Genomic DNA, 72089 nt, shown 5'->3' on the forward strand with positions numbered 1-72089 from the left:
AGAAGATGAATGGTTTTATTGGATTTGTGTTTCTACGGGGAGGGTCTGGGCCACAGGAGAACCCGGAGGCTTTGTAGCTAATGATGCTTGTGAAAGCAGAGACAAAGACACAGACACCTTAGCTTTCTCATGACAGTTTTCCAGCTGAATTTAGGCCTACTGAGAAAGTAGGTGTCAGGCTTCACTTCCCTCCATTACTGTCTGCAGGGAATGCTTTTTCTGCCAAGCCATGGTCACAATGACTATGTTTCCCTCCCATGACCATGCAGGGTGGCGTCACTTACCACCTGCGCAAATTTGAAGTGAGGTGACACCATTGTTATGTTTTATTTCTGTGTGTGTGTGGCATATGTATGGGCGTGGTGTGCACACGGGCATGTGTTTGTGTGCGTGAGTGCTTATGCTCTTCAATCGGATTTCCGCTTCAGCCGTGAGGCCTCTTGCTGAACCTAGTTCACAGATGAGCCCCAGGGATCCCCCTGCCTCTGTCTCCTCCTACCCTCAATACACATAAGTTACAGATAGGTACCACCATGCCCCAGATATTTTCTTGTAGGTAACCTGGAAACTGATGCTTGCACTTTACCAACGCAGCCATTTCCTCAGCCCCTGAGCACCATTTAAAGAAAAACAGTTATCAAGGTTAACTGAGAGGTGCATTGTTTTAAAATGCTGTTTTTCTAAGGCTCACCCATGAATTCCCATGCAACCCTGCTCTCTTCATTTGTTTTCTTATCCTTCCTCCGCTAGACTGAACTCCTGTGACCCTACCAGAGTTAGTAGCATCTCATAGTAATCGGGTAAGGTAGAAAGTCTTCATTCTGCCTTGCATAGCACCTACCTAAATCTCACAGTGATTAATCAGCAGTTCAAGCTGCACGATATATGCTTGTTAAAATTGGTTGACAAAATGAGTGAGTGCATGCACGGGAAAAATAGCTTGTCTGTGTGTCTCTACCGCTAGCCAGGGAAGAGTCCTTGATAGAGATGTTCTAATTTACCTGCTGAGTAAGTTTTCATGTTGTGCCTAAAGCCCATCACATTGAAACTCCAGGCCGATTTAGTTGGAACCAGGGTGCCTGAGTTGAGATTCTATGTGACTTATCAATTCATGCATCGATCCTGTAAGCACTTGTTACTTGTGTCTTTATTCCCATCCATGATGTTAGAGTTATCACTTACTGCCCTCTGAGCCTTGATTAACTCATCTGTACCATGATAACATTAATATAAATTTCACAAAATAACCATGGATATCAGAAGTCAGAAGCTGTCTAGGCTCTGTCACGTTGTTCTGTACATGGAAGGTGCTGATAAAATCTAAATGCATGTTCAAGATCACCTGGCTCCCTTCGCTCTGACTGTATTCACCGATCAACATTCTCATGCTAATTTAATTCTTCCAGGAAACGTTGATTACAAAGTAAACAAAACAAAAACCAAACAAACAAAGAAAACAGAAGGAATTGAGGTACTGTCCTCATTTTAAGTCAATACATATCTCCAAATATCATGTGTTTGGCCTGGGCAAGGTGGCTCAGTAACGGTGGACTCACTGTGCAAGCACTGAGAGCCTGGGCTTGGCTCCCCAGAATCCATCTAGAAAGCTGTGCATAGAGAGAGACATCTGAAGCCCACACCCTCCTATGGCGAAGTGAGAGGTGGAGATTGGAGAAGGCCCAGAATCTCTGGAGCTAGCTAGACTGTCATATAGAGGAGGAAACAATGAAGCTACCCAGAACGCAAGGATAGATTTGAGGTGGTCCTCTGACCTTCACACCTGTGCTGTGACAGACACCAATGTGTACGTGCACACACACACACACACACACACACACTTTACATATTCACAAATAAAAAATAAACAAAATAAAGTAAAAATCCGTAAAAGATTCGTTTATTTGTCTGTTTGAGACAGGATCTCACTAGCCCAGGCTAATCTGGAATTCATTACAGCACAAACTGGCTTCAAGTTGGCCATCTTTCTGTCTTAGTTTCCCAAATATGGGGATTATAAGTATACACAGCCATGGCTGGCCTTAAAATATCACTTTGGGAGAGGGGGAGGAAAGCCAACTGCAGCTTTATTTTAGAAGTGACAATTAACTTGAGTTTTGGTGAAGACATGAGCTAGAGGAGTATACCAGGGAGGAGACTCCACCCACAGGTGGGCCGAAGCCACCGGTGAGCCCCTTGTTTTCTGCAGTCTCCCCTTGTCTTTCCCAGGAGTTGAGGAAAGACACGGGAGGGGAACGGGCTGGAGGCTCTCCTGTGCCCCTTCTCTTGGGGAGGATATCAAAGACTTGGATGCCCGTTGTGATTCTTGGCCTCCACAACAGGCCTCAACTAGACCTTCCTGAGTAACCATCAATGGTCTTCGCGTGGAATTCCAAGTTCTGCATCCCAGACTCCGCCAGTTCTCTTGCCCCCACTGCTTGCAGTGGGTGGTAATCACAGTGTCCGTAACCAGCTTGGTGATCAAGAGCTCACAGTGCTCAGTGCAGTTCTGGACAATGACCTGGTGACCTGTTGCAGGGTAGCTTCTAGCTAGGTCAGACTGGCCTTGTCACCCTTAATGACCAGCCCCCCTCCCACACACACACTTAGCATCAGTCATGGAAGTCTTTAGACATGGACCTCCTACATGGGACTGATAATTCACTTGAAGAACTCTTCATCAGAGTAGGTCACCTCTGTGCCTCCCAGCTAGTGTCGGTTGATCCTCATATTTGACCCAGCACCCGCTCTCAGTCTCATTCCAGGCACTTATGTTGGGCTCTCCACACACTGGATATGAACATTGACCGTGATGTCATCCATGTTCAGGTAGAAGCTGTTGCCTGTGGACAGGACCATAGGCAAGTCCAAGATCTGGGACTGCAGCACGTGGATCTCCTCTTCATGGATCTGCCAGAGGAGGTTGACTTCATTAGTGTCTCCAAGCCAGACTCCAGCTCCATTTTGTTTGTGTAAGCATCATGCTCTTCTTTCTTGATGGGGACAAATTCATTCTCCATCTCTGTCTGGTTGATCTCATTCTTCTCCTCATTCTTGGAGTTTTCTACCAGGACGGAGTGGTACCAAGATTCATCTCCATCTTCAGCTTCTTCTGACCCAACTGCCACCTCAGGCTATGAGTGTAGCTTTTGCATTTGTTATTCATTTTGCTCCAAACCACTCCGTGTGCTGCAGGAGGCCCCCACTTGCTCTCTAGGATCTTGTTCTGCTGTTGCTGACAGAAGCCACCTTGAGGGTAAAGGAGGTGAACTTCCTGTTGAGGGTCTTGGTCTTTTCCTTCTCCTGAATGGGTGTGGTCTATTGGACTCTACCTCTCACTCCAAGGCACAGAGCAGCCCCTGGCTCACCACCTCTCACCCTCCCTGACCTGGCTGCTGTCCAGACCCATGCCCGTGCTCTTGCTTCTCTAGAAGCTGGTGCCCACCCAGGGAAGCTGACAGGCTCACCAAGCACACTCACATAGAGCTTGGAGAGCCTGAGGCCAGAGGTAGATGCTTCATAAGTTGTTTCCCTGATGGTGAAGGTTTGAGTGGCAGTGTCAGGATGAAGACAGAGGTCTGAGGAGCAGGCAGCTATTGTCTTCTTCCAAGAGATCAAACATCACTTTTAAGTGTGTACATGGGTGTGCCCCTTGATCTTATGAGTCATCTTCCGTAGACCATTGTTCCTAATATGACACAGTCTGTTCTCTTGACCTGTAAAGCTACATAAAGACTAGTCCTGGACTCATGATAACCATGTCCAAAGCATATGCCTCTCTGAGATACAGACTCAACCCATCAGTCCATGTTCCTCATCCTTAAGTCTGTGAACCTTAACCCTGAAAAAGCCGATTAGAACTTGACTGTAGTGTTCAGAAGCACAAAGTAGACACAGCAAGATCTTGGTGACAGAGTAAGCCATGCAGTGACTGTCTTGAGCTCACTCATTCCTTCAGCTGAAATTCACGGAGCTTGACTCACATGACTGCCTCTGTGTCAGGTTCATGCAAAGATGGAAAAGGCCGTTGAACAAGTCATACTCTAGAGTGTACTGGAGCAAACTGGGGTTGTAACTGTTTGAAGAAATGGCTGGGTCTCTGCCTCATTTATTTTTATCCTTTACAGAGTCCGCCAAACAAAATGGACCCAAAGTGAGAGACAGCGCATACTGGTGTGTGTGTGTGTGTGTGTGTTAGTCAACTTTCCACCACTGTGACTACCTGAGATCATTAACTCAGTTTCAGATGTCTCAGTTCAAGGTCACTTAGCTCCATTACTTTGGTGCCTGGTGTTACAGAACCTCATGTTATGAGTGGGTGGTGAACCGAAATTGTTTAGGTCACGGTGGCTGTGAAACAATGACCGCAGGGGTCTGTGGTCCCACAGTCCCCTTTGAGGGCTTGCCCCAGTGGACTGACCTCTTCTCAGTAGACTGTATATCTTAAAGGCCGACCGCCCCCCATCCCCCGTAGCATTCAGCCTAGGGCCCGAACACATAGCCTTCAAGGATGTTTAAGATCCAAGCCACACCCACACACATATATGCATGTATACATCATGGGGCTTTTAAAGCCCTGGGCAAGTTCAACACAGCACCAGGCTGACTTATGTACCGTGGATCCTGAGAGGTAAGCTCAGGATATCACAAGGCGGAAGCGTCACCCAGCTGTCTGCGCCACACAACTGTGTCATTGAATCCTTTGTTTGGAAAATGTGCATATTCAACTCATCAATCCACTCACTCTCTTGACAACTGTTTATTGAGAGCCTGGTCGGCGCCAAGAATTGTTCTAGGTTCCGGGAGTGAGTGGGCACCACCGATTCCCTAGGATTCCATCAAGCTCAACCCAGCCTCAACTTTACTTCATAAAGCAGGCCACGCCTTGAGGTGGGGGGACCTCTGACCTCAGTCCTGCCTTACCTGTCAGCTTAAATAAAATGCTATTGCTGTGTAACTTGAAAGCAACTGGTGTGCATAAGTTCACATGGTTATGACTGAATGTCATGTTGTAACCGGTACCCCGATCAATAAGCTAAGCCTACCCGCACCCCACAAGTCTCTCAGAACACTAGTTCTCACCTCCCAATAACGGTCACTACGATCCTGCCATTTGACAGCATGACTTTAACTGTCTTGAATTGACATATGCTGAATCATATTGCTTTTATCTTTAGGGATGTATAACATGCTGTCTGGGTAGTTTTATCTTTTAAAACTTTTGTTTTTAGAACCCAAAACTGAATTCCCTAAGTCACTTCTTAGCAGAGGAGAACAGACTCTGGATCAATACCTGGGACCAAACACGTTAAACTTGATGAGCCTGGATCATTCCGTTGGCAGGAGCCCAGGAGGAGGTAGATTTAAGGCCTTACATTGAGCTTGACTGAATGAGGAGTCTGCTTTCTACTCAAGTCAGCATTCCAAAGTGTGCATGCGCGTGTGTGGATGTGCATGAGATTCTTCTGTGTCAACTTATCAATATCTAAATTAACCAGGATTTCTGAAACAATGCATGAATAAAAATATAAGCCGCCATCTTTATTATGTTAATGTAGTTTCTCCACACTAGAGTTGACATACCGTTGCTCTACCAATCTGATCAAAGGGTCCTGTCAGTGGCCATGTGGAAGGAAGTTTCCCTTCCTCCCTAGCATAGGAAATTCTGAACTACCATAGCGCTATTCAGAGATTCTTAAACCTATGACTGATCACACCTCTTTTTTGTTTGTTCAAGAGCTGACCACTATTTAGTCTTTCTGAGAGCCAGGCCAGTGGCTTGCCCCTCTTCTAAGAATATTTTTCTATACAACTTACCTTTGCTTTCAGCCTTGCTAGAAGCTTTCTTCATCCCTGGTGTTCTGGTTGGCACTGACCCTTACTATGCCCTCAGCTCTACAACAAATGGGTTGTTCTGAGACATGGCAAAAGAAGGCTCTGAGAGGCAGCTTCCTGGTGGAGCCATCCTGGGAAACACTGGCTGAGAAATGGCCCTGGGTACTCACTGTGTATTTCCACCTCCAATGAGCCACAAACCCCAGGAAGTTGCCACAGGGCAAGCTCTTAGTGGGGCTATAGGGAGCAGGAAGGCAGTGGATGCCCAACAGTGGTAAACTCACAGACACCAGCAGCCAGGAACCCAGCAGCTTCTAGTAATGGAGCAGAGCTTGGGCTCTACTGATCTTGGGAGTCAGATCCAAGATCTGCTCACTGCTCCAATTATTGCTTTCATTGTTGCCAGATCCGTGTTAGACCCTGAACTAGACACCCTACATTCTAGATTCAGGCTCTCAATAAACAGTTGTCAAGAGAGTGAATGGATTGTTATCCATCTGTTGGCTCTTTCTTACTAACCCACTTAGGACTTTGTGACAGGCAAGACATTGATACTGTCACTTTGAGATTCGTGGGGTTATTTCTGACTCCGTCTCCTGTTTTTGCTGGACACTGGTGCTCCTTTCCCTCGTTCATGAGGAGACAGATGGTAAGAATGCCTTGAACAGGAACACAAGTGGCCAGAGTAGACCCCAGCATGTCAGTTCGTCTTTTCTTGCTTCTCCTGGTTTGGGTTGTGCTGTTTTACCAACTAGGTAAATGGGAGCAGTATGGCAAGCCATGGTACAGATTCAGAAATGCATAGATCTCCCCATTGCTTTAGTTGAGAAGGTGACCAAAGGTGCCAAAGAGTGGTCTGCCCATCTTCCTTTGTTGCTATGGCAGCGACTAACAGCTTCTCCAACTGGAGGCAAGGACTTTCTGCAATTTAAACAAAGACCATGGAAAAAGTATGTTTTCTTGACCCTCTGCAGGAAATCCTGCCCAACACAGACAAGAGTGCAGCCTTTCCTGAACTTCTGGTAGCTCTGTGCATTTGCAAAGGAGGCTTGAGTTAACCTAGAAAAGATGCCGACATTCTCTGAAGGAGAAAGCTAGAGGACTGGAGAGATGGCTCAATTGGGAAAGTGTTTGATGTACAAGAACAAGGACCTGAGTTCAGGTCCCTAGAATCCACTCAAAGCCAGGCCCAGGGCCTAGGGTCTGTAACCTCAGAGCTGGGAAGCTTGGAGACAGGCGGATTCCCAGAGGTCATTGTCCAGGCAGCCTTTCTTAATTAATGAGCTCTAGGTTCAATGAGAGAGCCTGCCTAAAAAGCCAAGGTGAAGAGTGATGAATGAAGGAAGACACTCAATGTTGAATTTGCCCTCCACACGTATACATACACACACCTGCACATCAACACAAACATGCAGTCATACATGTGTCACACAGCACAATTCCAAATAACACACACACACAGGGGGGACGGGAGAGAGAGCCAAAAAGTCATTACCAGGTCCACAGGCACTTGTATGCAGTAAAAACTCAACATGAATTTGTTGCATGTGTATTAAAGTAAACTAGAAGGGAAAAGCAAACTTGAAAAATTTCGCCCATTTTCTTTGCCTGGTTTTCGTTCTCTTGCCAAGAGCCACTTAATAAAATGCTAGTGGGACAGGAAAATTGTTGAGTGCTGTCTTATGGGATTAGGAACAAATTACACACACACTAAAATCCATGACTCTAAAGTAAGAGGTAAGAGTTAAACAGTCGGAGCTAGGCCTCCTGTCCCTGGGACAGTGCCGGTGGGCCTCTTAGGTGGTGACACATGGAACAGCAAGGGTGACTGTGAACAAAAACAATGAGAGATACATCTACCTCCCTGCTACTCTCTTTCCCAGGCAAATGACACATTTCCTGTTTGGTGCATGTGAGCTCCCTGAAAAACAACTTCGACGCTGCTTTTTCCTCTTCCTGAATCTGTTGCCCATCTTTCCTTTACTCATACTTTATGATGGTTCAAAAATCAAAGAAGACAATTGCCACAAGGTGCATGCATCTTTCTGACACCATGAGATGAGAAAAAGAGAAAGAAGAGGTAGAAGCGAAGGAAGGGGGGGGAAGAGGAAGAGAAGGGAGAAGAAGACAGAAGGAAGAGGAAGAAGAGAGGAATATAGCAGGTGTTGGTTACATGGATGCGGGGATTCTTTCACTCATGTGGAGAGGACCCAGGGCTCATAAAGACTTAGCATGTTGTACTGACTAGATTTTTATCAACTTGGTCTTCGAGAAGGGAACCTCAGTCGAGAAAATGCCTCTCTAAGGTGGGGCCTTCAGGCCCAGACCCTTGTGAGTGGGGCCACCCTTAAGCAGATGGTCTTCTGGTATATGAGAAAACCGCCTGAGTCAGTCATGAGCAGCAAGCCAGGAGGCAGTCTCCCGAGCACTGTGCATCAGTCTCTGTTTCCAGGTGCCTGCCTTGAGTTTTTGCCTTGACCTTCTTCAGTGATGGACTTGTGGAATGCCTCCCAAAGTTGCTCCTTGTCATGGTGTTCTATCACAATTGTACAGACCCTATCTAAGACACACGCACTCTCCCTTAAGCTACACTCCCAGCCCACAGTCCTTCAGGTAAAAACAAACAAACACACAAACAAGACCCCCAAAATACAAAACAACAACAACAAAACCCCAGAAGTTAGGTGAAGTGTGTTTCAGAAAGATTTTAATTTAATACATTATAAAGGCTTTAAAATTACCAGGTGACCCAATTTTATGTTTTATGAATGATCTAGTGTTGGAAATGGTAAGCCACGTGATCAGAGTGTGGCCACTATGAAAAGGACTCTGTTGTTGGTTTTCAGCTTCAAATACAAAATTGTGTTTGCTCTCTTGCTCACCACCACCCCCTCAATCCTGGACCATACGCAACTAGCCCACACTTTTATAAGGAATTCAAATAGAGTTCCTGAGATTCACGTGGGGCTCTTGGACTCGCCAGCAGTGAAGTGGGGGACACAGGCTTCCGGCTTCCTGTGCAGAACATGTACACGAAGCGATGGGATTTCTATTTGTTTTGGCACACCTAGAATCAAGATACTTTAGAGTTGGAAGGAACTCTAGAAACAAAGCAGTTCAGCATCCTGATTTTCCTAGAGGGGAAACCGAGGCCCTGGGAGGGGCCACAGCATGAGCAAGGAAGGAAGGCACAGCAAGGCACAGGAAGCTGGGTTCTTCTTTCTGGGCTCTCCTCTTCTACTGACTGCTCCTCAGATCAAGTTCCTCCTTAAAGCAGCTCCTCACCTCTTCAGAAAGCGTGCTCCTGCTGTTAGTAGAAAAACAGCAAACCAAGAAGCGGGCTTCCGCGGTTCTCTTGGCCCTCAGAGCCCAAGAGCTGTCTGTGTCTGCTGGTGCGCTATGCGCATGTGCGAAACGCGGGAGCGCTCAGGTTCAGGGTTACCTCAGCACAAGTCCCTTCTGCGTGACCGCCTGAACCGTTTGCAAACGAAAATACTCCTGAGCAGTTTCATAACTTTTAGAAGTTAATTTAGGATAACTAATCAATCATATTAAAGGCTTCTTAAAAGGAAGACGGGGGGACTAGACCTGTAAATCCAAGCTTATTCTAAAAGAAGATTTCAGTTACAAGTTGGTGTTTCCTCCATCCACTGGCCTGTCTACTCACCTGCTCACCCATCCATCCATGCACACCTCTGCCCATCCACCCATCCACCCACCAACCTACTCAACCAACAATCTCATTTCAAACACCATTTTTTCATGAAGCTTAAATGCCCATTGTGGAGTATAGAAAACTGTGTGAAACAGTCTGACTAAGAGGAGGCAGGAGTACAAAAGATTATTCTAGGTATGAGGGACTCGTAATTAACATATTAGCATGCTGTTGATGAAGGTTTCTTGGGGCTCTTGATTGAACACTTCAAAAGATGAAATCGTTAGTAAGAAATCATCCTTTTAGGAGTTTCAATAAAAGGAGAGATAAAACACACAATGAATGTCTCTAATGCAAAAAAGAATGTGCCGTTTACACTCTGAATTATACTGTAATTTATAGCATTTTAAAACGGAGGACAGACAGCCCCTGTCTAATACAAGAAAAAAACCCTGCAAGCACTTATTGTTATTGTGAAATGGAACAGAACAAGACTATAGGGTCACAGTGCCCCATAGGTTATACAATAACCATTAAGGGTCTCAAAATTTAAGTGGCTGCGATTCCAGCGAATGTAAATGGCAAGAGAACCACACCGTCTTGATGAGGGTTGGGAAAATAGGAGAAAATAGAGTGAGACGGCGCATTTCATAAATGACAACAAGGAAAGAGTTCCTGATAAAGAAAGGCAAACGGAGTGCATTGTTTCAGCCAAGGACTAAATAACACGCGCATTCTTTCTGCATGCCTCAGGGGTGACTTGGGTGAGCTTGCTCCTGGCACCCACTCGCGATGCACTCCTGCAGCTTTTAGGGGAGTGGGTGCTTAGCTGATGTTTACATGGCCCTTCCTAGAGACAAGAGGTCTGAGAATCTAGGCATCTTCCTCCTTTGATGAGCGTGGCTTTTTCACATTTGGCGTGGATCCCTCTAACTTCATTATGGTGCAAAGCCATGACCTCCACAATTAACTGAAAAATCAAGGGAAGAAAAACCTCAGAACCAGTAGATTCAAAGATTACCCTTTGAATGCTTACTGCTGTTTACCCTGCTTCTTGAAGGATTTTTGTGCGTGAAGGCCATTTATGAAAGAAGGAGCGACTTGGGGCTCTTTCCTCAAGCATCCTTCCTTCAAGACTATTTCCTGTGTCTCTGGGCTTCACCTCCCTGCTTGCTTTGGTTTCGTTATTCAACTTGACATTTTTATGCCTATATGGTCCTCCTTCATTCCAAGACCAAACCCTCACTTAATTTTAAGAGGTAATTCTTTTCTATGATTGCCAAGGTTTGCCTTTTCCTGAGGCACAGGTTGGCCCCATTCAAGATGACTTCATCAAGTTGGTATGTAGAGGGCTCAGCTTTGCTGTTCGTATATGCCAGTGAAATCAAACCTCTCTTTCTCCCTCTCTCTCTCCCCTCTCTCCCTTCCTCCCTCCTTTGTTCTCCCTCCCTCTCCTATTTTAAAAACAGCTGTCGAGAACTTTGAACTAATTACTGTACATTGGTTAGGAGACTGACTGCCCCATGTACCCTATTTTTCAATATTTTCTCTTCTTAAAGTAATAAAAATCAAAGTAACATTTAGATCACAAAAATATAAATTCTTGTCATTTAAGTAAAACTGTAGCTAAAATTCTAGTAACAACTTTCCACATTCACAGAGCCCAATTTTTACATTTTAATTGATTGGTTTTTGAATGTCTATTTTTTACTTTTAATTTTTGGACCACAAATCAGTTCTCTGGGTACATATTATTCCCCAAGTTTGTGTTAAGGAAATGACTTGACAGGAAGACAAACTTAAGTTTCAAGCTTAAATTTAAAATATTTTGAACAATTTAACCCAGAAATTTGAGGCGTTGAAGATTACTATGCAGGAACCATAAAATATTGAAAGAAATACAATTTTCTGGATATGCAGATTGCCACCGTGAAATAGTGAGAGGAAAGTGGCAAAAAATAGCTACGGGAGATGAAACACGGTGGAACCATCTGAGCTGAGCAGAACTGTTCATGAAGTAGCTTGATGGAGACCCACGAGCAGATTATGGCTGCAATTCTTTTGTCACTTTCCCTCTAAGATGTGGTCTAACGGCCTTCCCTTCAAGTGTGGGTCTGCCTTACCGACTAAATTCTACCAGCTGAGGAGGAGGATCACAGATCGGGAATCAGCCTGGACAGTGAGTGACGCTATGTAGCTTCCGAGGAGCAGTGAGAAGGGCCATGGGGATTCTAGCTGGCTCTCTCTTCTGGGATACATATTTTGGGAGCCCAGCAGCCATGTTGTGAGGAAGCCCAACTCGTACAGAGATGCTATGTGTCGACAGAGACCTGAGATTTGAGGTCCCAGCTATAGACTTCATGAAACGTGTTGCTCAGACACCCAGACATAGAAAGAAAGGACTCTGGGAAAGAAGGACATTTTTCTACTTGCAACTCTCCAGAAACAGAAGGCTCACCACATCATGGGGGTCACACAATGGTGCATCAGCAGGGGTCAGGAAGCAAGGGGACAGGGATGGAAAAAAGATCATTAACATGGTTTCCTCTGGAAACACGATGGGAGGCCTAGACTTCGAATCTGAGGTTTGGCTAATCTGTGTAATTTAAGTAGCCCATGAAAATAAAGACTATTTCAGTTGTCTGGTACCTGCTTCTATGACGGTGATGGCAGGTGGACAGTGGTCCATTCTGAAAGAACCTAGGAAAAAGAGGATGCTTGGAGTAGGAACCCTAAATGGTTGGCTTGCATTTGAAAGTCCTTTACTGTGTGAAGGAATCTACAGGCCCTAGTCTCAGTAGAATAAAATATGCTGACGGACAGGGCCAACTGCCGGATAGACCCGCTACAGAGGAAGCTTTTCACAGGACGAAAGCCTCAGCTACCGCAGTCTGAAGACAGACCCAGCAAGAGCCGAGTCCTTGAGAAGTGCTAATTCCCCGAGCCCAGGACAGGCTGAAATAAAAGGTGAATGACGGTAGGTGCTGTCTTAGGGTGGTGTGTTGAATAGCAATAGAGAACCAGAACCCACTACGTGTGTTAGTTGCTATAAGAAAGCGCCCGAGATAATCAACTTATGGAGAGGAAAGGTCTATATTGGTCCTTAGTTTCAGAGGGTTTCATTCCGTGATTGGCTGATACCAATTATTTTGGATCTATAACACATAATGGCAGAGGATGAATGGTGGGATAGAGAGAGAGAAAAAGAGGATATATATATATATATATAGACAGAGAGAGAGAGAGAGAGAGAGAGAGAGAGAGAGAGAGAGATCAGGGATCTACACTCTTGGAGGCCATATCTCAATGACTTAAAGCCTTCTCACTCCCACACCAGGCCCCATTCCTTAAAGACTCCATCACCTTCCAAAACCGTCATGTTGAGGACCAAGCCTTTATAGCTCATGGGCCCTTGGGGACAGTCAAGCCCTAAACCACAGTGCTATTCAAGGGAGTGACAATATTGAAGAAATCACTTAACATGTGCTAATGCTTAAAACATTTTAAAGTTGAATATACATGACTAATACTATGCGTACAAGACAGTCTCCCAGCTGACGTCCTTGCAACGGCTTAATTATGACATTTCTAGAGTGCTTAAGCACATAGATGGTCCTGTAAGTCATAACTTCTATTTGAGGCAAATTACCCTCATCAGTTGCTATGTAAATAAAGATGGGTATCTCAGAGAAGAGACATTAAATCTGAAAACATAGACACTGACAACACTAAAATTATGAAGCAGCACCTGATGGGACTCCTTCCTAGAGGGCATCGTGGGATTGTATTTGCAGGTGGCTAGAGGATACCGAAATGTCCTTGAGAGAATTGTAGGCTTCAAGTTTCAAGCCTTGGTTTGCAGAGAGATTGGTGAGGTTAGCTCTATACCTAATTAAACGTGTATGGGTGTGTGAATATGTGTGTGGATGTGTGTTTCTCATCCTAGGACATGTCCACAAGCCCCTGTATTAATTACTTTTCAGCTACTGTGATAAAATACCATGACCAAAACAACTCACAGAAGAAAGAGTTGACTTTACAGTTTACAGTTTACAGTTTACAGTTTACAGTTCCAGAGGGAGAGAGTTATGGTAAAGAGGTATGAAAACAGGTAGCCAGAGCAGGAAGCTGAGCGAGCCCATCTTCAAGAGTGTGCAAAATGCAGAGGTTGAACTGGAAGTGGGTTGAGGTGATAGATCCTCAAAGCCCACCCCCAGCAACGTGATCCTTCCAAGCAAGGCTCCACCCCACACCTGTTTCGTAATCTCCCCAAACAGCACCGCCAGCCTGGGACCAAGTGTTTAAATAAGCCACGGCCCCCTTGCCAGTCTGTTTCTGAAGCTAATCTGCTGGCATCCCAGGGGCCGGCCTCAGTTTCCCGCCTAAAGAGAAGGTGCATTTCTGGAGCAGATGGTTATAGGGTGATGGCTATGAAATGAATAGCAGGTCTTCAGAGGATGCCCCCTGTTTACTGATAAACACCACAATCAAAAGCCACTTGGGGAGAAAAGACTTTATTTCACCTTACAATCCCTTGCTGAGGGAAGTTAGGGCATGAACTCCAACAGAGCAGGAACTTGAAATAGAAACCGTGGAAGAAAGCTACTTACTGGCTTGCTCTCAGGTTCATGTTCAGCTATGTTTCTCAGGCTTGTTCTCGGGCTCATGTTCAACTATGTTTCTTGTGCTGCTCAGTCCCACCTGCTCAGAGATGCCACCACCTATAGTGGGCTGGACCCTCCTACATAATTAGAATTTTAAAAAAAACCAAAAACCTCCACAAACATGTTCACAGGCTAATCTGATCCCCAAAATCCCCCCAACTAATACTGTCTCTGATAACTCAGGGCTGTGTCAAGTTGACTGCTGAAGGTAACTAAAAAAGAGGCTTTTCACTAAGGATGTGTTATAACCCTCAAATGCCTTACCAGTGTCAGGAACGGAGGCCCTTATCTTGAACAGAAGGAAGGGTCCACCCACATGCCTTCATTCTGCTCTTGTTCTTGGTATCTCTGGGTGGGAGGACTCCTTACAGGCCAGGTGGCAAAGGTAAATCTTCTCAGATGCCTCTACCAGCTCCCATGGTTCCATACATACAAATATTTATATATTTAAGAGGGGATTTCTGATGTCATCTCAGCATCTCGGCATCAAAAATTATGACGCTAGTTGAGACTGCTCAGGTGAGAGCCAAGGAATTGGGAAAATCAGACAGCTGAATCCAGAACCTCTTGGAATTGGCCAGACTGACTCAGCATCTCACGAGGCCAGCTTCCTCTGTGAGACGACCCTAGTAGAAACTCCCAACTCTGTCATGTACCGCATTGAAAAAGCAACCAGAACTATAGGGTCCCATGGGAACCCCCAAACAACCCAGGCTGTTGCCAAGATTGAAGCTTGCTCTTCACAAGCTGATGACAAGGCCCTTTCAATGAAGACAACACCTGCACAACACATCAACACGGAGAAGGCAAGCTGCTGCCTCCATTGAGCCTTCACCTACACTGGCTGGCATCTTTGGCACAGGATGCCAACGGAAACCAGTGACTATAAAGTGTCCTGTCAGCTGAGTAAATGTGTGTGAGCCCCTGGTTCTCCATCGTCACCCTCAAAACACTCTCAAAGGAGGAAGAAGGCGAACGAATAAAAGCAGATTCCAGACTATCGTTGTTATTAGGCATGGAGATTATTTTTTTTTATTGTTCTGGTTAGGTGGGGTTTTGTTGTTGTTGTTGGTTGGTTGGTTTTCTGTTGTTGTTGTTGTTGTTGTTTAGTTAGTTAGTTAGCTTGTTTGGTTTTTGTCAACTTGATATAACTAAGGTCACTTAGAAAAAAGGAATCTCAACATCGAGAAAAATGCTTCTGTCAGATTGGCCTGTAAGAAATTTTCTGGATTGGTAATTGATGTAGAAGGGCCCAGCCCACTGTGGTCATGATACCTCTAGGCAGGAGAGTCTGAGTGCCATAAGAAAGCAGGCTGAAGAAGCCGTGGGGAGCAAGCCAGTAAGCAGCACCCCTCCATGGCCTCTGCATCAGCTCCTGCCTCAGGTTCCTCCTCGAGTCCCTGCCCTGACTTCCCTTTGTGACAGACCATAACTGTAAATTGAAATAAACCCTTTCCTCCTCAGTTGCTCTTTTGGTTGTGGCCTTTATTATGGCAACAGAAACCCTAAGACATTTACATACACTCACTCCAAGACAGGGGGCAGTTTCAGATGCTCATGGTAAAAGCATGTGTATACTAATGTCCCAGACTGCTAACAGAAGGAGGAACACTCAGTCAAGAGGTTCTGTGGAGGCCAACAAGAAGGCTCCGTGGATGAAGGCACATGCTGCTAAGCCTGGGGACCAGAGTTAGATCACCGGCACACACATGGCACAAGGAGAGAACCCACTCCTGCGAGTGGTCCTCACACACTTCATGGCACTGATATGTCCATACATATACAATAAATAAACACATGTAAACCTTTTACTAGAAAAGCCACACCGTTGTTTGCCCCCACCCCCCCTTAGTCTCCTCTCTGGCATAGCTGTGTGAGTTCATGGAAGCCTCTCTAACCCCTATGCCTCACTTTCCTTGTTCGCAGAACTTGAACACTAATTGTACCTATCTCATTTGAATTGAGAGGCCAGTACTCACACCAGCAGCACAGATACTAAAATTAGAACCTAGTGGCTAAGGAAAGTCAATGGCCTAAAGTGCTTAGAACAATGCCTGACGCATAATGAACTCATCTGTCTTTTTTTTTTTTTAAACAAGAAAAAAAAGGGGAAGAGGTAGCTCAGTTGGTCATGCTGAGTCTAATCCACAGAACCCAAATTTTAAAAAAAGCCCTGTATGGTGGTTAGTACTGGGAAGACAGAGCATGTCTGAAGTGTCTGAAGAATGATATCTTCATATATAACACAGGCACACACACACACTCTCATACACACATTCTCACACACACTCACATGAACACACACTCACCTTCAAACGCACATACACACACACAGTTTTTATTGTTGTTTAGTGATAGCATAATTCCCACGTAATCCGGGGGGGGGGGGGAAAGACAGTCTCAAAGCTGAGGCTGAAGTCTTTCGAACACATGTGCAGCTTTTGAAGATCTAGCAGTGTGCTTCATTGATCATAACCTTGAGGAGTCAGCATGGGAACTACTGCCCTCTCGTTCTCACCTGAGAAGATGGCCACTGAAAGCTTTGGTAGTTGAGATGAAATAAGTATATGTGCAAGTCCTTTCTGTTAGTGGGATGTCAATGCCTGCCTATCCTCGACCTACAGCAGAGGAGGAAGATCTAAGTGGCTCAATGAGACGTTAAGAGCAGCGTTCGCTGGAAAGTAAAACAACTTTCGGTTTCGCTTGGCTGAGAACAAATTCTCTGGGCTGCCTCAGGCACAGGGTGACATGGGGAGAGTCATGGGAACTTTTCTGTGAGTTCCCTTGCAGCCTGTAAAGATGGGAAACCACCATTCTAGATATTCAGCCACAACATTTCCTGGAGTTTCACATAAAATTTCCCCCCCTTATTATCATTCTTCACTTTGTAGGCCTAAGGACGTCAAACCACCTTGGCAGTCCAGGTACAAACTGTACAAACTGTAAATGCTCACCAGAGTTAGGTTCCGCAAATACTTGCTGTGTCTCCTAAAGCCTGCCGGGTAAGAATCACATGCTGATCACACATGACCTCCTTAGATGACCCAGGAAGTAGGATTCCTGTCTCAGAGAGGGAGACAGACAGGTGTCCGTGCTGTCCTGGTGATAGACTTCATGAAGCTGTGGACTCTATCCCCGGTAGCCCATGCCCACCCCCACCGACTGATGGAGAGATCAACTTTGTTACAGCTTCATGGGGCCTATGAGCCTAGGTCTGTCCACCTGAGTCCCAGGCTGTCCCTTAAGCTATATTGAACCCCTCTTCCCTGTTTATTTTCCATTACTAGCTTCCTCGTTTTTGCTTTTGTTGGGTTAAGATATAGCCTGGATCTGTAGCCCAGGTTGGCTGCCTCAAACTCAATGATCTACTTCAGCGTCCCAAAAGCTGAGATTAGGGGTGTGAGCCGCCTCGTCCAGCCCACCCAACCTCTTCATTTTCTTCATGCTTCGGTCTCTTGCTTGTTGTGGTTTCTGCCCAGCCGTGCTGTCCAGGGGCAACTGCTGAAAGGCTGCCACAGACGGCTCTGGGTGGAGGAATAGGTCTTATCTAGGAATGAGCCAAGGAGCATGTGGAGGGCCTAACCGAAGTCCTAAATGGATTCATGTCTTAGGAACCTTACCCATTCTCTGAGGAGAAGGTAGCGGCGTCCTGGAGGGCTCTCATCCATCAGTTCAGCGGTAACATGCTGCTAATATTTCCCAGCTGTGTGACTGGGCCTCCACTCCCACTGATGTGGACACTGACGCAGAATGGAACACTAAAGGGGTTTTCCTAGGGTCACACGCAGCACAGCAGGGATTAGAAGTCCCGGGCTTGGAATGTCTCAGGGCTTGCTTAGGCTGTCATTCAAGTCCCCTGCGCAGGCGTGAAGGGAGGTCTATGTCGACACCTGTCACGTGCTTCTGGCTCACCAGGCTGAGGCCACAGTGTACAGCGTTTGAGCGGCGCAGGCGCCCCCTTGGAAGCCGGGGGAAGGCACGGTATGGAGGAGGCAGGCTCCAGAAGCTGACTCCAAGATCAAGGCAGACCCAGCAGGCTGACGCAGTGGGTGTTCCGAGCTTCGCTGGCATTGCGAAGCATCCTTGGAGGCCCGGAGAGCCTGAGCCCACAGGTAGAGATCCAGCGCGCTGCCCCGCCTCCTCGCTAGGCCTGCTTCCATGCTCTGCTGTGGGAATGGAACTGCGCCCACTTGCCGGAGGCCAGCGCTTTGACATTTCAAAACCAACTCCTCTTCAGTATGACTAACCCAAGATATATATATGTGAAAGTAAACTGACTGCCATGTCTTTGGAAAGCCCACACTTCTGAGAAAATGGTACACGGGGCCTCCTTTCTCCTTTAGCCGAAGATGCAAGGGAGCCAGGCAACACCGCAAATTCTAACCCTTGTTTGCTTTTCCACACAAGTGGGGAAGGTCACGGGTTTTAGTTTTCATTTTGGCCTGAGCATTTCCTGTATGTAGATTCATGCAGAACTTTCTAGAACTCTCACACCGAGTAGGTACTTCCCAGTAGTGAAGCTCCCTTATCCTTCCTGTGGACAGTTTGACCTGGAGTAGGAAGAGCTCCCTCAATCATCACACTGATGGCGTGAAGAGTCCTGGAATCCCTCGTGCACGCTGACTCCGTGTGGAAACCCTCTCACGTCCTGGTACTAGAAGGAAGCCCTGCAACGTGAGTCTCGGAGCAGATGCAGCCAATTGATTTGAGACTCCATCTGACTCCTAATAGTTACATGAACGCCTGAGTTCGCTCTTGTGGAATACTTAATTTTTAAACGCCCCGAGCCCATCCGTACTGTCTCGTGTGGGGTAATAACATTTCACGGAGCTCTCCTGAGACTGCTTACTTTTAGAAGGAGAAGGATTATGGGCAGAGCAGATGCTCCCGTGGCTTTTTCTCCTGTGGGCCATAAATTTGTCAGAGGCACAAAAACACTAAGAATGTGCTTTAAGAAGCATGAGTGTCTTACGTAACTTTTGTAGCTATAAAACATCACCTTAAAATTGTAAATCTGGCAATAAGTTTGAGAGAAAATATTCACCCTCAGACTAAGAGTCAGAAGTTTTTAACAATCCAACAGGTCTACAGTTTGTTTGTTTTAAATCAAAGGATCATAGACCAAGCAAACAGACTTGAGGAGCCATCTTTTATGTAAGGCTTAGGTCAAAATCTCCCAGTAAGAAGACTCTATACTTTGCATTATTTTTTTTTTCTAAGACAGGATTTCCCTATGAAGTCCAGAGCAGCCTTGGATTCAAGATACTTTTCAATAATCCAAAACCCTTACTACGGTGAATGTGTGTGACTAAAGTGTAAATCAAACTGTAGAGGCAAACAGACCAGAGGTGCTAAGTCATGGCAACTTTTAAAATGTTTCAGATGTGGCGTTCATCTCAGTCTTTGGCCAGCAGGGTTCACAGAGGGACATTATTTCCCTCTGAAGTCTTGGAAGGTGGCCCACGAGGTTCTAAGAGTTTCCTGGGATCTCAGATCCACCACCAGCCCTCCTCTGATAGGCCTCTTTCTATCTACAGCTTCTGAAATGGATGGCTTGGCTGCACTCTAGGAGACTTCCCACCTCTCCACATAAGGCAAAGTGAGAGTGATGAGAGCACAGGGTAGCTGAACTGAAGGCTTTGGCTTTGCAGAAAATTCATACGCTCACGAGTATTTCCCACCCATGTAAAACCAATCCAACCCCCAATACTCTAGACCATAATGATCCCCACTTTACAAATGAGAAAAAACTGTAACCCCAAAGCTTAAGCGAATTCATTTGTGACCACCCAGCATACGTATAGATGTATGTATGTATGTATGTATGTATGTATATGTATGTTGTGTGGGATAATTTTATGTTTGACACACACTAGAGTTATCTGAGATGAGGGAGCCTCAACTTAAAAAAAAAAAAAAAAGACTGCAATCCGTTAAGGAATTTTCTTAATTAGTGATTGATGGGGGAGGGCTCAGCCCATTGTGGGTGGTGCCACCCCTGTCCTGGCAGTTGTGAGTTTTATGAGAAAGCGAGCTGAGCAAGCCATGGAGAGCAAGCCAGTCAGCAGCACCCCTCCGTGGCTTCCGCCTCAGCTCCTGCCTCCAGGTTCCTGACTGCTTCAGTTCCTGCCCTGACTTCCCTTTAGCACCACTAAAAAATAGTTTAGATTTGTGTCTGCCACCAGGAAGTACACTTTATTACTTTAAATAATTGTCAGCCAGTCGGTAGTGGCACATGCTTTTAATCCCAGCACCCGGAAGGCAAAGGCAGGCAGATCTGAGTTAGAGGCCAGCCTGGTCTACAGATTAAGTTCCAGGACAGCCAGAGCTACTCAGAGGAAATGCTATCTCAAAAGCAAAAACAAAACCAAACCCACAGAAACAGACAGACAAATTAATTAATTAACTAATTAATTAATTATTAAATCAGTCCTTCTTTGTCCTCCAAAAGAACTAGTGAGAACCTTTTAGATTCGAGATCCTGAGCTAGGTGTAGAAGATGTATCAGGGAGCAAAATGGACCTGGCCTTAGTTCTCAGAGAACAGGAGAGACACATGCTATCCAAGCAATTACATGAATAATTCCAGAATCACAATTTGAAAGCGTCATTAGAAGAAAAGCCCAGGGGGCAGGAGGGATGCGGGTCCTGAAGAAGGGTTGTTAAGCTAAGGGAGACGACCTTCAAGAGCAGCGTGAACAATGTCTGACTCCTGAACGCTCGTAACTAGCTGACAGCTCTGTCCTCCTACCCAACCCTAATGCAGCTGTCACTCAGAAACTTCCGCTCCCACTTTAAGAGTGGCATCATGGAACCGCTACCTAAAGACACTGGTTTAAAGTTTCAGACAAACGTCAACTGTTTCTGGAGTTTGCCTAAGGCACTGGATTTCTTTTCTTTTCTTGATTTGTCATCTTCAGTCCCTGCCATTTATGTACTGGTATTCACTGGCCAATTAAATCTCTTAGCAGGATTTTTGCAGTCACTTCCCTGCCTTTAGGATTGGCAGATAACTCTCCCTACTTCTGGCAGCAGCATGCTGTCTGCAAAACATGAAACTATCCAAGCGGCTTCTACCCTTCCTTTGTAGGCCCTGTTTATTCCTTAGGCTTGGTTAGGGCCCTACAGGACCTCCACATTTCCCTTGAACTGACTTCAGTGTGCCTCACGGACACTATTAACCTTTCGCTGGGTGTGCAGAGTCAGGCAGGTGAAGACTTAGGTAACACATACCAGGCAGGAAGACAGTAGTTGTGTATCACAAGAGTTAGAGACAAATGGGGGCAGTGGAGGAGGTTAGCTTGGTAGAGGCTGAAGATTTCAGAGAGTGAAATGATAACCAGCAGCACTTCATTGGGAGGCATGGATAAGAGACCAGTACCTGTTGTACTGACAATAAACAATCACAATCTCATGGAGTTTCAGCATGAGTATAGAAAATTTAAGTTCATGGATAGCTCCAGGTCCTTAAGAAACTTCAATATACTTGTGTGAGTTGGTGTGATAAAAAATTTACATATGTATTATGCATTATATATTAATATACATAGAGAGAGAGAAAGTGCTTGTAAAGACCAGAGAGTTGATTCTCTCCATTTTCGTTGGTTCCAGGATCAAATTCAAGTCATCGGGCTTGAATAGCACCAGCCCCAAATGTCTTTTATTAATGGGTAAGTTTTAAATTTTTTCTTATGTTCTAAAGTCCAAATATATAACAAGCCTAAATATTAAAACCTGAACATGAGGGCTGGAGAGATGATTCAGCTGCTAAGAACATTGGCTGTTTTTCCAGAGGACTTGGATTCAATTTCCAGCACCCACATGGCAGCTCACAACTGTCTGTAACTCCAGTTGCAGGGAATCCAACACCCTCACACAGACACACATGCAGACAAGATGTCGACACGCACAAAATAAAAATAAATTTTAAGAAACCTAAAAAAAAAAAAAAAAGAACCAAAACAACATTCTAAGATTTTAAACTAAATTGAGAAATAACATGTAAATGTTTGCTATATCAAATATTTGGAATATCTAGAAAGAATGGGAACATTCCAGTGTGTATGTGTGTGTGTGTGTGTGTGTGTACCAATTGGAATACCAATCCAATTTCATAATTCAATTTAAATGTCAGTTACTTAATTTGATGTATGGTTATAAGTCAAAAACTATAAGAAAATATAGCTAAGGTTATAAACAATAGTCACCTAAATTTTATGGTATTAACAAACTTCTGGGTGGTGGGGGAGGAGAATGCTCACACCACAGTGAATATGCAGAAGGCGAGGACAGCTTACAGGAGTGGTTTTTCTCCTCCCAGTAGGCGGGTCTTTGTTGGCGAGCAACTTCACTACTGAGCCCTCTCACTGAGCCAGCTTGAGATCCATCACAAGTCAAAGTTCCCTCTTCATTAGATTTAAACAGCAACATAGGCACCTAGGAAAGTTTTTTTTTTAATTGGACAATTGAAACGTTTAAAAAAAAAGTACAGATTAATAAATACCTTAAAGTATTTAAGGCAGTTTAATTCAAAAGTGAAAAGAATTCTTGAGAGCAGCTGTAAAAATCTGTACATTGTACAAATAGAATAACAAGATGTATATAACCAGGTGGGGTGGTACACACCTGTAATCCCAGCACTCGAGGAGGCAGATGCAGGCGGACTGCTGTGAGTTCGAGGCCAGCCTGATCTACAAAGCAAGTCCAGGACAGCCAAGGCTACACAGAGAAACCCTGTCTTGAAAAACAAACAAAACAAAACAAAAGAATAACAAGATGTGTGAGTAAAACCTAAAGGCTTGAAGAAACATTATGTTGTGAATTTTGAAAAGCTTATTCATTTTGAGAGATCAAGTATTGGTTTTAAAGACCTTTAAATCTCCTCAAAAGACAGAAAAATTCTCATTGAGAACTGCATCTATTAGTGATTTGGCAATCTCCTTTATTCTGTGAGTACTGTGGAAGGTCAAGAGTCAAGTCTCAGCAAAGAGACTTTATTATTATCATTATTATTAAAAGATGTTTCCATCAATTGTTTTTTTTTGGGGGGGAGCTATGATACACAAATAACCTGGTATCTAGCCTCTTGAAGGAGTTGGCTCAGATAGGAGCAATCTCACAAGGTCCCACACCTAGATAAAGAGCTACAATGAATTAACAGCTGCTAGAGAGAGAGTCGGCCTTTTCCAGGGACAAGCCTCCTGGTAGGATACCCAATGGGTCAGCCCTAGACACGTGTGTATATGAGCAAGACTAAATGGACACAGCAGGTTGTACTTAGGTTTGTGTGTGTGGCTCTGTCTCTGTTTGTGTGCATTGCTTATGTATGTGTAAAACAATAATTGAATTTGAGAGGGAAACACAGGGGGAGTTGGAGGAGAGAGAAGGATGAAAATGATGCAACTACAGTACTCATATATGAAATTCTCAAAACATTAAATTTAAAAAATTAGCATAAAGAAATTTAAAATGAAAAAAGTAACTGAAATCAGAAAGAAGAAGAGGAGGAGGAGGGGGAGGAGGAGGAGGAGGAGGAGCCTGGCTCAGAACTTGTGGGAAACACTTTCAGATGAAGACACCTTGAACACGGTCCTTAGTTCTTGAGTCAGTCTTCAGAGAACAAGGTAGGCCCTGATGCCTGTCATAGACGTAGCGACTATGAGCTTATTTTTATCTACTTTGTAAGTTCAGTACCCTACATTGGAACAGCCAAAATAATTGAGCTTATTTTCTAGTCCTCTTCAATGATGTGCCGTTAGAGCCTGCAGGTTTTACACATCATGACTGGTACTCAAATCTTAACAGGTCGGGTGGGTCCCCTAACAAGAGAACTCTTGACTAAGAAGAACCTTTAATTAAGACACGATTACACTCAGATTCTAGTGTCGGGGGCCCAGGACTAGGGCTCGCTTATCAGGCATGAGGCTCTATGCAAATATAACTTAAAGAAAATACATGAAAGCTTTCAATGAAATCGGTAGAATCAGACTTCATCCTGACTTTTCACGTGTTCAGCTCCTGCCTGCCTGCCCAGCCTCCTCTGCAGTCAACCAAAGCTCATCCTTACAAGGTTTGGGGTTAGGTCTCACAAAGCGTGTACTGAGCCAGACCACATGGCTATCAGACAGGAGACTTTGGCCCAGGTAATGCTAAAACAACCGGCAGAAGGGCAAGGGCCAGCACTGGACACTGGACAAGGTCAGTGGTGACTTGAGCAAGCTGTTAGAACTAGGGAGCACACAGCCCATGCTGAGCTTTGTGGGCCGGATGTGAGCAGGGGGCCCCTGGGCAGCTGCTAGCACAGTGCCAGAGCAAGTGGGACAGCTGCAGTGGCCAGGCTGAAGGGCCACCTCAAAGGCACACTGTGCCCAACTTCAAACACGCAGACAGCTGAAGAACAGCAGCAGCGGCGGCAGCGGCGGCGGCAAGGACAACAAATGGACCCCAGTACCCTGGCAGGGAGGGTGGGATGGCTCTATTGTGCAGAATCACACAAAGCTTTGCGGGGCAGCTGCGCTCACCGGCCAGCTCAAAGCCATCTTTACATGTGAACGGCCCGGACGGGGCTCTGGTCACAGGTCACACGAACGTTCCCTTAGCTCAGTCATAGGAAACGACAGCTCTGAAATCATTGTTTCAATCAGTGTCTGGAAGAATAATCTGAACAACTTTGCTATGTTCTTCTTCTGCCTGATTTCCGGACAGTGCTATGCACATTTGCACCTCCTTGTTTTCCTGGTGATGAGCAAAGCCAAGACGCCAGCTTTGGGGGGGATGACTCAGTCAGTACAGAGTTTATCAGCAACCAGGAGGCCCCGAGCTCAGTCTGCAGCAGCCATGAAAAACCTGTAATCCTATACTAGGAAGGCAGAGATGGGGTTGGGGGTCCCCTGGAGCTCATTGACCAGTCAGTCTAGCCAAATTAGCAAACACTAGCTTCAGTGAGAGACCCTATCTAAAAAATATAAGTTAAAAAGTCATAGAGGAAGACATCTGCCTCTGCCTTTCATATATACACGCACGACTTACACACACACAGAGACACAGACACAGACAGACAGACAGACAGAGACTCCAGTTGCGTGGCTGTCAACCTATGTACATAGAACCAAGTACACTCTATTCCAGTGGTTCTCAGCCTGTGAGTCACGACCTCTTTGGCAAACCCCTAGCTTCAAAAACTATTTACATTACTATTCATAACAGCAGCAAAATTACAGTTGCGAAGTAGCAACAAAAATAATTTATGGTTAGGAGGTCACCGCATGAGGAACTGTGTTAAAGGGTCGCAGCCTCAGGAAGGTGGAGCCCCGCTACTCTGTACTCTTCCGCTTCATTTGCTGGGCTGCATTTGTGTCTTCCTCAAAGCTGGTAGATCTGCACCTACCACTCTAATGTCTTACGGGGAGGGATGGACATTTGTAGGAATAAGACACACAGGGGCACTGCCACTGAAAACTTACTTTGATGATAAAACTTACTTGGACACCTCTCAATAGAAGTCGTCTGCCCCAATCGTCAGTTGCTGCCATGTGATCATTGTAAGCAGTCAGCACTGTGTCACCTGTACCAAACCCATGGGTGGTGATGGGGTCACTGGAGTTTGAAAGCCTCCAGTCTGTGTACTTCCTTGACACCTCTGAGGACACCTGAAAACAGCTACAGTTGGGATGCAATCTTTTGTTGTTTTTGTTTTTGTTTTTTCTACATTGTTCTCATTTTATTAGGACAAGCTGATGAACTCTGTAGCAATGTCTCCTAAGTATGAGACACACACACACACACACACACACACACACACACACACACACACACACACTGCAATAAACTGCAAGAGAAGGTTGGACTGGTTTTCTTTCCGTCATAATGCAGTCACTTGCCAGCCAGCACTCAGGAGAAGACAATACATTAACTTCTTGCTGTAATCAAAATCAAAAACACAGCTCCAGATATTTGAAAGGAGAAAAAAAAAAGAAAAGAAAAGAAAAGAAAACACATGTTCAATTTCTTTTTTTAAGAGTCTAAGAAGAAACACACAGACGGGAAACATTATCCTTCTACATAGAATTTCTGATAACTTTGAGTTCCTTATTCATGGTTTGGTCAGTCATTTATTTTGAAACTTTGATTTTCTTTCCACTGTGTGCATTTTAATCCCACCCCACCTCCCCTGCCCATTCATCATGCAACTACCTGCAAGTCTCAGAGACAACTTTCTTTACCTCAGTGCCTATGCTGGGTTTGCACTCCTCAGGGCATTTGTTGGGCAGGAATTTAAGGGCTTATCACTAGAATCCAGAGACACCAAACACAGTTCTGTTCTTCACAGCTTCGATGCAAAAGAGCAGAGGACAAAGTGGGACTGTTTCCCTGCCTGCTTGCTGATGCTTGTGCTAAAGCTATGGGTGACATTGCCACCATTTTTAAGCCTGCAACTGTGTGGCACTGAGAATGTTCATGACACCAGGTCACCATTACTTTCTATGAATCTGGGGAGCGTTCATCATCCTCAGTGAAGGCTCTGGGTGTTTTGCTTGTTTGTGGCACTAGAGAGGCAAGTGCCCAGACAATGAGTTCCATCCCCAGCCCTGCCAAGAAACTGTAACCATGAAGTACTGTCCTCTCCTAACCCTAGAGAATGTGTGCTTTGTATCTTGGATTGTAACAGGTCTAGATGTCTTCTCTAAGCTGTTACCCTGTATTTGTCCTTCTGGGGAGTGTGTCCTGATTCTCATCATAACGTTTTCAAGGTTCATCCGTGCTGGAGTTTGGGTCAAGCTTCCCCTCTTTGGGTGGCTAAGCAATAGTCCCCAGTGTGCTACGCCACAGCGTGTGTACCCAGGGACTCATTCATAGACACGTTTCCAACCGTGTTAGCCACCTTCCTCCTCGAAGTAATGAAACACCTGGCAGAAACAGCCTTCAAAAAGGACACGTTTATTTGCACTGAAGATGTAGGAGCCCCGTGGTCCATCAGGTCAGGAAAGGCGTGATGTCTGGGGACACAGCTTGTGACATCTGGCTGGAACAGAGAGGAAGAGAGTTTGGGCTGCAAGGGAGGTGGGTTATCCCAGCAGCCTGCTTCCTCCGGTTAGGCTAAAGGCATCACAGCATCCCCAAAGAGCACTGTGATCTGGGGACAAATACTCAAGCACAGGAACCTGTCTGGGACATCTCACGTGCAAACTGGAGTGCCAACTTCTGCCTCCGCATGTGAGCTGCCACGCTAGTCGTCTTTTGAGGGGAAACAGCTTAAGTCTGGCTTGCAACAGAGGTATGTGTCTAGGATGAGGGTTTGTGGAAAATATTAACTAAACTCACAGTACACGGGGCCCTTGGGTGTACTCGTGGAGATATTCTCCACCTCCCCATTAACTTTCAAAAAAAAATCAGAACATAGTAGAAAATTTATGTCAAGAATCATTAGCTATACTTTCACAATTTCATGTCTATTAGAGGCAGCAAACATGGCAGCAAGCAACACCTGGCATTAGCCACAGGGCCTCGAGGGTTTTTACCTGGTGGGGGAACGGGAGGGAAGCATTGTTTTAGTAGAAATGCATGTTTTTCTGCATGAGTTACATAACTTGCCATCCACTACTACCTAATTTTGCATTTTGTGATAGAAATGGTACCTCGTGGGTGGAGATACAGTCCTTTTCCTTTTAAGCCACACACACTGAGAACAGTCTCATCTCCTCACCAAACGATCGCTTGTCAGCTGAAGTCGTCAGGCTGTCTTCAAGCCCCACCACACCTCCAGCCCCATCGAGTTGTTTCCTCCATGGAGGACTTTTCTTCTTGAATGCCACCTCTGCAGTAGATGGGCTAGGTAATGCTGAGCTACTCCCAGCTGCTCACTTCGTTCCTCTCCACTTCCTTACTTCCCGGCTCTGCTGAGTTCCCCTCCCTTCTCCTCCAGCCCTGTAGCCTCAGCAGATGGAAAGCAGACACTCCCTTACCCACCAGTGAATGGAGACTTTCAACAGCCTGGAACCTCAGGGCCCTCGGGCACGAGGGGTTGTAGTCACGTGTTGTTACATAAGGGCGGTGGCTTCCTAAACGCGTACTTTACTCATTGGCCTGGTACAACGCCACCTATCTGTGTCCCCTGATAGCACGAGCCAGATGTGATGCTGTGAGCCTCTCTACTGGTTGGGCATGGCATCCTGGTGAGCGATGTGGAGCGGTGGGGCTCAGAGATGAGAGCAGAGACTCCTAGCGTAGACTCCTTATTCCTTACTTGGAAGTTGGAGCTGCTGGGTATCATTATTCTGCCTCCACCATGGTCCTGTAGGGAGGCCACAGTAGCTCACATTGCCACAGGCTGGGCTACTGTAAACATTTCACCCAGCCACACCATAATCCCACAGGAATTCTATTCGTACCCAGGTGACATGGTTGACTTGTCTGTGGGTACTCAGCTCACGAAAGGCAACTGGGAGATCTAAGCTAGGCGCATGAAACCCAAGTTTCCTACGCTTCTAACTTACGGGGGTCATTACTAACGGTTCTTGGAGTATCCTAGGAACTGCACCCACCCCAACACCACCACTTCTTCCATGCTGTCACGGTCCCAATGAAATGAATGTGCTCCTCTCTTTTACACCAACACACACCCAACTTCAGTCTTGGAGGTTTCCTATGGGTCTGTCAGCCTGCCAGACACCCTGTGGTGTGAGCCGTCCCCTCACAGTGTAAGGAAATCCTCACTGGACCAGCCCTCATTCTCCCCAGAGTCTAGAACACACCATGTTTTAAACAAATGACCCTCCTATTCTAGCAGCCAGGTAGCAAACATAAAATAAATTGTAAGAATAAGTCAGCTGCCCAGTGAAACAGACCACTTGAGATGAGAAAACTCATACTCCCCACTCTTTTTATTTACTTTTTTAAAAATTTTAATATACAAGTTTAGGGAGTATAGTGTCACAGTTTGGTACATGATCATAGTATGAAATAATCAAATCAGAAATAGTTAATATTCTCTTAAACTTCTTTTCTCTCTCTCTCTCTTTCTCTCTATTGTTGATGAGAATAGAATCTAGGCCTTGCACATGCTAAGCACATGCTGTACTGACATCTGAGTCCTAATGTTTTCCATCAGTATATAACACTGGTGTGGGTTCTTGTGCTTGTGACCTATTATCCAATGTCTGTAGACCCCATAACTTAATTTTCCTTGGCCTGCTCTTGAGCTGCTAAGGCCTGCTCAGCTCTTGGTGAGTTTAATTCAAGGATATAAGGTACTGGATGCTCATCGGTCATCAAAAGCCACCCAAACCTGTGGCTTCAAAGTTTATTGTCTCTTACCCAAGAAAGTAAGAAGACAGACACAAGGAGTAAGGCAAGTAAGCATAGATTTATTAAGAAAAGTGAGAAAAAAAAGATGTAAGATGGCTCAGCAGATAAAGGTGATCAATGTGACTGTCCCAGTTTGGTTCTCAAGACCCACATAATGGCAAGAGAGGACCAACTCCTGCAAGTGGCTGCTGCCTCCATACAAATGCTGTAGCATGCAGCTTCCAATACACGCATGCATATATACACACAGACACACACATACATGCATATATGCACACATATACACATGCACACATATATACACACATACACATACATACATACACATGCACGCACACACACACACACACAATCAAATTGATCTATCACTCAATAAAATGTTTAAATGAAATAAAGAAAAACGCAAAAGAACTCCTGACAGTGGAAATGGACTCCAAGAAAGAAACAAGGCTGGGAAACCCTGCCCAGTGGTCTTCTATGGATCTTATGGAAAGAATAAGAATCAGATTGAGGTACTTTGTAAAAACTGGACATTTTGAGCACCTGAGGGCCAAGCCAATGAAGGGACTGCACAGCTCATCCAAGGCATCCGACGGGGACCCTGCCCTTAGTGCATCAGGGGACCTGACTCCTGCCTTGGAATTTGTACTCATTTATAGTGATGTGATATCTCAATCCTTATATAAAATGTGTAGTGAGGAGTTAAGGTAACTGGTATTTTCTTCCCATTTCTTTGTATTTGGAGCCTCCCAGCTCCCCTCTCTCATTGTTTATAAAACATACAATGGGTCAGTGTGACCTCTGGTCATCCAGCTGTTCAGCACAATGTGACAACTGTTTGCGTCCACCTAAACCTGTGCTTGCGACCTATTACCCAATGTCTGTAGACCCCATAACTTAATTTTCCTTGGCCTGCCCTCAAGACTGTGCTAACCACTTAGAGGCCACCACCAACTGTCACCTGTCATCTCTCAGCTCCCAGCATGCCCCATCTACAAAGGTGGAGTATAGAGTTGAGAACCCAGTAGGACAGAAAAGTCACAAATGCCTCCCCCGCTCCTCAGGCACTGAGTAATGGTAACTATGGAGTCATCGGAAGATCAGCAAGGCTTGCTTCATGCTCATTTCTTACAGCACAGATGGCAAGAGCACATTGTGTGTGTGTGTGTGTGTGTGTGTGTACTTCTGTGAGCGTGTGCAGGTACTCACATATGTGTGCCTGTATGTTTATTTTCAAGCAAGGACAATGCAGTAATAATTGTGTGGTCTTTGAATTCTGCAAAGGAAAGTGAGTGATTTTTGTCTCTCTTCATGGCTGGAGAAAGGGTTAAGTGCAGGCCTTTGACCTATTGCCTTGTGGGTGGTCCCAGTGTCCACTGTGACCCACGGTTGGCCGAAAGAAAAAGCAGTGAACACGAAGGTAGGGGTTTGTGCTGAACTTAAGCTTGAGGCTTTCCCCCCTACCCTACACCACCACCCCCCAAAAAAAAGAAGAGAAAAAGAAAGAAAAGAGGGCCCTGGACCATATTTCTTCCTCGGTTAATTAAGCACAGACAGGAAATTTATGGGTCAGTGTGTGGAAACCAAGCAGGCGTTTTCCATTTTTCCTTACCTATGGCCACGGCCCCGGAATGTGGTGGGAGCCTGGATGTCCATAAATAGTCCGGCTCCAGCTTCACAGAGACAATTCCTTTCACAGACACAGAGTTAGCATGTGCTAAAAATGACAATGCCATCCAGTGTCAATAGTCTCAGGGAGACCCTTCATTCCTAGTTACAGCAATGAAACCGCTGGTGGGTGGTCCCTGCCGCTGCTCGCCTCCATTATCCTCTCATTGTGGCCGGGAGGCCCTGTGCACTTTGGAACTCTCTGGCATTTTAAAAGCCTTTCATGCATTCGAGTGGCTTGACATTCATATTTATATATCTTGCTTGCATGGCAGTCCAACCTCTATTCTTGGGATCCCCATCCTTTGTGTCTTCAAGGTCACACCCCATTTAAGTGAGAATGGTAATATACCCTGAGAACATCAAGCCATCATAACTCAGTTCTGTGATCACATTCCTCCTGGGGGCTTCACACTCCGGCTCGTGGTTCTCAAAGTCCAAGTGTGGCCTAGAGTAAACGCCTTGAGTTGAAATCATTTTGAGTTTAATCTTAGAAAGAGGCATTTTCTGTGGAAATGAAGCAAATTTTATAGCTATTGCAATATATATATATATATATATATACACATTGCATTGAAAACCAAGACTGGCTTGTCTATATCAGAAGGCTGGGCACCACTCCAGACTCCTTTACATTTGGTGGGTTGTGAATTGGCTTAGTTTCAACCCAACACCTTCACCTCACCTGTACCTCTGGGCTTGCTCCTCTGCATTCTGTCCTTAAATGCCAGAATCACTCTTCAGCAATGCTCAGGCCAGCTTCCCCATGGCCTCTGCAGTAAACAGCAGCAATCACAGATTCATCTAGAAGATGCTCCACGGCTTGGTCCCCGCCTTCCTTATCATCCCTCAGATGGACTGTTTTCTGTAGTGAGGTGCCTGAAAGGGCCCTGCTCTCTCACTTACCTGGATCACGCCTCGGGTCTTCTTTTTGTCTTCCATTCCTTTGGGCTTCTGTTCCTCCTTGAAATCTGGAGATGTGAATGTTCCCTCCCCCCCCCCAAAGCACTGCCCTTCAGAGGCCTCTGAGGTTGAATTAGATCCCTTCCCTTCTCCCAGCACTTATCCCAAGGTACAGGTCCTTCCTCACCCCACAGTCCATGGGACGTTCACGGTGAGTTTGCTGGCCTGCGTCTCCCATTATCCACCAGTCCCTTGAGAGCAGGGATTGTCTCTTTTCTTCCTCTGGATCTCTAGAGATTCCACTAGGCTGGCCTACGGAGAATAAGCAAGCGGTTTTTGAGCAAATAAATCATACTTGAGTAAATCATACTTGAAGGAACCTTTCCAGGTGATTGTGTATGTGAAGAGTTTCAACCCAACAGAGTAATAAATAGGCTTTCATCAGCCCTTGGAAGGACGCGAAGAGCAAATGACATCCTAGCCAGGAGGCTCTGAGACATGGAACAACCCAGCAGTTGTGAAATGACCGAGATCGGGCTCATTGCTGTTTCCAACTGCCGATGGCATGTCATGCTGGCCACTGTTTGCCTGGGCACAGGTTAGTTTGTTTGCTTTTATAGTTCATTTACCATTTCCCCTGTACAGAGATGAGTGGTGGCATCAGAATCCTTCCTTCCTCCAAGGCTACCAAGGATCTCAAGGAGAATATTAAACCAAAAGGTAGAATGAGTCCCAAGGAGGCCCCAGGAGGCAGGAAGATGATGTGTATACTCAGGCTTTATCCTTGAACTAGAACATCCCAGCACTCATGGCGGTATTTTAATTGGCTGCTTGTTAAATATGAATGCATGCTCTTGCCCAGTCTCTGCGCGAGAGCCTGAGATTTGGCTGGGTGAAATATTCTGACAAGAGAGGGGAGAGGGGGTCAACTTCTTGATACTTAGGTGGGCAAGCTCCTGTGTCTTTCCTACACTCTTCCCTGGATTACCAGGTCGAGCAGCCTGGCAGTCTCTCCCTGGTCTTTAGGTGGCCTTTAAAGGTTACATGAGTGCTTGCAAGATGATTCTAGCGAATTCCCTCCATTTGTTTCCAACGCTGACAGTAGGTGGCTTGGGAATTTCAAGTAGCATGTAAAGTATAGACAGATCACCTGCCTCCGTGGACCACATACACTCAGCGCTGGTTTCACGTTCACACAAGATGGGATAAGGTATAGGTCTCAAGTGTTTGCCAGCTGCTCGGGAAGGCTGTGGGAACATCGGAAACAGAACCCCCTTGTGGGGGCCTAGTTAATATGGCGACTTAACTGTCAAGTATGTCCTAGACTTGTTCAGTCATAGATGGCTTTACTTGAAGACCCTTCCTGTGATGCCTTTTGAAGGATTCAACAATGGAGCATGAAAAGACACAGGAGGACATTTAAAACCTCAGAGTGTAAAATCTTATACCTCCTCTCAAGTCCAATTGTCCTCTTGCAGTGCTGCAAGCAAGCTCTGACTCACTTCCCCTCATGGATAGGATGTCCTCCCTGTGAACTCCTAACACAGTGAGATTCTTCAGATGCCTTTGCTGTTAACCCACCTTCCTTTAGTTTGACTGCCTCAGCAGTTCTTGAGCTGTGCTGAAGGTGTTTTAACCACACAGCGCCATCTTCAGAGCCCTTGGCGTTACCTAACATGGCCTCAGTGCTGGACTCCTCCCTGGGACTCAGCACCCAGCACCACAGATGGATGCCATCTGTGCCTGCAGGAGCTCCATCATCAGGGTGCCTCCTCAGATCTGATGCCTACACCCCAAGTAGACCTGGATGCAGCCCGTGGCCCCCAGTGTTAGCCAAACAAAAGCTTCACGTTGGAATAGGACTGAGCCAAGTTTAAAGGTCTCATGGGGCTTCCCCCAGACCCATCATGTACTTTGATCAAGTGCTGGCACATGGCCAATTCTTGGTGAAACCTTAGCTCCACTAAACCCTCTCAAAGAGATTGTCACTCTGCTTCAGACACCTGTTCTGGATAATTAATCAACATGAGCCAGGGGAAAGAGAAGTCATGTGTACATTGATAGACCAAAGGTCTTTTAGTGTTTCACCTTGAGTAGCACACACTGGTGCATATATAGACACAATATGTGCTTCTTCATATGCATATGTATGTAAGTATATGCATATATATGTGTATACTAGTGGCAATGATGATTACACAGAATAGGCACATTCGTCTTTATTCGACATTGTCCTGTGACTAATGGAAAGAAATGCCATCTTAGCTTGAATCCATGGGATGTTACAATTTTATAATCTGATAGAGTCAAGGAGCAGATGCAGAAAGCAAACAAATGTGAGGGCTTCAAGTGTTCCTATGTACCCTAAGTGATAAAACGCAGCATTGCAAGAGGGAGAGGCTGTGAGCTGAGGTGGAAGCATGGCGCTGCTTGAGCAAGGGAGCCTGTGTGGAGATGCCATGTGAGCCGAGGCCTGAAAGAGAGTAGGAGGCATGCACAGCCCCGAGCAAAGAATGCCTCCTACCATCTGGGTAGCAGGTGCAATGGTCTTAAGATGAGAATGAATGTGGCTGAAAGGACAGAAAGGCTGGAGTATACGGAGGAAACACTCAAGAGGGATGACAGGATCAGAGCAGCGCAGCCATTTTGGATACACTTGAAGCCTAATTAAAAGGCAGCAGAGAGTGCTGGGTCTGGGGGTGACATAAGCTGACTTCTGCTTCAAGGAAATTTCCCATCTGCCTTGTGCAAGATGAACAATAGTTAGCATAGTGGAGGCAGAGAGGCAGGCAAGGAGCAAAAGTTTGGACTATGAGTTCTGATCCTCTCGCTACAGAGATTGTGGTACTGGGATGAGGTTAATGAGGGGATGTATTTTGAAATCAGCATCAATAAGGCTTATGCATGGATTGGATGTAGAGTTCAAGGGAAAGAGAAAATAAAAAACGACCCCACCGCTCTTAGTCTGAGCAGTTGGGTGGGTGGTTGTGACATACTGAGAGAGGGAATGGAAGCTCAGGCATAGTGAGGAAGAAAAAAAAAAAAAAAAAAACCCAAGTTTCAGTGTTGACACAGCCAATTGTAAGGAGCCTGTTAGTCATTCCAGAGAGGGTCAGGAGAAGGCAGCTGTGTATTGACTGGAGCTCAAGGAATGTCAGAGCTTCATAAGCCAGCATGACAGTCAGGGAACAAACATGTTCTGAATCTGTGGAGAGGGGTGAGAACACTTTGGGAGAATGTAGATGGCCAGAGAGTGAAGCACAGAGTTCAGAGTCAAAGGAGCACAGTCTAGAGTGAGGCAGAAGAGCCTGGGCAGGACAGCATCCTGGAAGCCCCAGGGATGGAGGATTCCAGAGGCAGCTGTGCCAATGCCCAGCAATGCGAGAAACCTGGAGAGAAGAGCCAGAGAGCCGATACAGGGCACTGGCACCATGTTGGCTCAGGAAAGGAAACGGCGGTCAGATTAGACTACTTTCCAGAGAGTCTGTGAGGTGACGAAGTGCAAGCAACGAATAAGACTATCAACCTGTAGACTTTCCTCTTCTGGGAGGCACAAAAACAGAGGCATGGTCTGCATGGAGATACTTGTGAGTGATGACATCTTGGATTTGGCCATAAAAGTACAGGAAAGGTACTCATAAGCAAAGGAGCTCAGGAGCTAGAGGCCAGGATGAAAGTCGGATCTTTGCCGTGGAGGATAAAGTGTCCAGGAATGATGGCCACAGGACAGGGCCTCAGGAAGGACAGGAGCCAAGGTCTTCTCTGAGTGGCAGAGATGGCTGGGTGAGGAGGACAGGTGAGCAGATGTGCTCGTCTGTTTCACAGGAGGGTTTGGAAGGAGGAAAGAGATGTCAGCCAAGAGGCCAGGGCAGTCAGCAAGCCTCTAAGGCTGTGACACACAGATGTGGAGCCGTAGGGGCGGCTGGGTCCTCAGAACATATCAGGAGCTCACGTGAATAGCTAAGTAAACTTTCAGAAGGGCAAAAGCAAAGGGTGAGTGAGTTTCACCAATATTTTTGAGGACACAATTCTGCCAGGGCTGTTTGCCTGGAAAACACAAACCTCCATACATTCTACAGACTAAGCATTGTTGTGTGCATGGATGGTATGTGTGTGTATGTACTTGTTAGCGTGCGCATGAACATCCATGTACGCGTGGCAACCAAATGGCAAAGACAGTTGACTTCCTTGATTGCTTTCCACTCGATTGACTGATCAATTGATTTGATTTAACATGTTTATTTGATGGCACTGCAGATTGAATTTAGGGCCTCATACACATGAGGCGAGTACTTTTCCACTGAGCTACACGCTCAGCCTATTTTATTTATTTACTTATTTATTTTTAATTTATATTTTTGAGGTAGGGCCTCTCACTGAATCCGAAGTTCATGGTTTGTCTAGACTGGCTGGCCAGTGAGCACCAAAGATCTGCCTGTCTTTGTCCACCCCAGCACGGGGGTTACAGGTGTATGCCACCATGGCAGGCTTTTTACCTGCGTGCTGGAGGACTGAGCTCTGGCCTGACGCCTGCACAGCAAGTACTTGACCAACTGAGCCATCTCCCTCCCCTGTGCTACCCACCACAGACTATCTAATTTGGGAGTGGTGGGGCAAGGAACTCCCTGTGCTACACACCTTCTCTAGACCCGAGGGTATCAGGAGATCAAGCGGTTCGGAGAACTCTGCCACCAGAACCACTGCCAGGCGGCCTGTGAGGTGCCATTACCATGTGGGCTAGGTAGGCTGGTACCCGTTCAAATTCACTGCCAAGGAAGGGAAGACCCCATAGATGCTTCAGGACCCGGCAGCAGGCTCTGGCCAGGCTCTGCTCCTGGACCTGACCCCAATCACCGTAACTCAAGCACCATGCTTTCAGGGAACTCCACCGGAAAAAGGAGCCCAAAAGTTGTTAGTTTTGAGGCCAGACAACACTTTGATGACGTAAAAAGGTCCTGAGCCCATCCAGCGAAGGGAACGGTGTTCATCAGACTGCCTGCTCTGTTTCAGTGCCAGATGCAATAGTCACTCTGCTCTGGTCTAAAGGAGGAACCACAAGGCCACTGGCAACATCCTAAAAAGTCTTTGATGACACGGATGAGAAACTAGCCGTGTTCCCATCATAACTTGTGATGACAAATCCATACGCCTTCAGCTGACATCATGTTTCCAAAAACTGGTAGAAACCAAGGGACAGAATTTACAGGAAGAACATGCAAAGTTTTTTTTATAAAAGGGGAAATGCACAGTAGTTTACTCTAGATGATATTAGTCAAAAGTAAGTTCCAAAGAAAATGAGCTCAATACTGTGGTCACACACACACACACACACACACACGTATATTTATGCATAAATATTTATTTTTGTAAATTGATGGATGCATTCAGGAAAATGATCGGTCAATTCCATCCAATATTTGACGTGGGCACATGGGCATATCATCATGGCGGAGGCGCTTGCTCACCCAGAAGGGATGGAACGCCTCCATTTACATTAAGTAGATTACACTTATTTAGACTAATTGAGGAGATTTGGCAATGTTTAATAACAGTTTATAAAAATGGAGGAAAAAAAAAAAAACCAAAAACTCTTCGGCTAACATAGAAAATGATAGCATGCCAGAATCGAGAAGCAATAGAAAAGTACCAACGGCTGACATTCGTGGTGATGTTTAAAAGGGGAAAAGAGTTAGGGATGTGAGACCCGAGCCCTGTCCCGTTGCCACAACCATAGGCCCCTGAGAGTTCAAAGATGACATGTGTGTGTGTGCTGTGTATTTCCCCACATCAGTCACCACCTAGTGACGGCATCTCACAGTCTTTTGTGGTTTTTCTTTTTCTTTTTCTTTTTTCCTGACACGTGCCCAACAATAAGCAAGAACGGCTCCCCGCACTAGCTGGCAGAAACCTGCCTTCCTTCCCGGTCTGTTGACACTCAGTTTCCTTGGTAAGGGTGATAACCGGGGACTGAAAATCTGAGGAATGGAATACACGGCAAGCCCAAGGGAAGAGACTGTCTCTCATGTCCCACAAGTATATCAAGACAATGAGAGCGTTTGGGGGACGCTGGAACTTAGGGTGAGCAAAGAAGCTGAAGTTAGCTCAAGAGAGCAAGCTCTTTGGACCAGGGCTGTGCTCTCTCCCTCGGCATACACAGAAAGGCATCCCAGACACCTCTGCCGCGTGACCTCTGCCTGAGCTACTCCTGTTTTCTGAGCAATCCGCCATGCTGCGTTTTCAAAACCCCAAATTACTTGATTCATTTTCTTGTCATGTAAAATTCTGATATATGAATACATTTTTTTGAGGTGTGGTTTCTCTGGGTAGCTCTGGCTGTCCTGGAACCTGCTCTGTAGACCAGGCTGGCTTCAAACTCAGAGATCTGCCTGCCTCTGCCTCCTGAGTGTTAGATTAGAGGTGTATGCCACCACCTGGTTTGAGTGAACCTTTTTTTTTTTTTTTTAATTGAGACAAGCTCTCACTAAGAAGCCATGACTAGCCTGGAACTCTGCGTAGACCAGGATGGCCTCTAACTCACAGAGACCTACCAGCATTCTGCCTCCAGAGAGCTGCGAATATATCCTTATGATTGCTTTTTCCCTTTTCCTCTTCTCCCTCTCCCTGTCTCCCTCCCTCTCTCTTGGTCTCACAGCCCAAGCTAGCCTCAAACTCCTGTTTCTACTGCTTCTACCTCTCAGAGCACTGGAATTATAGGAATACACTACCATACCCAGACTTAACTTCATCTTGTTCTTGCTTGAAGGCAAATGAAAACATAATGCTTTTCTACTCTGTTCAGTCTCAGTGCACAAGGAAGTAGGTGTGTCTTCCTGAATCCTGTTTTGTCCTGTTAAAAGCAGGAGATTATTCCAAAATCAGATGCATGTACGTGTGCATGTGTGTGTGCATTTGAGTGTGTGTGTGTGTGTGTGTGTGTGTGTGTGTGTGTGAAGCTTACCCAACATAAGCATTATTTATTGGACATCATCTCTTCTTGTAACTGAAACTGCCGTATCAACTTCCCTGCTTCTCTGTGTCTTTTCCTTCTCTACATTGTAGCCAAAGTGACAAACCAGACTTAGGAACTAACTATGTCATTCCTCTGCTGAAAAACACCAATGGCTTCCCATTGCTACTAGAATATCCACCAGAACTCACAAATCTGCTCTCATGAGCAAGCCCCTGTCTGACACTCCATGCCCGTCTGTGCCTCAGCTGTGCCAGAATCACTCTTCATCGTTACCTTGGCCTTGCTATTTCCTCCTGCAGGACCACTGCCCTGGAAGGCCGCTGGCTGGCTCCTTCCTACTAATGTGGTCTCAGACCCAATGCTCCTTTTTTAACAGTATCTCTTTGTCAAGCCACTCTCAAGCTATAGCATACCAGATCTGTCAAATGAAATTATATGTATTCAGGGAGTGTGGGAGATGGTTCAGGGAACAAGGATACTTTCTATGTAAGCATAAGGACCCAAGCTTGAATGTGGATGTCACCCCAATGTTGGGGGATGGAGACAAGTGGATGCTGGGAGCTGTTGACTGGTCAACCTACCCAAAGCAACAAGCTTCGGGTGCAGTGAGAAACCTTGTCTCAAGACGGTAAGGCAGAGAGTGATGGAGGAAAACACCTCTGGCCTCTGCATGCTCAGATATGGGCAAATGTACACACACACATGCGCACACCCACGAACCCCCACAGACTCACACAAAACCCAAAGAAAAAGTATACATACTAAATATGCTTAACATGATGTTTGGATGTACACTTTTAAGAGATTCTTTCAGCAGGTTGATGTACATGTCACCTCACATAGCTACTCGTGTGTGTGTGTGTGTGTGTGTGTGTGTTCATGCTTATAATCTTCTCTCGGCAGATTTTAAACATGAAACACATGCTTCTTTGTCACTCTGTACTAGGTGTCCAGAACTTAGCTACCTTAGAGAAGATTTGTATCCTTTCGGCCAACGTCTTTGCTTTCCTCTAGTTCCTGATGATCACTTTTCTACTTCCTGTTTCTATGAGCTCAGGGTTTAAGGCTATAGAAATAAGTGATGTCCTGTGGTATCTGTCTTACTGTGCCTTGCTTATTTTATTTAGCACAGTGTCCTAAAGGCTCATAGACGGTGTCCTTCATGGCAGGATTTCCTTCTTGTGAAGGCTAAAAAAGATTTCATTGTGTATGCAAGCTGAATTTCCTTTCTTGAGTCATGTGTGGATGGACACATGCCTCGACTATTGTGAAAAATGCTGCATAGTGAACAGAAAAAAGCATCCCTCACCAAAGAATTGTTTCAATTTTATTTATGCCTCGTGTGTGTGTGTGTGTGTGTGTGTGTGTGTGTGTGTGTGTTTGCACATGTATGTGCAGGTGCTGGAAGACAGCATCAGATCCCTTGGAACTGGAGTTACAGGCCTGCCAGGATAGCTTCTGGGATCTGAACTGGGTCCTCAGCAAGAGCAGCCAGTGCTCTTAACCAAGCCGCCTCCCCTCCTTCTGCAGCTTTCTTTGAGATAGTAATTTTATTTCCTTTGGAGAGATGCCCAGAAGTGAGCCCAAACAAGTCTTGAATGGCTCTCCACCTGCACCCCAATGTTCTTCTTTTGACAGTTTAATTTCCCTAATACCACGTGCACTGTCTACAGTGATCTTGGTAGACAGTGATGACGCCTCCCCGAATAGAAAATAAGCACCATGAGAGCAGCACTTTGGGTTTGACAAAACAGTAGGTATTCAAAATCAAAAGCTGCCAACAACCAAAAACTGGTTACATCTTTGGAACAAGAGTGCAATATATGTTCATTAAACTAATGGTATTGTGTGTGTGCAATCATTTTTTTCCTTTATTTTTGCCTTATGTGTATGATGGTTTGTCTGCATGCCTATCTATGCACCACGTACTAAAAGAGGCCAGAAAAGTGTGTCAGCTCCTCTGGCCCTGGAGTTCCAGATGTTGTGAGTTACCTTGTAAGTGCTGGGAATTAAACCCAGGTCCTCTGCAAAAGAGCAAGCACTCTTAACCCTTTCTCAAGTCCACAGGTTTGAAGGTTTTCGTTTGTTTGTTTTACTTGTTTGTTTTTGTGGATCTGAGTGGCAAATAATATGGATAAGAGTTTTTCTTTTGTTGATGGGTTGCTGTGATTTGAGATGTCTTTTGATTTTTGTTGTTTTAGGAGACAGGGTCCAGGGTGCTATGCTGTCCAGGCTGGCCTAGAACTCACTTCCCAATTCCTGGCATCACAGGAGAATACCAGCCCACCGAGCTGGAGACAGCATTTCAAAATTCTAAGAAAACTGGAAAGTTTTGCCCTAGAGGCTACAGTCTTGGCAAAAGCTAGTACCAGTGATCTGGCTTCAATGTATGCACTTAGTTCAGACTAAATTAAGACTTACCACGCATGCTTTTTTTTCTTGTCGTAGTGTGGTTCCACACTCAGGTGAACAATAACACAGTCTAGAGAGAAGGATGGAGAGGACCTCCATCATGGTCTTTGTCCTCGGGGTCTGGTTCCATTAAAAAAAGACAAAAGAAACAGGAGGCTCTCTCCATCTGAGGATGGCTGAGCTCTCCCTGCTTCTGTTTTTCCAGTAAGCACACAGCCCCATCCTGAGGAAGGGAGGGACGATCCAGAATGCAAACCCACCCTCTGGGATAGAAAGAAGCCCAAGGGACGAAGCTCGCCCACACACGTGGGCTTGTCTCAGCCTGCGGTCTCCTATCCCAACGTGCACTGACCTCTGCCTCTTCAAAGGCAAAATCTGATCCATTAACGTTCTCCTGTGTTGGTTTCATAAAACATTTGGATGGGCCCTTCTTCGCAAATGAATAAAAATGAGTAAAGTCCTCAAAATCAAAGGAAAGCCAGGACTGGCTTCCAGAAGCACGAGGCAACCCAGAGCGTCCATCTGCAGCCAAACCCTGCAACAGACCCAGACACAGCTTAGAGGCTGGCAACAAGTCTGCCTGTGGGTTCTGCCAAGGAGCCAGATGCTGTTGCTTCCAAAGCTTGGCATCGGGGCCCCTGATTGCCATCCAACAAAGAGGAAAAATAGGAGTGATATAATGTGGTGGGCTAAAACACATCCCACCTCAACCTTTTTTATTACTCACTGAAAAAAAATATGGAAGATATTTATGGGAAAGTACCAATGTTTTTGGAAATATTGAACATACATTAGCTACAACACCATTTTTGCCAAATGGGAAATATATTTAAATTATGCAGGCTGCGTCTGTCTAAAAATAAATTGTCATCTTTTCTGATCAATGTATATGTCCAGGATATGGAAATGACTCTGCTAATTGAGGATGCTGTCAACCAGTGCACTTGTAAGTTACCAAGAAGTTGTGAAGCTATTTGTCTGTGGATGTGCATTAATGTTGTTGTGATAGAAAGCGAGGATGAGAAGGCCCATCCAGCGAAGGTGGAATGTTGAGCTTCATGGTTATATAAAGAATTAAGAGCTATGTTGGGCTGGATGAGATAAGATGTTTACGAAAAAGTAGAATGTAGAATGTGATGGAGAACAGCATTTGCCAAGGCTCCGGGGTAGTATTAATAACCCGTTCTACACGACAAAGTGCTGCTATGCAGCCCAAGTTCATTGTCTCGTCTCATCCGGGGCTGACATGAGCCGATAATGTCACTTTGGACAACACTGGGGGCATTTTTATGGTTTCTAGAGTGGCTCGGAAGTCTACATCTAAAAATCAGAAAAAGAAGAGTAGGGTAGGGAACAGCGTCTTCCCTGCCCAGTGAGCTGTCAGCCAGCGTCACATCGCTCCGCCCCACATCCCCTGGGTTCACATTCACCTCAGCACCTGCCCGAGTCACCGAGTCACCGCTGGGCTCAGCAGTGTCACACGAGCTGGTTCCAGGAGGCTTGAGCTCCATGCCTCAGCACACCATCACAGGCAAATCTGTCACCTCCGTTCACTGACAGGCATCGAAGCTAGGGGACAATCTGTGAGTAAAGCAAGGAGACTGGGAGGACTTCAAGTCAAGACAAGCCGGGACTGGGTGGGGACCATTAACGCTCTGCTTGAGCTGGGACCCCAGAGCAGAAAAAGTCCCCTCACTGCCGTGTCAGGCTAAGCGTCTGCATTTCTGTCTAAACAAAACATGGTTCTAGGGAAAAAAAAAACAAAACCAAAAAACATTTTTAATTTAAAAAATTTTTTGATCTAACATACAATTGCAGGCTTTTGAAGGCAGCATCTAATGGTAATCATTGCAACTCAAATGCTATTTTTACTGGGTGTGCTGCCATGTGCCTGGAATCTCAGAACGTTCAGGATTGAGGCGGAGTGAAGTCAGAGGCCAGCCTGGGCTACATATGAAGTTCTAGGGTGTCTCACTGGTATAATGAGACTCTGTTTCAAAAGGGGGGAAATCCCCAGATTACTTTTAAATCCAAGATCCCTGAATTCTTTATATAAAGAAATAATAATCTGGATTAAATACAATGGTTATTCCAAAGAGAAATGATACACTGCCATTTTTTTTGAATTAAAGTTATTATTGCACATTCTGTAGGAATCAACCTTTGCAGAAAGGAACAGGCTCCAGAGAAATGGGGTGTTTTCCCACAGAACCTCTTCACATCTTATTGTCTCCATCCATTTCAGGAAACATGGTTACACGCAAGGGCAGCCTGAAAAGGTCTAGTTTTGTTACTCATCCCACTTTGGGACTAAATACACCTCTCCACAGAGGCCAACACTCACCTACAGAAGCCTGCAGGTCCTCCAGGTAAAAACGAGACAACTAACTAGCATGCTCCTGGGTTTCAGGCTTCAAGAGAGAAAACTACCAAAGCCTGCTTTCCTTGAGCGGCTCTGATGGTAGCTGGGTCCAGGCTAGTTTCAATGGTCACCCAGCATATTGTTTATGCTGAAAGCAAGGCGGGCAAGAAAGAAGCGGACAATTTTTCACTCACAGTTAGACCTTGTTTGGGCTGGTGGGTTGGCCCACTGGTTAGGAGAGCTTTTTGGGAAATCCCAACACCCACATGACAAACTGGACATCCCTCAAACACCAGGAGCTCCAGTTCGAAAGCATTTAAAGCCCTCTACTGGCATCACCAGGCTCCTGCACACGTGTGTGCATACACTCACACAGACACATAAGAGGGCAGCTGATTCACCTGAGCTACCTTGTCAGAAGAGGGCTTTGGGTCCCCAGGGCTGGAGCTGCAGGCACTTATGAGACGCACAACACGAGTGATAGAGTAAATGTTGTGTCCTTTGAAAGAGCAACCAGCGTCTTTTAACTGCTAAGCCACCTCTCCAGCCCCATGAAATAAATACAAGAAAATTTAAATTAAAAAATTAGATCATTCCAGTACTCATATGCCTTCTCATTGGTCCTTCCGGGAGTTGGAAAGGAGCTGCTGCTCCGAGCAGGCAGCAGGACCAAAGGGTTTGCACGGCGTGTTTTGCAGCATATTTCCGGTTTGAACAGGAGGTTAGGTCTAACTCAGGTTAAAAAATGTTAGGATGCAAAAACTAAGATCCATCACCGTTGCAGTCGACATTCGAGCCCGTCAAGCTAAGGCCACGATTTGTGTCGCCGTAGAGAATGATAAATCACACCGGAAGACAGAACAACTGGAAGGGCCGCCACCGCATCATAGATCATGATGGGCCTCACTCTTTCCAAACGTTATTTACAGATCTCAGAGGTCAGGGCCAGCGAGGCACAAAACGGGGATCAATCTTTGTTCTTTCGGGGCTCGGCCGGCTCAGGGTTCCTGCGTCTCCGAGCCTTCCCATAATTTCCAGCGATGTGATAAGCTCTAGTTATGTGCAGTCAGTCCAAAAGGGATCAAATATAAATATTGCCAAAAAAGAAAGCGTGTTTCAAAACCCCATCAATCAAAGCCTTTGAGAACTCTTGTTACCGTAGCATTCTGGAAAGGATCGCTATGGGAGAATTTGTTCCAGAAAAGAGTTACTGAAGTAAGTGAACGAGGCCAGGGTGTGGAAGGTGTGGGGGGGGGGGAGGGGGGAGGCAGGGGTGCACCCAGGAAGCTGGAGCAGCAAGGCCTCCCTAATCCGGGTCTCTGCCGAGGGCCTGCTGAGCCACCTTTGCCCGCCCGGCTGCACAGAACCGGTGGGTAGAGAGCCTTGCCGACAACTTCTCAACTCTGGACCCTAACCTCCCATCTCATATTCAATCGAGTGAGTACTTTTTTTTTTTTTTTTGCTTCAAAAATACATTTTAAAATGATAATTTTTGCTTCTGAAATGTTTTGGCTACGAGTAATTGAAATGAAGATTGGCGGCGGCTTCCTGGCAGTTCTTGAGCCTGCTTAGGAATTCTCGCGAAAAAAAAAAGTATAGATTTCGTTGGTTTCAAATGTGTCATTTGATTAACAGTCAGTTGTCCATATCTGGAGGTTCTGTATGCCATGATGGATAGAAAATACTGGTGGGAAAGTGTGTCTATAATAAACTCATGTAGGCCTTTATTTATGTTTTTGGTCTTTTGTTTTTTTTGTTTTTGCGTTATCCCCTAAGCAATGTGGTAAAACAGTTATTTCTTTTCATTAAAATTTTTCATTTTTATAATGTACTCACTTTACATCTGACTGAGCCCCCTCCATTGTCTCCTCCCCCTCCCCCTCTCTCCCCCCCCCCCCCGACTTCACCTCCTTCCTCCTTCCCTAGTCCTTAGCACTTTCACTCTGCCTTGGGTGTGTAAAGTCATCTAGAGATGATTTAAATTATTTGGGGGTTGTGTAGGTTATGCTGCGCCAATTTGTATGGCACAGGCGTGTCTGTCAATTTAGACGTGGGGGCGTGGTCCTGGAGCGGGTCCCCCATGGACACTAAAGGACAATTGCACTAAGCTCAGCAATTAAATAAGTCATTATGATGCCATTTCCACAAATTGAAATTTTATTAATTCAATTTCATAGTTTTTCTTTAGGGGCCAATAAAGTTTTCAATTCTCATCCATTTTTATAGATTCCTAAAAACCTGTGTCTAAGGCTGGACTCTAAATCACAAACCCTCAAGAGTGAAGGCATCCCACGGAGGCGAAGGGGATTCCGTTCATTCAGTTCTGCCTCTCTGTGAAGTAAGTCCCGCCAGCTCTTCGGTTCCCCTATAACTTCCTCACGCTGAAGCATGCAGAACTCATGTAGGTCCCCGGAACTGTCCTGTGATAAAAGAGCCATTGGGTACTACAGTGCACAGTCCACAGTAGAAACAGCACAAAGTAGTTCTAAGACTCAAAACCAAGACAGTTCCTTGAATGTGCTCCTGATAGTTGAGCCCTCTTTCGGTAGATCTTGAATCCTTGAGAGAATGGTCTCTGCTGCCAAAGGCTCCAGCTTTCGTCATGAATGCTTTGGAATTAACATCCTGTCCCCCACTCACGTGGACAAGCTGCTGTTGCATCTCTGTGACCAAAATACCAGGCAGAAACAACAGAAGGAAGGATAGCTTTATCTTGGCTCCCGGTTTCTGAGGTTTTCACCTGCTGTGCTGGGGAAGGCCTGGCAGAGTTCACGGTGGCAGAGTGCGGCTCCCACATCCCAGGAGACCAGGAAGTGGAGAGCCACTGGAACCAGCTGGAGATGGACCCTTCAAAGTCTTGTTGTCCTGCTTCTAAGAGCTAGCCCCCAACACTTCCTAAAGGTTCTGTGGCCTCCTAAATTAGCACAACCAGCAGCTGAGGAACTGTGACATGAGTCTGTGGGGACATTTCAGACACAAAAACAGCATAACATTAGCTTCGTTAGGATTGAGGCCTGAGGCATAGACTCTGGCATGTCTAACCACAACACAAGCTAAAAGAAGTTGCAAGTACCTCCTTCTTGCTCTGGCTCAGTTTGGACAATGTGGTGGTGGTGGCGTCTCCCTTGGTTGCCTCCCTGCCTTAGTTTGCTCTCAACAGTTCAGAACAGTTCAGAGAGACAACCCATGACACACGTGTTTACTATACCCTTAGGTAAAACATGCAGAGGCAAGAGGCCTTTCTTGACCTTTCTCTTGTGTTTGGATATGCTGACAGGTTTTTTCTTGCTTCCTGTGCTGGTGAGGTGCCATATTGGGTCATAACTGCATAATTCCTGCCTTAGACAGATCATTTGGGTTGTGATGCTGACCCTGGAGTCCCGCCTCTATCTTCCAGAGTTCCACACATCAGCTGTAGCTTTCTCTCTCTCTCTCTCTCTCACTCTCTCTCTCTCTCTCTCTCTCATTCTTAGCCCAACAGAAATATCACTCACCCAAATTCCCACCAAGATCAGATCCCAAACCCAAAGCAATGGTCAACCATAAGCAAATCACGTTCATCTTAAAGGCAGTCTTCTGAGAAGGATACCTCATATACTCAGCCACATGTACATGCACACACACACATAAAATAAATACAGGAGAGCCTCCTTGCTGAGTGTGGTGATCCAAGCCTATCAGTTCAGCACTTGGGAGACTGAGGCAGAAGGATTGGTTTGAGTTTGAGGCAGGTACCTGGTGGGTTCCAGAACAACTCTGTAGAGAAAGATCCTGTCTCAAGCAAGCAAGTAAACAAACAAACAAAGCCTCATGATCTCCACTATGACTGTTAAAATACTCAAGACAGCCATTTTGTATTTTGGTTTCTCTTGGCTTCTTCCTGACTTCCTGGTCACTTCTGGTGTATCTCTTTGGCTGACTGTCACATGCTGATACCTATTGTCCATATCTGGGCACCTATTCCTAGCTGTGCACTCCACCCCCACTCTCTCCTTGCTCTTTCTTTCCAGGAGATTTCTTTTTGTCCAGGTTCCCAGCACTACTGGCTACTACAATGTGGTCTGTGAAGGATGCAGCACCAGGTCTGGAGGCTCTGGTGGGCTTTTAGAAGCACCGCCTCCCAAGCACCTGCAGCCTTTGCTCCATGTGCCCTAGTCACACCCCTGCACATCTGCCCCTCACTGAGTCCAGTTGTTTTCTTCCTTAGAGATCTCTCAACCCTGGGGCTGGAGAACAGGCTCAGCAGGTGACAGCGCTGCATAAGCGGGAGGACCTGAGCCCCGGTCCCCAGCTCCCACGTGAAAAGCCAGATGTGGATGCATGCATGAGTAACCGCAGCACCGGGGGAGCTGGGGAAAGCGGAGGCAGGAGGCTCACTGATGTTGCTGGCCCAACCAGCCTAGCCCAAAACTTGTAAGCTCCAGATTCAGAAAGAGACCCTGTCTCAGGGGAGTAAGGAAGGCATAGAGCCATAGAGAAAGAGATCCAACCTCCCTCTCTGACCTTGGCATGTATGTGCATGGATGGCTTACACTTCCGTATCACTGTTCATCATCCAAGGAAGGCAAGACAGCCAATGCAGAGGCCATAGAGGGATGCTGCTTACCGCCTTGCTCCCCAAAGCTCACTCGGCCTGCTTTCTTCTCCCATTTCTTTCATTTATTCTACTTTCATACAGTACATCCCAACCTCAGCCTCCCTTCCCTCCACATCTCCCTTCTCTCCCAGATCTGCTCTTCCTGCTCCCCCCCCTCCACCCCGGGAAAAGAGCAGACCTCCCAGGGACGGCAACAGAACACAGGAACAAAAGGTACAATAATACCAAGCATAAACCCTCACCTCAGGGGTGGGCAAGGCAACCCAGTAGAAGGAAAGGTATCCCAAGAGCAGGCAAGAGTCAGAGATACCCCCACTCCTGCTGCCGGGAGTTCCACAAGAACCCGAAGCACAACCCTAACATATACGCAGAGGATCTACTGCAGGCCCACGCAAGCTCTGCAATTGCCGCTTCAGTCTTCACAATCTTCCCCCCCCCCCTTACTGATTTTCAATTTTCTTCTGGTGCCGGAGATGACCCCAGAGCCTCACCTCATACACCAAGCGGAGTGTTCTACCTCTGAGAAGCACCTCAGCTAGGCCATCCTCCAACCTACAATGTAACTTATTTGTAACAATGTCAGACCACACATTCTGGGGCTTTGTGTCTGGTTTGTTTGGTTTTGTTTTTCTGTTACATAACACGGATGTCTACAGCAGTTCATGACCTGCAATAGCCCCTCGACAAACATGTGCTGAACAAGTGAATGAATAATAATCTCTGTTTCAGTCACAGAGGTAAAGATTTATACTATAAGAACTCTTTCCTAACTAGTACCGTAGATTCTTAATGTCAAGTGTTAACATCTATAAACAGAGCGGAAGGATCCCACTTGAAATCTTAAACAGACTCACAGGTCCTTTGCTTCCTGGGCAAGCTTTAAAATGCAGCAATCTCATTAGCTGTGTAAACATTCCAGATGAGAGAAAAATCACCATCCAGGCAGGGTGTAGTGATGTGTGAATCCGAAATGGGGTTACCTCCATCTCGGAAACCTAATGTATTGAACAAGTGCACCCTACAGGTTTCCCACTTCACTGGAACTCATCTTCGTTTGTTTAACTGAGAATTTGCCAATATCAGGAGGGACCCGCCTCAGAAGCAATGGTACATTTACCTTTCTTGAAATGCTCTTCCTCTGTATACCTCTGTGTACCTCAAATAACTTGCAAAGAATGCCTGTGAAAGAGCAATCAGACCTGAAGGGCTGTGATGGCAGAAAGAGCCCGTCTGCTTTGCTCTACCTCAGAAAGCAGAGCTAGGACACACAGGTAGAGAGCACAGGAAGATGTCTGAGAAAAGGAGAAATGTTCCAACAACAACCTGGATTTAGAGATGAATGAATACTTTGAATATAGAGGTCTCAGCCCAGTGTGGTGGCACATGCCTTTAATCCTAGCATGCAGGGAGGCAGAAGCAGGGATCGCCATGAGTTCGAGGCCAGCGTGGTCTTCAAAGTGAGTCTAGGACAGCTCAGGCTACACAGAGAAGAAAAAAAATTTTTTTAAAGAATATAGAGGTCTTCAGTCCCAGGAATAGTGTGCTTGGGGCTGACTGCCACTTGCTAGGGTGACATGAACATCCCTGCTTCAAGTAAAGAGGTCACACAGGGTGGCCTTAGAGGTTCTTAACAGATTGGGATCCTGTTAGAGCAATATGGGTTACAGCAAGTCAGACCCACAACTTGCTATGTTTGGAGGTCTGAAGGAATACGCCACAGCTGGTGGATGAGTGTTGAGGGTTACATATGCCATGTCCCCAAAATCCATGTATCACCAGCCCTGTTGCTGTTGGAAAGACACATTTTTCTGTCCATTCCCCCTCCCCACTCCGTGTTCTCCCTCCATCTCCCAGATACCAACTGACATGCCTAACTGTGGCCCAGGAGAAACAAGACCAAGCTGCAATAGACTGAGACTTCTGGGATCATGAACCAATAAACATTTCTTCTTTCAGTGTATTTTCCCAGATCCACAGGAAGATGATTAACATCCACAGCCAGCTGACTGGTTGATGAGTAAACTGAGGTATGAGAAAAACTAAACAGATGACCTGAATTTTCAGAGTGAAAATTCATGAAAAGAACCCATATTTCTAAATCCCATTTTTCTTTCACATCGGTTATAATTAGCTTTCAAAGTGAAAAGTATCAATCAAATGTGAAGGGCAAGGCAGAAATGTTTCCATATTCTTTCTACTCAGATGAAAAGGCATCAGCCTCCTAGCAATCAAAATCCACTTCACAGAATCCAAATTAAGTTGAGGTGACGTCATGGGGATGAGCAACCATTTTTAATTGCCTCTAGGCGTAGTCAAAAGCATCCCAAAGGGAGAAGACAGGGGACAGACACCATGAGTTAACAGAGATTGCTGACCTGGGAGCGAGTTGACTAAATTATAGAAATTCAGCACCAAGACCACTGACACATGTTTCTCAGGAGCTTTCTAAATAATCCCTCCAGTCCCTTACCCCTGCCACATTGAGCTCTGAAAAGACCCTGGCAAATTGTCTTGAACCTGTCTCTAAGTTAGGCGCCTTTTGAGAGGCATATGGAAGGTGTCTTTTATCAGTTGGCGTTATGACTTATCTCCTTGATCCTGAATGTTTTGGAAGGGGCTGGAAGGTCCAAGGGGAATGGTGGCAACCTCCAGGCTCCATGCATTTCTGCATACCTCTGCGGTGGAGTAGCAGGAAGTTGGAAGAGGCCAACATTGTGAGGCCAACACCTCAGAGTTGAAAGGAGCACTAAAGTGGATCCTTTGTGGCTCTTTACATGGCACAGATTTCCAGGTGACCCCAATCTCCTGGGACTGAGAAGCCCTTTGGAGTATTTTCATTGGGCGATCCGAGGCTTAGGCATTTTGAAAGCCATACCTCTTCTGAAGGAAAAGGGACATTTTCTTCCAGAAAGACACAAAGTCTACAGACAAAAGCATGCCACTGATGAACATGACTGCATGAGGCTGGAGAAACAGTTCAGTGCACACCGCCCTTGCAGAGGACCCAAGCCAAGCACCTACAGTGAACAGCTCACAACTGCCTGTAAGCCCAGCTCCAGGGACTCTGATGCCCTAGGCCTCTGAGGGTAACTGAACTCATGTGTGCACGCTCACCCACGTAAACATAATTCAAATCTAAAATAAATCTTTAAAAGAAAGGAAGTGGATGCCTTGAGGATTTCTCCTGACGAGGTCCTTAGATTCTAAACTGGAAAGCCATGCAAACCCGTCAGAGAAGGAATTAAGAAGTTCTTTTTTTGTTTTGTTTCTTGAGACAGGGAGTGGTCCAGGCCCTCCTTGATCTTCCCATCTCAGCCTCGATAGCGCTAGGATCACAGGTGTGCAATGTCACCCATGACTCAGTACCCTTTCTCTTTTATTTGCCGTGTCCAGGATGACCAAAGGGCTTTGGGGACTCATATCAATCCTCCCTCCATCTCTGCCCTTGGGGAATCTTCATGTTGAGTTGCTGCACACCCAGACAGGATTACACAGTGAGCTGAGGTTAAACGTGCCCATTTTCTCTTGAGTGGGTAAGGGGGAATGGAGGGCCAGTTGTTATGTACTCGAGTCCCCAGGGCAGATATAGTCTGGACACCCTCAAAGTTAGGGAGAGATTGACTGTAATGATTGCAAGGTTGGCATGCACCACCATCGGACACGGATGTTTAAAAAAAAGCACATTCACTCGTTTAGTGTGTGTGTGTGTGTGTGTGTGTGTGTGCCTGGAGGTGTCACCAACCCACACGGGGTTGTTATGGCACTAGAGAGGGTTATTCAGTGGAGTTGTTTGTGGCCACTTCTCTCCTTCTCCTCCCCTCCTTTCCCCTCCCCTGCTCTCCTCTCACAGTCCTGCTTGGGTGATTTCTTTCTGATTTACACTATTACCATTCTACTTCTGTTTGTCCTCTGAAGGTCATAGCTCAGAGCCTTGGTTGCTCTGATGTCTGATTCTGGGAGGATAAAGCCCTGATGGGTACTGGTAAGAAGGGAAGAGTTAGCAGCCAAGACCCAGTACTATGTCTAATTACCTCTGTGGCTCTAGTTTCCCTCCTCCTCCTCCTCCTCCTCCTCCTCCTCCTCCTCCTCCTCCTCCTCTTCCTCCTCCTCCTGCTCCTCCCCCAGCTGCTCCTCTTTCTCTAGCTCCTCCTGCTCCTCCTCCAGCTGCTCCTCCTTTAGTTGCTCCTCCTCCTCCACTAGATGCCCTCCTCCTCATCAGATGCTCCTTCTCCCCCTTCTAGCTTCTAGCTTCTCCTCCTTCTCTATCTTCTCCTTCAGTTCCTCTTCCTCCCACACCGCCTCCCCCTCTAGCTGCTCCTGCTTCCTCTCCTTCTGATCTTTCTCCTCTTTCTCATTTCCCTTTTTCCTCCTCTTCTTCTTTCTACTCTTCTTCTTCCCCCTCTTCCTTCTCCTTATCTCTCTGATTCCTCATCTGTAAAACAAGAAAGGTAGCCTATATGTTCCTGGGGTTTTTCCTCAAGATGAAAATGCCATCAGCTCCGAGTAAGACCTGTCCTGCTGCCTCCTTCTCTCCGGACAGTTGGGAACATCCCCGCCTCTATTCCACAAGTCCCTCCCATCTGAGGCAGTGACTCTCAAGCATGCCCTGCCTGTTCCCATCTCCTTTCTTTAGGTTCTTAGCCCGTGAGTGATCCATCACAGGAGTCCCTGTACAGTGCAAGCTGTGCCCAGCCCCGAGTCACTCCCTGCCCAGGAACATAGTGCAAAGCTTTGCTTCTCCAGAAGTGCTCCACAAACATGTGGACAAAAGCCAGACTGGTTTCACGCAGCCAATCCTTGACACTGCCTTTCCTCCAGGGCCCCTCTCCCCGGCTCTGCTGAGTCATTTTCCCCGTGTCCTGGGGCATCCAGGAATATGGTGTCAAGCGCAACAGCTGGGCATGACTTCCCTTCCTGTCTATTTTTGGAGGATCTTTGATACCGAGTTCAAACACTTACCAGGTGTCTAGCTGTGAGGCCAGCTGTGGGTTATTTAGCCTCTTTGAGCCTCGTGCTGCTGTAGGAGCAGCGGAGAGATGATGGTGCTCACCTCGCAGGCTTTCTCCAAGATTTCAGATGACTGGCATAAAATGTCTGTGATAAAAGTTAACACTGGTTTCAGCATTGGCATTTCTCAGGCTTTTCTAAGGAAATACCCCCTCCTGCAGTTGTGACACCTATCTATCTTCTTGCGGGGCAGATAGCTGACTTTCTAGGAGGTCTTTAGGTAGACTGAGAAATCCAGAAAAGTCTCAAGCAGATGTCGCCAGGCTGTCTAAGGAACCAGAACCCCCCTCCAGTTTGTAACACTTGTCACCTCTCTAGAGACACAAGAAGATACAAGGGTGGTCACCTCATGGGATATTGCATCAGTTTGTGTTATGCCACTGTGAGAAAATACCTACAGTAAATAAACTGTAAGAGGAAAGGGGTGCTCTGAATGAAAATGGCCCCCATGAAGTCATAGGGAGTGGCATTTTTGGAATAGGCGTAGCCTTGTTGAGGAAAGTGCCCCATTTGGGGAGGGGGGTTTGGGAGATTCAGAAGCTCAAGCCAGGCCTAGAAGCTCACTCCCTTTTCCTGCTGCCTGAAGATTCAGATGTAGAACTCTCAGGAACATCTTTCCAGCACCATGTCTGCCTGCATGCCTCCATGTTTCTCTCCATGGGGATAATGGATTAAACCTCTGAACTGTAAACTAGCCTCCGTGAAATGTTCTCCTTTATAAGAGTTGCCATGGTCATGGTGTCTCTCCACAGCAACAGAACACTGACTAAGACAGGGGGAAAGGCTTATTGTGATTCTTGGCTTCAGAGCATGGTTGCTTGGCTCTGTGACTTTGGAGCTGGTCAGGGCAGAGCACCTTGTAGCGGGAGTATGTGACAGAGAAGACCTGCTTACCTCATGACTCCAGGAAGCAAAGAGACAGCAAGGTGCTGAGGTCCCACTATCCACCTTAATGACATGCCCCCAACTTCCTTCCACATGCTAAAAATCCCACCACATCCCAACAGTGCCGAAAGCAGGTGACCAAAGCCTTTTTGGTTTTGGGGAGACAGTCTAAAGTTACAGGCATCTAACCTCTTGACAGTTCAACGTGGTGTGGTCATCCACAAAGTTTGTGTTTGAGAATTGCACAATTAGCTTACAAAGATAATAATAATAATAAAAAGCCTCTGGCTCAAAAATGCCACAAAGATATCTAATAGCATACCTTGTGTTCTATTAAAAAGTAAAAAAAAAAAAAAAAAAGTCTCAAAATTCATCTCAAAGTTTTAATTAAGGTTATAAGTTTGGGCTTCATTCATAACTGTCCTGAGAGGCCTGCAGACCATTGGCCCAGTTGGCCCTCTTTGTCTTAGGGGTACAGCAGATCCCAGAACCCTGTTTCTTTGTTCTTTGCTGAGCCCTGTCTTTGCTTCTGACCTAGATGAATCTAGACACTCCTTTAGGGGAATGTGTATCCTGTATCCACAGAGCCTGGCATAAGCAGAGCTTCCAGTTGGGGTTACATGAGTAATCCCCACTGATTCATGAATGAGTTAAAAAAGGGATGAGTTAGTTGGGTGTTGGGAAACAGAGACCCTGGAACATTCAGCCTCTTCCCCTCCTCTAGAACAATGAGGACACCGTGAGCAGAGAAGACTCTGAAAAGAGAAAATAGCTTTCAGCAAAAGCCGGAACCAGAGGCCTGACTGTGAGCAGACCAACCGTCCAAGGCCAGACTGCAGGCGCCAATATCCGCTCAGAGCTGGGCCGCTGCAGGGAGCAGTCAGGCGTGTTACTTCAGCAGCCCAGGCCACACCAAGTTGTGCCAACTTGCCTTCAGTTACCAGGTCCAAGTCACCTCACCAAGCAGTTCTTTCCAGCACCTGTCCCGCCTTGACGTTGGGGGGGGGAGTATTCAGCTCTAAGCACACAGTGAGCAAAGCCAAGGAAATTCAAAAAAGCAACCCGTTTCTTCAGCTAAGGAAGATGACCACCATATTAGGGCTATCTCTTGACTCTGATGAAGTCGTTGTGTGTGGGTCTATAGTTTTACAGGACTGTCTCTTCTTTTAGTGGGTCCCACACCCACCCCTCAGATCTGCCCTCAGCAGCCTGGGCTAGGGCCACAGAGTCAGGCTACAAGGTACATTTCTGAGTATGCTTGATAAGACTTGATTTGTTGGCTAGGGTAGAGATGGGTCATACCTACTCAGCTCATCCTTAATTATTGTGGTTGTATTTTAGAATATTTTTATTGTGGGGCTGGGGGTGGAAACCAGGGCCTTGAGCTGCAAGACAGTGTTCTATCATTCAGATACTCCCAGCCTTCAAATTCCTCAGTTCCTTTCTTCTGAGAAGATTTGCTTACAGAGGAGTCACACTTGAGTGACACAATGTTTCAGCAATGTAGCACTGTAAGATCTCAAAACACTGCCTTCTCCAGGACCTTGCCTCCATCCTTGGAGTTGATCTCTTAGAGGAAATTACTAGATGTCTGTCCTTGGCAAGTGTTTTTCACAGGCTGTGTGCTCACGGAGAAGACAGTCGTTCCGTTTCCGGGCTTTCTCACAGGTAAATGCAACAGCAATAGCTATCGCTGTGAAGTTGTTGGAGGAACCAAATGAGGTCTTGTCCAATCAAACGCTCTATGAACAGCACGAAGCTACACACAGGCCAAGCAATAGAGTAGTGACGTCAGGAGCAGGAGATGTATCTGTCCTTTTCGGGGGGGGGGGGGGGCTGGGACATCTTCTGGAGAGGGATCCTAGAATTCACACCTATTGCAGGCTGATGGCTGCCGCCCGGAAGCAAGATGTTCTCCGTGTTGCTTTAACATAATGCCTCAAATTTGGTTCTTGCTGTAGTCACAAAGTTTGAGCCTGTTAAAACTCAGGTTGGAATTTTTTAGTTATAATTTTTAACTTCTGAGATTATACTACAATTACATTATTTTCCCTCCTTTTCTCTTCAGTCCCTCTCAAATTCATGGTCTCGTTAACTGTTGTTGTTGTTATTGGTGTGTGTGTGTGTGTGTGTGTGTGTGTTCCTAAACATATAAGAATAACCGGTTCAGTCCATATAATGTTACTTGTGTGCCTGTGTTTTCAGAGCTTTGGCTTTGTTCCTTGTATGTTTAGGTAGCCATGTTGGTGAGATTTCATGGTGTAATCAGAGAAGAAAGCTCATCAACAAGGAAGCCTTCTCCAAGCACCTTGTTGCTTTCCTGACCCAATTTCTAGGAGACACAATCTCACGGCAAACTTCCTGTTCCCCTGGATCTTACCATTTTCCCTCTCCCTCTTCTGAAATGTTCCCTCCATCTCAGGTGCCAGAGCTGGGACTGAGTTCTAGAACGGCGTTTGGAGGGACGGCGGCTTTCTTTAATAGTCTTCCTCTTTGGTTAAGAGAAGTTTCCTTCCTGAGAGGTGTCATGTTGAGTGGTCACCCAACATTATGTGTGATGGAGGTTGGGTCTTTGCAAGGCTGTGAGGGTGGGTCCTTATGATGGCACTGTGGCTTGCGAAGAGATAAAAGGGACATATATCCAACTCCACATGCTCATCCCGTCTTAGCTTTGTAAGGAGAGAAGGAAGCTCTCGTGAACAAGACAGCCGTCCCCAAGCACAGCCGTGTAACCTGAACACACCTGTATTCTTTATAAGGCATTATTTGGTTATATCAAGGGAGAGCTCTTCCTTGATCAGGGTCTCCTCATCACTGAAGTGTAATAACAAGCGCGTCATGGCATGTCCATTCGTTCAGCACCTGTTTATCGATGTCACCACTCAGAACGGTGACAGGATAGGCTCCAGATGAAACTTGTCAGGCCCTTCAAACTACAAGTGGCAACTATTGCTTCGTTTAACACCCACAAGTAAAATTACTTAGATAGTACATTTATGGACATCACAAGCCCAATGTGACAGACAAGTCTAGGGGGCATAGATACACCAGAAGTTTCCCAGAACCGTTTCCGGGGAGTGGGGGGATGTTTACCTCACTTTGCTTCTTATTTTATCAGTGCTTGCTTATCAGGAACATCCCAGAGTGTTAAAGTCCTGGAAGATATCCAGTCTCTAGGATCCTGGGGCATCCCCCACGTGGCAAGAGCACTCCGGCTTGAGTGTGGAGCTGCTGAGGTTGGTGTTCCTGCAGAGGACGTGGAAGCTTCTACCTTCTTCCTCTGTGCTTCCCTCTGTGCAGTTCTCCACATGTGAGCTTCACAATGCCCTCTGTAGCCAACCAGTCCAGACAGAAGAAAAGCTGTGGTCTGAGCCTGCTCTCCAGCCCCTCAACTCTATCTCTCACCCAAGGAAAGCTACCCCCGTACATTTATCAGTCCTGCAGAGTGTGTGGGAACACATATATGTCCTGGTCACAATAACAGTAGAGTACCTGACTCCTTGGAATGGAGAAAGGCAGCCATTTTCATGGCTTCTACACATCAGATCTTTTCCAAGCCAGGTCCCTCCGGAAATCATGCAGTCTTGCTTCCTTGCCTTTCCATACCCATAATGCTGAGCCAGGTGGACAGCCTGGACTATAGTCACAATCTCCCCTTCCACTCTCAGCAGCCCACTAAGGGAATCCTGAAGGTGAGGCTGGAGAACACCCAGGTCTCAGCATGTAGCAGCAGTAAGCAAGCCTTCCTGCCCGGAAATGCTGTGTCTGGAGGCCAAGACTCAGAAGTGCTTGTTTAACTGGCCGGTGGCAAGCTCCCTTCTGGGCCATTCTACTGGGCGGCAGGTGTGTGGGGGCAGTCAACTGCCAGCCACACAGTGGGCTGGATTCTCCACTAGACCACAAGTGGTGAGGAGAGGAAGCAGGGTGCACATGAAAGCAGATGGGAAATGACTGTGGGGAAAGGGGCAGGTAGAGCAAACACGAGGGGGAAGGGGCAGCCTTTGTGAAAATAAATCAGGAATAATAAGCATCCAAGGTGACTGCCATGAGAGAAAACACCTCATCTCTCATCTCTCATTGACCCTCTACCAACTCCACACATGAGGGTTTGCTTTCTAGTGCCTGGAGAACCAAATGCTTGCAGGTAGCAAGGACTTTGAGGTACACGTTTTTGGAAAAGATAATTGAACCTCTTAAAGACCTAACTTAGAAAGGCTGAGCGCATGGTTCTTGTCTAAGGTAGACTGCTTGCTTAGCATGTCTGATGCCCTGGATTCCATCCATGGGAGGAATGGAGCGAGGGAGTGGGAGAGAGAGAACCAAAGACTACCCAAAGGTGAATTGTTTAACATCTGGGGATTCAAGTAAAGATACATAAATAATCCAAATCCATGTATTTTTTTAAGACTGTGAAATCACTCTGTAGGGTACTTTAGTAATGCAGACATGGCACTACAGATCTGTCCAAGCCCACAGGACATATTCTCAGCCATGAGTGAATGAGCTCCACTGCAAACTATGGAGTCTGATGACAATGGCAGGCATCTTAATAATAAGCCCACTGGTCTGGTCTAGAAATTATAGGGCAGCTGTAGAGGTATGGATATTTAACCCAGACAGCCAGAAAGAGTAAGAGGACCATGTCCATTCAAACAAACATCAATGTCATCATCGATAAAGTGATCTAGTCGACCATTCAGGAGACAAGATCAGGGCTCAGGGCTGGGATGCAGCTCTGTGGTGGAGTGTTTGCCAGGTAAGTGCAAGATCCTGAGTTTGACCCCCAATGCTAGAAAAGCAAATACTGTGTTGTATGATAATATGAAAAGAAAAGAACAGGTACATAAATCGCATTTGTCAACTAAGAGAGGTACAATGTAGGTACACAGTGGTGTCAAAATGCATACAGGTGCAACTTCAGGGCTTGGAGATAAACTCGGAGAGCTATAAATCGCAACCTTAACTCTGTGTCGCTTCTCTGTCAAGCGTTTAAGACCACAATACAAATGGAGCTTATGAAGAAGTGAGGACATGGTCTAAGCCAAGAGAGCTTGGAAGATCCAGAATGGAATAAGGACGGGTTTCCTAGTCTCCCCTATCCCCTGCCCTTTGTCCTGGTGTCCATTTCTACTCTGGTCCTTGGCAACCTCCACCCAGCCCCCATCTTCATTTCTTATTTGTATTTTTTCAACTTGAATGAAAAACACTGACTTCAGTGTTGTGTTGACTGCCCTCTATAACACAGGTTCCGGAGATTTCCATGGGAGCAGGCCCCATGTCCGATGCCCCAAGCTCTCCCAGAGCAGTCTTGTGGGAGAGAGAAAACACACTCCACAGACTCAGAGTCTGGGTTCTCTACTGGCAGCAGGTCCCAGGGCTCCTGATCCAAATGTGGGCTCCCCCGGTCCAGCCACAAAGCATCCGTAACCTCTCCAAGCAGCCCTCTGGCAAGAGGGAAGCAACCCGTGAGCTCAGGAAGCTAATGACCTTGAAACTATCCATTTATCTTGGCCTTCCCCCTCCGTGAGAGATGCCACAAAAAGTGCCAGTCTCTCTCTTTCTCCCCGAAGAAGAGCGAACACCGCCAGAAAGCCATGCCTCAGCCTTACTTCTCCTCCTGGGCCAGGCCCAGGGCTGGAATATTGACGGAGCCAGAGGGAAGAGTAAATCGTTCTCTATCATTCCTCAGCCCTCCACCTCGGGGAGGGCGCTCACCTGAGGTCTGCGTCGGAGCCTAATGTCTGTCGGCTTCTCCATAAATCTTCATAAGTAGGCAGTTGCTTCCTACCAAACCTGCTTGGAGCCAGAGACTGGTGACAACTCTCCCAAGCTGAGCTGAGCTGGCAGCCAGCGGTGGACAGCACAGACCTCAACCACCTCCAGCCTCCCGCCAAGAGAAGGAGGAAGGTGCCCACCATGAGGAATTGGAGCCTCTGAAACCAACCGCTCTTCTCAGCTGCCCTGCATCTGCTTCAGTGGCTGCCCTCACCCTGGCACGGGGACTTCAGATGCCCGCTGGGCCCAGCTGAAGCCAAGAGCTGGCACCGCAAGACTCCCCTTTGTTCATGGCGCTGGCCACTTGGGTGGGGATGTTTCCTCTCCTCTCTCCCCCAGCATTCAATAGGATTTGGGTTAAACACCAATTCATGGACTATGGCTGGGTTGAGAAGGCAACTTGTCCCAGCCTGGACTACAAACAAACAAAAAAGAACAAAATCAACAAAGAAAAATGAATGCCTGTACTCTCCTAAAAGGCACCGCCAACTTGGAGATAAGGAAACGCTCCTCCCTCTAGCAACTGCATCTTGCCTTTGGGAAGGCCTCCATGTGCTTTCTCTTTGCTTCCCCACGAAAGCTGTGCCTGTCATCTCTAGGGGACTTAAACCACAGACACCATCCAGGATGCCTTGCCTTTCGGTTTTGAATATCCCATTTCCAGTGGCATCCAAAGGGGATGTTGGGGAGAGGGAAAGGACCAGAAACTGAGCTGATGGTGGTCTCCTATTCAAATGGATGCGTGTCCATATATATATATGGACACACACACACACACACATATATATATACTTTAGGATGTATACGTATGTACATACATATGTATATATCCTAAATGTGACTTTAAGGGTTAAAACAATGTGATATTTGTCAGGTAAAGCCACAGTTTTAGTTCAAATTTCCAGGCTGCCTTGGGTACATGAGAAGGTGAGTCAGTCTTTGCTACTGTACTGATGTGTGAAAGGGCTAAATTAATCCTTCCATATGATGTCTGAATAGGTTATTATAAGGTGCTTAGAGACTTGGCAGGCTAAGCCCCATCTTTCTTTCAAGATGCTAAGAAAATAAATGTAAATGCAGAAAGCGCGGCATGTGGGGCATCTGCTGTCCAAATTCATAATCCGAACGTCAGTGCGGTATTTAAGAAAAGTGAAGCAGGAGAACGAGGGCGCGGGGCCCTCACGGTAGTACACCCCGCCTCTGACCTCCAGGTAGTCTCACTGGATCCCAGGGGGCCTGAGGCCTGATCACCTTCCAGTCCTTCGGCCCCTTTGTCTTGTTTGAAGACTGGTTTTTGTCTTCCAATGAAAACCAACTTGACCTAATTTTGAACCGAGAGGAGAATTTATTAAAGAGCTACTGGGTCATCTCACAGGACCCACAGGCAGTGGGGCCTCTCCAAGAGCACAAATAGGAACTGGAAGGTTGTCAAGAATCCAGGCTGTGCTCTTGTTCTGTTTGTTTTTCTCTGTTCCCTGCTCACTCTACTCTTCTCCGGAGGTTGGCTCTCTCTCTTGCTCCTCTCCCTCAGAGTTGGGGAGCGGAAGCCTAATGGAGTTTCTTCGTTCATTTCATTCCAGAATGAGAGAATGGACACCCCCAAATTAGAGTTTCACTCCGACAAAAACCAAACCCCAGACCTTGAGAGACACCCCCGAGCTCCTTCTTGCAGCCTCCTTTGAACTGGTTGGTTTTGTTCCTTTCTCAAAGCATCCTGTTCTTGTTCTGCGAATGTGATGTTTCTCATCTCTAGATTAGGACACTAGTCTGATGTCCGTGTAAATAAGTTTCAAGCTTTTATCGTATGCCTTTAATTCTTTCCCTCCCTACCCCCAGGACCAGTCTATTAGTCTTCGTGCTGTTTGTCTTAATGCTATCCATTTAACTCTGAGGTCTGGTTAACTTTGTCTATTTCCAATCAAAGGTAGAAAATATATTGCTTTTGTGTGTGAGCAGCTGGATATTTCCCCCCTGCTATGGCATGCATACGTCTAGTCTCCTGCTCACTTAAAAAACACATCTTTGGCTAGAAAAATAAATAATGGATTTGAACACTTGGCATTTTTATTTACTTTATTGTTAATTTGTGTTCTAGGTCTGTATGTGGGCATACGCATGTGTGTGCAGGTGTCCACAGGAGTCAGTAAAGGTCATAGGATCTCCTGAAGCTGGAGTTAGAGGTGGTTGTCACCCAATAGGGTGCTGGCAACTGAACTTGGGTCCTCTGAAAGAGCAAGATGCATCTTAACCACCGACTGAGCCATCTCTACAGAACCAAGAGCATTTGTTCACTGTCATGCTTCACTTCAAAACAAGCAGAGGAAGAGGTAGCTCGCTGCACCACCAGGTTTCCGGATGGAAATTCTTCTACATAAGGAGTGGAGAGGCTGAGCTCCAGGATACTCTAGAAGCCCCAGGTCTCTTCAGGCTGTATTCCCCTTTGTCTCTCATGAGCTGTCTTCCAGAAGATGGGCACAGAAAGGGAGTATTGGCAGCCAGTCAGCGTGAACAATTCTGAGCAGAGAGGCTTTCCTGGTTTCTGTTGAGCAAGTAATGCTCATTGTAATAACAATCTCCTGGGTTGCCCAGACCAGTGTCTGTCAGCAGTCTTCTGGGATCTCTTTAAATTCTAGGTATTTGTTGAAAAACTCTGATTATTTCCATATTTATATATTTAGTCCTTTATATCTTATTAGGCTCTCGGGGTGGGGAGAGAAAAACACACTCTCGTCTTGCCACCTTGAAAACGGAATTTAGTAAATTCCAGTTTCAATTTTAAAACTGAGACTCTGATCGGTCCACCTCTTACCAATAAGCAGAATAGGAGGGACTCATGGTTGCCAAGGATGGGACTCAGCAGGGTCCTGTATAAGATGGAGAGAGAACTCTGCTGAATCCACAGACCATGCATTCTAACGGCTTAGGATATTGCTACGTCAGTGGCCTCTCATTCCTATACAGACCAGTCCCGTGTAACTCCCTCATTTTGTCTAAAACCCCCTCATTTCACCAGTTGTGGGCAGGTAAACGTGGAAGAACAAACTGTCGGAGGGGACAGAGGATCAGCTTTGTCATCTGCAGAATTTGCAGTGTGTGGCCCAAAGACTCCTACTGTAGCGGATCCCAAGCTGTGTGCATGAAGCCATAGAAATTGGAGCCAGGGGGGAAATATACACAGAACTGACACGTGAGTATGTGCACAAACCCCCCCGCACACTCAAGGCTATGTCAGAGTCTACCGTACAGTCCTTCCCAGAGCACCAACAGGCAACAAAAGAGGGGGATTCATCAACAGTCATTGGTTACAGGCTGGAGAGATGGTATAGTTGGTAAGGTGAGGACCCGTGTAAAAGCCAAGCCCAGTGGTGGGTATCTAGCCCCAAGGCCGAAGAGGCAGAGACAGACGACCTCTGGAGCTCACTGGCCAGCCAGTCCAGCAGAACTGAGGAGCTCCAGGTTCAGTGGGAGACCCTGTCTCAAAAAATAACGTGGAGAGCAATTAAAGAAGACTCCCAATAGTAGCTTTTGGCTCCACACACATACATGTATATACGCCCACACAAACATCACACACACAGACACACAGACACACACACACACACACACACAAAGACTTGTTATCACAAGAACTAGAACCTAAACACAATTAGATCAAGCACACAGAGGAATGCGTTGTTGAGAGCCTGGAACATAGAGTGAAATCCAAGGAAGAGCAGAATGATAGCAGCTTGGAATGGAAGCATCAGGCTTGGGTGAACTCCCTTACAGCACCTATCTGTGCCTCCTCTCCAGACCTCTACCATTTTGGATTCGGTTTTGTTTAGTTTAGACAGTCTTACGTAACCAAGGATACCCTTGAACTCACTAGCTAAAGATGAGCTTGAACTTCTGTTCTTCCTGCCTCTCCCTTCCAAGTGCTAGGATTGCAGATACACTGCTACACCAGTTTGTGCAAAGCTGGGCATGGAACCCAGGGCCTCGTGAACAGCTGGTAACACTCGAGCAACTGAGCCACATCTCAGATCCATGAGTCCCACCATGTTTGTGACTTGATTTCTATTCCCAATTTCCAATTCCAGATCAACTTCCGGATAAAGGATAGGACTGCTCTCAAAACAGGTGTCTTGGGTTTGGGGTGCAGCATGTATGAAGCATACATGTAGCCCTAGGTTTTACTCTCAACATCAAAATTAAATCAAATCTCTAATCTGATGGCAGGGACCTTCGGCAAAGACGCGGGTTTCAAAGGAAAAATTTACCGCATAATCTGTAAATGGAAAATTCGTGCAGTCTTTTGTTTAACAATGACTGGAAAATGTCAGAATGACACAGCGGAGTATTAAATGAGGGTGGCGAGCCTTTTCAGAAAGAGGCAGCCCCATGTGACAACATGGGTCATATGCCCATGATGGCTAGAGGCTCACTCCTGTAGTCAACTGTAACTTCTGTATTAGGTTCTCTCTCTTACTCATCTTGAATTGTTTCCCTGGGAGGGGCACATAAAAGTTGAGTCTGTGCTAGATGGGAAGGAGACTCGCCAACTACAGCATGAGTGGGTGTGGAAGAAGAGGACATGTTCTCCTCCCTCCTTGCTTCCCAGCAGGCCCTCTGCTGATGACAGCCTTGGATGGTACAGTCAATGTCATGAGAGACCTTTCTTCACAAGTCACCCAGTGACCCAGCATTTGCCTGGGTTCCCAACACCCAGTGACGAGAGAATGTTGGTTATTCGAAGTTATAATTTTGTTTATAGAAACGTGTTATAAAGTGGTGGTCGTTTCTTCTGGTCTTTGATGACATGCTGTCATGTATTCATGGGCAGCTGAACAAGGGCCTGGGTTACATCCTCTCATTTTCACTAAATTTGTCCTAGATTTGAACAAATGGTTTTTAAAAGATTCCCACAAAGAAAATGAAAGTTGAGGTACAAACTGGGTCCTAAGAAAGTGGCTCTTCAGCAAACACATTTTAAGGGAAAAAAATAGCAGTGACTAATCAAATCTGGCAAGACGGTGTTAGCATTTTTGCTATTGTTTTGGAATGATTTTTTTGTTTGTTTGTTTGTTTGTTTGAGACGGGGTCTTACTATGTAGCTCTGGCTGGCCTTAAACTCATAGAGATGTGCCAACCTCTTGAATGCTGCGATTAAAGCATGCACCACTACATCTGGCCAGCATTTTTGAATTATGCACTTACCATTCCCTTAAAATGTTAGGTAATAATGCTAGTACATATATAAAAGTTATAAATAAGCAAATATTTGTATATTTGTGCATATTCAAAAGGAGTTCACTGATGGGTTGCATGATCAAAAAGTTTGGTAACTGCCTTGCAGAGGGAGGCAGGAAGCACCCGTCCTTGGTTGCAATATCACCTGCTTGCAGCAGCATTATGGCAAGAGGTGGCCATAATGGGCCATAAGTGGCCCAGCCTGGGACAGTAGCCTAGAGTGAGAAAGCACTAAGATTAATCAGGATGCCAGAAAGCATTTTGTGGTGATGGGATGGAACTGCGCTCTTCACACCCACCACGGAGCCCCACCCTTCTACGGCTATGTAAAAGACAGAATAACTGCAAAAGACTGGAGATCTTTGTGAAGGCTCAAGTTCTACTGTATTTAAGACATTAAAAATATACTATTCAGAAAAAATTAAAGTACATAACACTGGATGGTGAGTGGAAATCTTTTAAATAACATTATTAATTCTTTGGGAAATTTATGCAATATAAATTTTAATCTCACACATGAACACACAAAGCTCCTCTTAGATCCAGTCTTGTGTCCTCTAGTGTTCTAAACCTTTTGGCTTGGCCCAGTACCCTTGGTGTGTGGGGCCTGCCATGAGAAGTGCTTGACCTCCCAGGGTCCAAATCCTTAAAGAAAACGAGCCCTTCCTCACCCAGCAGCTATCAATTGCCAGTAATTCCTCAGATAAAGGTGGGGCTTTGGGCCCACCTCCTCCAGTCTGTGCTAGAACTTTGCCTGGATGGAGCTCTCACTGGACCTTTGCATGCCGTCACAACCGCTGTGAAGCCATATGTACAACTGCCCAGTTGTGTCCAGAGAACAGTTTCCTTGTGGCCACGCACCACCTGGAACATTAAAAGAGCCAGAGCCCTCACAGCTCTTCTGCTTCCTCTTCTGCAGTGATCTCTGGGCCTTGCGGGAGGGGTGTCCATTTAGGGCTGAGCACTTCCAAGCCTCGTTCTCTGCACTTGATCGGTCGTGGGTCTCTGTGTAGAGTGTGGTCTACTACAAGAAGAAGCTCCTCTGGTGAAGGGTAAGAGATCCTCTAGTCTATGCCAATAAGTCAGTCTTGCCTAGGGCCCCTGACCTATCTAGCGAGGTTAGGATATGCTGAAGAGGCAGAAGCAGGAGGAAAATAAATAGAAACTGCACTGTATGTATTTATATGTATTTGTTTTTAATTTATGTATACGGATTTTTGCCTGCATGTATGCCTATACATCATGTTGTGTCCCATGCATGTGTGGCCCACAGAAGTTAAAAGATGAGTCAGATCCTCTGGAATTAGAGTAACTGTTGCCAGCAGCCAGTGCTCTTACCGCGGAGCCATCTTTTTGGTCCCTTGCATGTGCTCTCAGACCTGCTGTTCAGCCCTATCGCAAATAGCTGCATTTAGTTTTATTGATAATTGGTCTTCCTTTGCAAGAATACCCAATTTAGATAAGGATCTATATAGAGACACACGGTGGAGTATTATTTCAACATTAAAAAAAAATGTCATTTTCAGGAACATAAATGGAGCCGGGGGACACCATGTTAAGTGAAATAAGCCAGGCACGGAAAGATAAGCACTGCATGCTTGCATTTACATGTGCAAGCTACATGTTTACCATAAACAAGTGCGATTACTATGTGCTAATTAAAACTTCTAAACACATTTAAAACTAAAATTTTAAATAGTGTATTCATTCTTTTTTAGAGAAGGACATTTGGCTTGGTCTTCAGCGATAATAAACATTTCTACCCAGTACATAGGTCCTTGAACATACCTGAGTTTATCTAAGATGGGGGTCACGAAAGTGCTGACCTATGGGTTCATCTTAAGCCATAGTGAATAACACCTAATTGTCTTCCAAGGCAGTTATGGCAGCTTACTCCCCGCCCTCACCAGCAGCTTACAAGACTCGCTGGCATTATACATGGTTACAACTGACTTTGGCAACCTGTGTTATCAAAATTACCCTCTTGCCAACCTGAGAGGTGTTATCTCTTTGTGTTATCTCGAGTTTTATCTCTTTGCAATTTTAATCTGCACTTTCCTCGTTAATAATAAAGTGCTTTACACATATGGATTGGCCATTTGAACGTCTTCTTGAGTCATTTTCTGGGGTTTGAACAATCTCTCTCTGTTTCTCTCTCTCTCTCTCTCTCTCTCTCTCTCTAGTTTTTTTGAGACAGGTTTTCTGTGTGTAACGCTGTAGTCCTGGAACACTGCAGACCAAGCTGGCCTTGAGCTCAAAGAGTTACTCCTGCCTCTATCTTCAGAGTGCTGGGATTAAAGGTGCATCACTACCATCTCTGCCCGATTTTCCAATAATTTTTAAAACTGAATTGGAGTTGTTCTTTATACACTCAGTTTCGATATCTTACAATGTCTGTGACATAAAATGTTCACGGCTTCCTCCTCCCTGGATTTAACTTTCTATTAAGTTTATTGTACCTTTTAACAAACACAAGTTTTAATTTTATTTTATTTTATTTATTTAAAATTTGTTCTACATTTGTTTTTTTTTTGGGGGGGGGGAGCAGTGCTTGTGCCATGGTGCATGTTGGGGGGCAGAGGACGACTTCCGAGAGTCGGCCCTTCCTTTCTATCTTGTGGACTGAGAACAAAACGCAGGTTGTCAAGTTTGGCAACAAGTGCGCTTAGCTTACCTCACTGGCCCAAATTCTAGTTATAATATACAAACTCATGCATCTTTAATGCTTGAATCTTAAGGAGATAGCGCATATATTCCTTCCAAGAAGATATTGGTATTACTGTCTAAAATCTTAGATTTTTGCCATCACATATAAGTCTTTACCTAGACTCTGTTGACGTAAAGATGTTCCATTTCCCTTTGGCCTACAGTGGATCTCTGTCAGGCGTTCAGCTTCCCCTTCTGCTTTCTGTGTTCTGTTCCACTGGCCTGTCTGTCTCCCCTGAGCCAACAACGGAGTCTAGATGAGATTTGGGTTAAGATTAGGAAACATGGTTAGCTACAAATCAATCAAGGACAATCAGTATCTTTGCGAAATTGACTCTTCTCATTCATGAATATGGTATACCTCTCAATTTCAGCTTCATTCAGTATTTTGTGATATCAGAATGTATGTATGTGGTTTTCATTCATGGTTCTTGGCTCCTAGCTCCCTCCCCACAGCAGGGAATTTCTCTTCCCCAAGGCAAAATGTACAAACCCTGATTTTTCCGCACCTTTTTATCTCAGAAATAACCATCAAAAACTTCCCTGACGTGCCCATCTAGGACGGTATGCCGTAAGACCTTTCTCATTCCAGAGGGTGCTTTCCCATGCCCTGGGTACAGAAATGCCACTGAGAAAAGCCAAGAAGATTCCGAATAAGCAGACCTAGCAGGGTTTCACCCTCTTGGGTATTTACAATCACACCTACACAATGAAGTCTCCATGCAAACCTAGAAGGCCAGGGTCCCTGTGGCTCAATCCATCTGTAACCTTTGTGATGCCTTTTTTTTCTGAACCATGGACCATGAGTGCTGCCCTGAGCCACTCAAGCAAATGAATTGAAGTGGAGGTGTGGCTTGTATGAATCTTAACTGACAGAAGCCCCTGTAAAACCAGTTTTCTACATCCCTTGGTAGAAAACTCAATAGTACTCAACTTTTATAAGAAAGCAAAAATAAATTTATCATTTCAAACAGCAACAACGAACCAACTGCCATCTGAAGTGGGGGCAGAGGACAGAGAATGCTTTGGGGCCTGTCCCCTTAGTGTGTAGGATCTATTATTACATCCAGGAGGGCAGAGTCAGAAATGCACTGGATGAGAGCACAGAATGCAGGGTCTGCTGAGGATTGATTACTTATTTGTGGAGTAGAAAGTGAACTGGATGTGGAATGAGGCTCTGAGCTCTCAAAGCTTGTCCCCGATGACATACCTTCTCCAGCAAGGCTGCACTGCCTTCCCAAATGGTGCCACCAAATGTTCAAAAGCCTAAGCGTGTGGAGGGACATTTCTACCCGAACCACCTCAAGCGGGTCTCTGCTTGTTCAATGTGCCCTTATTATATGGTGATTGAATGAGCTACTCCATCATCGAATGGCCGATTGGCATGGACATCATAAGCTATCGTGGAAAGCAGCTGACAGTCAACTGACAAGGTGAGGAGTGAACAGGATGGAATGTGCTCAAACAGACCAAGAAAGGTACAGCCTGTAGAGACCAGCCAAGTAGAAGGAACAAAGCGGGGACAAAAAGTTGGGTGCAGGGCATCATCATTTATTTTCTTAGGTGTTAGGCATAGCACTGGGTACTTAAAATGCATACTTCTCCTCCTCAAACAACCTGTGTGTGTGTGTGTGTGTGTGTGTGTGTGAGAGAGAGAGAGAGAGAGAGAGAGAGAGAGAGAGAGAGAGAGAGAGATGGTCCTATTGCTCTTATCCAAAAGCCTATATACTCTTGCACTGTCAACCTGCCCTGTCTGGTCTTCCAAGATGGCCTTACCTGCTTTCCTGTGCTCAGCTGTAGGGCTTTATCAGCTTCTAGAAAACTCCAAGGTTCTTCTCCTGCTTGTACTTTGCGTATCTGGAATGCACTTTGCCCTCTCTCTGCCTAGCAGATCCTTCCTCTTTGTCTTGAGGTCCCTTTCTCAGGGAAGCCTAGTCTTACTTCCCAGCATATTACTTAGCACCCCAGTAACATAATATCCGGGCACCTGGGCTGGGTCTGATGGCACAGGCCGGTAATTCTAGCTACCTTTTAGGACAAGGCAGGAAGTTCAAGGCCACCCTGGGTAACTTAATTAGATCCTGGATCAAAAGATAAATATTAAAAAGAAGGCTGGAGATGTCGCTCAGAGGGAGAGCTCAGGCCTGGGTTCAATCCTTAACACCCAAACCAAAACAACAACAAAGAAAAACATAGAAACAAAAGTATGGTGTTCCCCCATAGCACCTACCATAACGGCATCCTAACTCCTGTGTTCTTTTTGGTTAATTGGCACCCTTCTGCCAGCTCATAGACTCTACCAGCATGGTGACTGTGTCTACCTTGTTCACTGATGGCTTCCCCAAACACAGCAGTGCCTTGCCCTCACTGGGCCCAAAATAGTCCCTCCAATGGGTAGAAAGCCCCAGACCTTCATGGCAGCTCTCTTTCACGTCACCTCCCTATTTCCCACGTCTCCTAGGTGCTCCCTCCCTGCACTCCAGCCCTGGCACACAACAAACCCATTTCCTTCCCCTTCCAGCTGCCGTGGTCTTCTGACTCCAGGTTCGTCTTCCTGCCTCCACCCCTGCACTGGTAGCAGGCACAGGGCAGGCGCTAATATACGTTAGTTTGAGCAAATGCATAACCACAAATGAATAAGAAATAAAAGTGGACTGCGTATATGTGTCTGCAACCAGCACCGGAGAGCTCTCCACCCCTGAACGTTCTTAGAGACGAAGCTGACTAAATGCAGGTTCGTTATGATAATTCGGTAATTAATCTCTCTCTGCAAGGACCTGAGAGGGGAATACCTGATTGGGAACCAGGACCTACAAAGCACAGCCTTGCAGGGAAGATCCGAGGTGGTATGTGCCGTGCATGGATGTGGATGTAACAGCTCATATACATATAATTTTTTCTTCCTCAAGAAAAAAAAAAAACTTAGAAAAATAAAGAAAATGTCAAAGCCTTTTAAAGGGCGTGATCACGCTGAGTAATAGGCCCTTCCTTGATTTTTACATTATTTCAGTGAAGATGTTTTTATGGCAGTGGTTAAAAATAAAAGACATTTTGGAGCTTCTCAGTAAACGAAGCGCCGCAGACTCCTCATTTTTGTTGTTTTCCCCTCAAATTAATATAATTAATTAAAGCCCAATGTTAGTCTGATCTACAATCTGTGAGTCAATGAGTCACAGCGTCTTATGCTAATAGGGCTTGTGCTACATTCTGGGCTCCCAACTGAAAACCTTGGAAGCCAGAAGCCAGAAGCAGTCCGAGCAAAGGATAGAGAGGGGCTGAGGGTGACAGACACTCACAGAGGGGCAGATCCCCCTCACCGGCGGCCATGTGTTTCGGTTCGTATTGTGTTTGGAGTAAAAGAACGTGGGAATAACTTGGAAAGACAACGGCTTTTATCAAGTGTGAGAAATTAGCCTGAGTGAATTCAAATGTGATTGCAGAAGCAGCTGGCAGAGGCTAATGTCTGTTCAGTGTGCTTTCTCGGCCACCTCAGCCCTCCCCCCCCTCCGGACAGTCTCAAGCTTTACACCCCTGATGTCAACTCTTACAGGCTGGCCGTGGCCCGAGGTCATGCAGGGGCCACTCAGGGAGACTGGTGGAGGCCGATCTTCTGCTGTCCTCCCCACAGCTTTGAAAACAACTATAGTGGACTGCTGGCCTTGACCTGTACAGCCCCAGGTCCTCTGTGGTCCACTTGGATGAGAATGACTGTCTAGATGGCACCTGATCTGGCATCCTGAGTTCTCCCAGTTCATCATGATGGGCTCTTAGGCTGGCTTTAAGAGTTAAAGTTCTTGGGCTGGAGATATGGCTCATCTGGTATAGTGCTAGCATCCATGAAGTCCCGAGTTCAATCCCCAGTGCTGCATAAACCCAGGTATGGTGGTGGTACCTGTCTATAGTGCCAGGAAGTAGAAGCAGGAAGATAAGGAGTTCAAGATCATCCTCAGCTACATAGTGAGCTTGAGGCCAACATGGCCCACATTAAACTCCCCCCCCCAAAAAAAAGATGTTTTTAAGAGTCTTCTACTTAGACCAAACCACTCACTTCATAAGCCGAGAAGGGGAACCTAGAAAAAAGAAAGAAAGAAAGAAAGAAAGAAAGAAAGAAAGAAAGAAAGA

The 72089-nt window shown here is 46.0% G+C and overlaps 1 long non-coding RNA gene across 2 annotated transcripts; it reads right to left on the minus strand.

Moving 5' to 3' along the window:
- Positions 1-45903: 45903 nt before the first annotated feature.
- Positions 45904-60236, minus strand: LOC132646504 (uncharacterized). Of its 2 annotated transcripts, none has more exons than XR_009584801.1 (3): positions 59973-60236; positions 53325-53459; positions 45904-46188 (listed from the first exon to the last, which is right to left on the minus strand). It is a non-coding gene; the product is annotated as an uncharacterized LOC132646504 (long non-coding RNA). The 2 variants fall into 2 exon arrangements; XR_009584802.1 differs by having other exon boundaries at positions 45904-46724.
- Positions 60237-72089: the final 11853 nt, after the last annotated feature.

This window comes from Meriones unguiculatus, chromosome 11, assembly GCF_030254825.1.
Source record: "Meriones unguiculatus strain TT.TT164.6M chromosome 11, Bangor_MerUng_6.1, whole genome shotgun sequence".
Classification (NCBI taxonomy): domain Eukaryota; kingdom Metazoa; phylum Chordata; class Mammalia; order Rodentia; family Muridae; genus Meriones; species Meriones unguiculatus.